At 45.9% G+C, this 72089-nt stretch overlaps 1 protein-coding gene across 1 annotated transcript; it reads right to left on the reverse strand.

Moving 5' to 3' along the window:
* Positions 1 to 23840: 23840 nt before the first annotated feature.
* Rab12 (RAB12, member RAS oncogene family) lies at positions 23841 to 49265 on the reverse strand. The gene is made up of 6 exons (XM_059278332.1): positions 48893 to 49265; positions 35944 to 36004; positions 30124 to 30262; positions 27343 to 27432; positions 26494 to 26598; positions 23841 to 25144 (listed from the first exon to the last, which is right to left on the reverse strand). The coding sequence occupies exons 1-6, from the start codon at positions 49263 to 49265 to the stop codon at positions 25031 to 25033; spliced, it is 882 nt and encodes a 293-aa protein (XP_059134315.1). The 3' UTR covers positions 23841 to 25030.
* Positions 49266 to 72089: the final 22824 nt, after the last annotated feature.

The raw sequence follows: 72089 nt of genomic DNA on the forward strand, positions 1-72089 counted from the left end.
AGAAGTCAAACTTTCACTATTTGCAGATGATATGATAGTATACATAAGTGACCCCAAAAATTCTACCAGGGAACTCCTACAGCTGATAAACTCCTTCAGTAAAGTGGCAGGATACAAGATCAACTCAAAAAAAAAATCAGTAGCCTTCCTATACACAAATGATAAAAGGGCTGAGAAAGAAGTCAGAGAAACATCACCCTTTACAATAGCCACAAATAATATAAAATACCTTGGGATAACACTAACTAAAGAAGTGAAGGACCTTTTTGATAAGAACTGTAATTCTCTAAAGAAAGAAATTGAAGAAGATATCAGAAAATGGAAGGATCTCCCATGCTCATGGATAGGTAGGATTAACATAGTAAAAATGACAATCTTACCAAAAGCAGTCTACAGATTCAATGCAATCCCCATCAAAATCTCAACACAATTCTTCACAGACTTGGAAAGAAAAATACTCAACTTCATATGGAAAAACAAAAGACCCAGGATAGCTAAAAGAATCCTGTATGATAAAACAACCTCTGGAGGCATCACCATCCCTGACCTCAAGCTCTACTATAGAGCTATAGTAACAAAAACAGCTTGGTACTGGTATAAAAACCGACATACAGACCAATGGAATCGAATTGAAGACCCTGACATTAATCCATGCACATATGAACACATGATTTTTGACAAAGAAGCCAAAACTATACAATGGAAAAAAGAAAGTATCTTCAACAAATGGTGCTGGCATAACTGGATGTCAATATGTAAAAGATTACAAATAGATCCATATCTATCACCATGCACAAAACTCAAGTCCAAGTGGATCAAAGACCTCAACATTAATCCAGTTACACTAAATTTAATAGAAGAAAAAGTAGGAAGTACTCTTGAATGCATTGGCACCAGAGAACACTTCCTAAATATAACACCAACAGCACAGACCCTGAGCACAACAATTAATAAATGGGACCTCTTGAAACTGAGAAGCTTTTGCAGGGTAAAAGACACAGTCAATAAGACAAAAAGACAGACTACAGAATGGGAAAAGATCTTTACCAACCCCACATCTGACAGAGGATTGATCTCCACAGTATATAAAGAACTCAAGAAACTAGACATCAAAATACTAAACAATCCAATTAAAAAATGGGCTAAAGAGCTAAACAGAGAATTCACAAAACAAGAATCACAAATGGCTGAAAGACATTTAAGGAAATGCTCAACATCCTTAATCATCAGAGAAATGCAAATCAAAACGACTCTGAGATACCATCTTACACCTGTCAGAATGGCTATGATCAAAAACACTAATGACAGTCAATGTTGGAAAGGATGTGGAGCAAAGGGAACACTTCTCCACTGTTGGTGGGAATGCAAACTGGTACAACCACTGTGGAAATCAGTATGGTGGTTTCTTAGAAAATTAGGAATCTGAACTACCTCAAGACCCAGCCATACCAATCTTGGGCATATATCCAAGGAACACTGATTCATACGACAAAGATACATGCTCAACTATGTTCATAGCAGCACTATTTGTAATAGCCAGAACCTGGAAACAACATAGATGCCCGTCAACTGAAGAATGGATTAAGAAAATGTGGTACATATATACAATGGAGTACTACTCAGCAGAGAAAAACAATGAAAGCATGAAACTTGCAGGCAAATGGATGGAACTAGAAAAAAATCATCCTGAGTGAGGTAACCCAAACCCAGAAGGACAAACATGGTATGTACTCACTCATAGGTGGATTCTAGATATAAAATAAAGAACAATCAGACTACAACCCACAGAACCGTGGAGACTAATTATATAACATGGGGGACCCTAGGACAACTGTGGCTTATAATAAGTTTTGGTTTTACTCAATTACTGAGCAAGCCTCAATGAAACATTTTACAATTAAGATGGGAATACATACTGTATCAAGCTGGTAATAGAAAGGTAGATAAATTGATTAATTTGAAAAAGTAAAAAATGAAAAAAATAAGAAATAAAAGAAAAATTTGAACTGTTTAAAAAGGAGCCAAACAAACATATTTTGCTGGAGTAAAAAAAGGGGGAACTGGGGACTCATCATTCCTCTCCACATTCTATTCTTTCCCTTGTTTTATATATTTTAAATTTTTTATTGGTGGATTCTGCTGGAGTATCCACTACAGATAAGCACTGGAGGTCTCCTGTTGCCAATCACCCTCTGGATTAATGGAAGGATCTTTCTACTAGCACTTGGAGGAGACCCGATCTGGTGTTGGTGTGGGCCCGGGGTTCTGTTTATGTCTTTCCTCAGGACAATGAGGTTACTCTTTGGATTCCTGAGCTCTGTGTGCGCCCTGTGGCTGCTGCTGAAACCCAACATGACAGAGACCTATTGGGCTTTAATGAAAAACTCTCCCCTTCTGATGCCAATGGGAATTGAGAGCCCAATATGGCCAGCTTTGGCAAGCATTAACATAAGCCTAGGAACTGTAGCCATGCTTTTGGATTCTCCAGAAGAGCTGCCAGCCTAAGTCGTGCTGGGATCAAGAAATATGGGCCTTGGCGGTTCATGTTCCTGGAGTTGTATCCATGCCAGTGGAAGTCCACACGCTCCAGAAGAGAATTTGACATTGCTGCTGCCATTGTTGCTGTTATAGCAGTGGTGGATACTGCTGCTACTGTTTCTGGGATTACCATTTCATAATTGCTTACTACAGCTAGCACAGTGGAGACCCTGGCAGCAAAAGTAGCTACCACAGTTAGTTAATCTTTCATTCTATTGGGCATGATAAATTTAATTCAATAGTTATATACATTTTGATTGTCTTTGAAAATTATAAATTTATAAACTCAAGTTCCATTTGCTTTTGGGATACCGTCTTACAAGGACTCCAATTTGCAGTAAGGCTCATTAAGGAAGGGAATGGCTCAGTTGCCTTTAGCCTACTGGCTATGGGTGGGATAGGACCTCTGTTGGTCTTTTCTGTGTCAAACACACAGATTGCAAGCCCAGTGCCACTTTGAGATATTTGGCAGCAATTAACTCTGCAGCTCAGACACGATTAAGCCTGTATGATAGATAATGAGTATTCAGAGACGGGTAATGCCTGGGGAGCGATCACCAACCTAAGACAGAGCGCCTGTGTGGCCTGGGCAGGCGTCTCCATGACGGGTAAGGTGACCTGCTGACGTCCCACGCAACCTAAGTCAGAAACTCATTTTTTAGTAAAAGGGGGACCTGTAGGGTCCTGGCCCCCGTTTTGGGTAACTGTTGCCTTGCTTGCTGGCCTTGATCTTGATATCCTCCCTATGCTAATTCCCTGCTGGGTTCCACCCTCCTGAATGCTTAAGGGAAGTTCTTAGTCTGTGTATCCTGCATAATGGGCGTTAACAGCTTAGATGCAAGACTGTAAAACATCTGTAGCAAACTTCTGCCCTCCGGGGTTCTCCCATTGTGCTGTAAGCCTGTATTTAAGACCTCTTCCCTCCTTCAATAATCAGCATTCGGCATAAAAAAAAAAAAAAAGAAATGAAATGTAACCTCTTTATGACTCTTGTATTGCCTGAAAGATTTTGTTGGGGTATATAAGTGGTGGGGAAGAGAGAATAAAGAAAGGGACCATCAAGGAAAAAAAAAAAAAAAAGAAAGAAATTTGTCTACAAGACCACAGCCAGCAAAATGTCCTTAAAGAGGCATCTGGAAGGGAGGCAGTGACAGCCACATGCCACTCTGCCTTTGTCATACACAGGACCACATGTGTAAGACACTAAGGACATTACAAATCACATAGTAGATTCCTGATACAGCATGTAAGAGCCAAATTTACATGTTAAGTAAACAAAAATTAATGAAACAAAAATGACTCTGATCTGCAAGCCCTTTGCCCAAGAACAGATAGTTCCTGAAATGCTGGAGGCTGTTGTTTATAGGGGATAACAAGCCACATCTTTTCACTCCCCTAAAAAAGATTGTTTGACCCATCTGCACCGATGTACTTGGTCACATGTGGGTGGGAGGTTCACAGGCAGGAAACATATCAGGATATATACTAGCCCCTAATTGGACCTGAAGGGAAATGCAATGAATTATATATGGGTTTTCCTTCTCAAGCTCTTGCCATACTTTATTCTGTGCCATTCCCTGGGAACCTGGGTATGGACCTGGCCAGAGCCCATCCACCTGGCCAGTATTTAAAGCTTCCTTCAAATCTGGCTTTAAAATGTGGTAGTGGTCTTGTTCTTGACCAGTGGAATTAACAAGAGGAACCGTTAAAGACAAAAAGTATTCACTGACACATGTCAAATCACAAGAAGGAAGACCTCATTTGGGACCACTGTGATTGGTGTGCAGTGTGGAAGAGAGGTTTGGTTCAACTCCAAATACAGCCTGGGCAAGTGGGGAAAGGCGAAAGTCATGGGGGGGCATGGTCAGCAGAAAAAAGCATGGGGTTTGATGGGGCTACGGTTTAGACATGTGTGGTGGTTTGGATGAGAATGGCCTCTATAGGCTCATATGTTTGAACACTTGGTTCTCAGTTGATGGAACTAATTGGGAAGGATTAGGGGACGTGGCCTTATTGGAGGAGGCATGTCATAGGGTGAGAGGGGAAAGCTTTAAAGCTTCAAAAGCCTCCTGCTTAAGGTTCAAGAGGTGAGCTCTCATCTGCTGCTCCAGCCTCCCGCCGCCGCCGCCACCTACTTCTGCTCCACCATTATCACTCTGAAACCGTAAGCCCCAAATAAACCCCTTGGTCATGGTGTTGATCACAGCAACGGAAAAGGGACTGATGCAGCTATAGTCATGAGGCTCAAGTGTTGGAGGTTAGGTCCCTACTGAGGTCATGACGAGAGGTCTTTAGTTCACTGGGGCTGAGCCCATAGAGGGGATGATTAAGGGAGCATCTGTGGTATCCTTGGCTCCTGTAAGAGCAAGGTGCTATAGGAGCAAGTTTGGTTCTTGGTTACTCTGCCCCACTTCAATACACGGTCTATCCCTCCCACATGTGCTCTGTCACAGTGCATCTGCCACTAGACCCTTGTCTGAGGGTCTCTGTTGCTGCAACCAAACGCCATGACCAAAAGGCAAGTTGGGGAGGAAAGGGTTTATTCAGCTTACACTTCAGCGTTGCTGTTCATCACTGAAGGAAGTCAGGACAGGAACTCAAACAGGGCAGGATCCTGGAGGCAGGAGCTGATACAGAGGCCGTGGAGGGGTGCTGCTTACTGGCTTGCTTCCCATGGCTTACTCATCCTGCTTTCTTACAGAACCCAGGACCAGCAGCCCAGGGATGGCACCACCCATAATGGGCTGGGCCCTCCCCAACATTGATCACTAAATGAGAAAATGCCTTACAGCTGGATCTCATGGAGCCATTTCTTTAGCTGAGGCTCCTTCCTCTGATGACTCTAGCTTGTGTCAAGTTGACACACAAAACCACCCAGTACAACCCTCAATAAACTGAGCCAATGCCCGTATTCTTCCAGACACATGAGCTACATAAACCTCTTCTCTTTGTAAACCCACCTACTACGGGTCTTTCAATACAATAAGAACAGTGGACTGTTAGAGCCAGGATGGCAGGGACTCTGGCTATACCAACCTAAGAGGATTCTTCATGAGAACAGGTTAGAGTCAGACAAGACTGGAAGGACAGTGGACAATGAGACCCGACCTATCTCTGGGGACAGGGCTAGTTAACTAACTTAGGATTCTTTGCTAAAACTAGATATTACAAGGAAGCCCATGGAAGGGCCCAGAAAACATTCAGGAACCTAACTAAAGTTAGAATCTTTGTCTCTCTTCACCTCATTCGCCTTTCCAAAAATTCAATAGTTTAGGGACTTAGGCAGAGGTCTCTGGCTGATGTGTTCAGGACTTTGCTCTCAGCAGCAGGGCCCTTCTGAGCATTCCCAGGCTGCAGAGCAACTGTTTCACCCCTCTGCCCCACAGAGCAGGTGGCATCGCAGGACACTCGGGAACAGCACACATTCTCCTTCACACTCTGCACAAGGGTGACTATTCATTAAAGATTCTTTTTTACAAAAAAAAAAAAAAAAGGTGACAGAAAAATCATGGATGTGTGAGATTGTCTCTTGATCCCAAGGGCCTAACCCACATCACTGGCTGGAATCTAAATGCCTAAGTACATGTGCTTTGTGTCCAGTTGTGAACAATGAAAGGTTTGTAATCCCAGCAGAGACAAGGACTTGAGGCATCTAGGAAAGAGTCACATTCAATTTGGCCTTTGTTCAACCATGTTCTCTCCTCTCTTCCCTCAAAACTGTCTTCTCCCTCTCCTTCATGTTTTTTTGAGTTTAAATCTTGTCAATGTTTCTAGGATTGTCAGATATGAGAGGCCACTTCTTTAAAAACTGTATGTGAGCGTTTTGCCTGCCTGTATGCCTCTTTACCATATGTGTGCTAGAGACAACTGCTGGGATGACTAGGACTGGAGATCCAGACCGTTGTGAGCCACCATGTGGGTGCTGGAAATCAAACCCAGGGCCTCTGGAAGAGCAGTCAGTGTACTTAACCTCTAAGCCATCGCTCCAGCCCAGAAGCCACTTTTGTTGTTTGTTTGAGACAGGGTCTCAAGTACACCAGATTGACTTTGAAGTTTGAACTTTATGTATAGGTGGGGAGGGGGGGTGACCTTGAACTTCTGATTCTTCTGTTTCAATCTGGCTTGGCACTGTCCCCACATCCAGCTTACCACCTGTTTTAGTGACTTTTCTACTGCTGTGACAAAACATCATGACCAAAAAAAGAATAAAAGAAGCCAGGCAGTGGTGACCCACGTCTTTAGTCCCAGCACTCGTGAGGCAGAGATCTCTGATCTCAGAGTTTGAGGCCAGCCTGGTCTACAGAGTGAGTTCCAGGACAGCCAGGGCTACAGAGATAAACACTGTCCCCAAAAACCAATAGTCAGTCAAACAAACAAACATACGTAATGTGGTAGTTTGAATGTAATTGGTCCCCCATAATCTCATAGGGAATGGCACTATCAGGTGTGGTTTTGTTGGAGGAAGTGTGTCACTATGGGGGTGGGCTTTGAGTTTTCATATGCTCAGGATACTGCCCAGTGTTTTAGTCAACTTCCTGTTGCCTGCAAGATGTAGCACTCTCAGCTCCAGCACCACATCTGCCTGCACACCACCACATTCCCTGCCATTGATGATAATGGTCTGAACCTCTGAAACTGTAAGCCACCACCCCAACTAAATGTTTTCTTTATAAAAGTTGCTGTGGTCATGGTGTCTCTTCACAGCAATAAAAAACCCTGACTAAGACAGACAAATAAACTAAAATAAAAAAGAATTTAATCTGAGGTTTCACAGTTCCAGGGAGTTGGAGTCCATGCCCAGGATGGCTGGTGGGAAGCCAGGGAGCATGGCAACAGGCAGGCAGGCATGGCACTGGAGTCTTAGCTAAGAACTTACACCTGATCCACAAGCATGAGGCAGAGAGAAAGCCAACTGTGCCTTTTAAAACCCCAAATTCCACCCCCATCTTCCAACAAAACCACACCTCCTAATTCTCCCCAAACAGTTCCACCAACTGAGGACCAAGCATTTAAACATATGAGCCTCTGTGTGTGTGTGTGTGTGTGTGTGTGTGTGTGTGTGTGTGTGTGTGTGTGTGTGTGATTATTTTTTTGTTGGTGGTATTTGTTTGTTTCGAGATAGGGTTTCTCTGTGTAACAGCCCTGGGTGTCCTAGAACTCACTTCTCGAAAGAAAACTATTCTCTGTCCTCTGAGACCAAAACAGGAAAAATACACCTTGCAGGTTAAGAGTTCTGTTTGCAATTAAGACAGTTAAGAATATGTTCCCCGTTTGTCCTGTGTGTGTTTAATCCGTCTGCACCGGATGTGCATGTGGGTGGGAGGTACTCGGACAGGAAATAAATCAGGATGTACACTCGCCTCTGATTGGACCTGATGGGAAATATGGTGGCCTTATGGATTTGCCTTTCATAGGCCTCTGCAAGGTGTTCTGGGAACCCAGACATGGACCTGGCCAGAAGCCATCAACCGGGCCAGTATTTAATGAAAGCTTGCTTCAAATTTGTCTTTAAGTTGTAGCAGTGGTCTGTAGGATGCCCCTCTGGGGTCATTTCCTTCCCCTCTACATTACTTCACCTTCTTCTCCTCTCTGAAGGAGGGTATGGAGACTCCAGGCCTGGGGGCTCCGGAGTACTCACTGTCTTCCTTGGGTGCGCCTTTTCTCCTGCTAATCTACTGCTACTTCAGAGGGCAGACAAGATCAAAGGGGTGAGGATGCGTGGATCATGGATGCGTGGATCTTGGATCGGCTTGCCAACCCATACTCCTAGAGGGCGGATGACAGAGGGAGAGCTTATGACAGAGGGAGAGCTTGCTTGCTCTTGACGGCCACTGAGGAGCTGAGGAAAGCAACTCTGCGTCCACCCGTGCTCTGAGCGGCGCTCTCTCCAGCCCTGCTCAGTGGAGCCCACCAGGCTGAAGGGCAGGTTGGGGGCCGACCCTGTATGGGAGTCTCTGAAGTGTGGTGCCCCAACTCCGCTTGTTAGTAAGACACTTCACCTCTACCCAGGAGTCCCTCCTTCATGGGAGCAGATCTGCCACTCTTCGAAGTTCCTTCCAAAGTCATCCAAAATGGGGAGTGGTGACGCAAGCCTTCTTCAATCTCAGCGCTTGGGAGGTGGAGGCTGGGAGGATAGGAAGTTCAAGGTCATCCTCGGCTAGTGGGTTGGAGGCCAACTTAAGTAGGGAAGAAGAAGAAAGAAAGAATGGGTGCCTATTGATATGGAAATCCACTGCTGCGCACAGCACCCTTCCCCTTCGCGGCCTCCACCGGGGACTCTGCACTTTGCATACAGCTGGAGCCCTCGGGCTCTGAAGCCAGGAGCCAACTGGAGCTCGGGGGTGGGGGGTGGGGGTGGGGGTGGGGGGAAAACAAAGAAAGGCGCGGCCGCTGCCAGAGCGGTGGAATAAAGACTTAGCCCATCCCAAATGGTCCGGACCCCTAATTGTCCTGCCACACTCTTCGGATTTTTAAATTTTAATGAACAAAGCTGAACTGGGAGGCCAAGTCTCCGTCTTCGACTTAACCTGTCTCACATTCCATGCTAACCTGCAGGAACATGATAAAAATAAAGTGATCGAAATAAAAGCGATCAGCATCAGGGGTCGTCACTTCACAAACCAAAGCCCACCCCCCACCCCACCCCCACCCCCGAAAAGTCACAATCCGGACGGAGGGTTTCTTAGTGTGACTTTCAAAACAAAAGTACTTTCAGCCTCTTTCTTGGGGTGGGGGTGGGGGTGCCTCACAGCTTAAACAGGCTCCTCACCGAGGCAGAAGTTTCTGGGGCCCGGGGAGCTCAGTCACTGCATATCTGATGGGTCCCAGGGCCCCAGCACCCTCATTCATCATATGATCCGATTAGCCTGCAGTCCTGGGAGATCAGGAGCCCAGCTGCAAGTGCAAAGAGAGGGTGTGGTTTCCAGTCTCCGCGGGTCTCCGGGCTGACAGTGGGGGCTGTTCTCCTTGGTAAAATCCACGGGAACCAGAGGAGGAGACGTTTTTAGCGGAGTCCCCCCAGCCTCGAGGTAACCCTGTGAACTGTTACGGGCTGACCTTCCATCCTCATCCGCAGCCACTGTGACCAGCCTCCGGGTTTCTAGTCTTTCCAGTCAGTGCCACAGATTCACCTCAAGTTTGATTGTCACTGTATATTATTTAATTCGTACTAACAGGTAAAAGGGCAATAGTGCAGTTGTCTTTTCATATGTGAGTTATGTGCTTCGGTAAAGCAATGAACAGTAAATGCTCATTACAGTACGATCATGAAGCTTGTATGTGTGAATAGTTATCTTTCTCTGTCTTGGAATTATGGCAAAGCAGCATTTCCCAAATAGACGGAGTAAGCTGCTGATTTAAATGTGTCTGTGTATTCATCCATGTACCTATTCAGTAACATCACTGATAAACAAAATCACTGTTGTTATCAGGCAAGTCACTCCCCACCTCCCGCCCTGCCTCCTTCCTTGGCAGACATGATCAATCATCTGACAGCACCCACTTAGACACTCATTGACACCCTCAGGACACACCTGCCTTCAATCACATCCCGATCTACAGGGAGGCTGTCCAAGAAGTAATTACAACACACCCCTGTTAGTTTTTTAGCTGCGTTGTGTTCTTACCCAGCAAGGAAATGCCACGAAACACGACAGAATCCGCTAACAAAGAGTTTTATTAAAGGTAAAGGGACAGAGAGTGAACAGGCCTGCGGGAAACACGTGTGTGGAGAAGGGGAAGCCAGGAGCATGGCGCCTGATTTTAAATGCTGGGCGTGGACAGATCAGCGTCACTACTACACGCAAGCGCGTAGGTCACATGGCCACGTTGCGCGCTTACGTGGCCAGTGAAACGTCACGCATCTCAGTTGCGCGAGATGCCCTGACCCGGAAATGGCTATCCTGACCTGGGCCTGGCTAGACGGAAGTGTCCGCCAGGCATATGCGAACACGCCTGACCGTGGGGGCGTGTTGTAAATCTTTCAACCCCAACCACCAGGCTTTAATGGGAACAGTCTACACTTCCTGGCCCTGCCCCACTTTGCCCACAGAGCCTCGCTCACAAAGATCTTTCTTCTCTTGTGCTGAATCAGGATAGTTAAAATAAAAGAACAAGTACAATACTCAGGAGGCAGAGGCAGGAGGATGTCTGTGAGTTCCAGGCCAGCCAGAGCTACATAGTGAGACCTTGTCTCAAAAACAAACAGAACAAAGAAATAAGTAAACAGATGAATGAAAACATAAAAATGGTCCAAATAAGTATACTTTGATATGGGTATGAATATTTCTCTGAAATTGGTTCAATTCAATTACACCACACATTATAAAATATCGATGTTCACTGTTGTTATTTTCATAAATCGATAATGAATTATTTAGAAAAGCAAGGAGATTATATTTTGTAATAACCAGGATTAGTCAATTGTATTGGTGTGAATTTTCAATATTCAAGAGAACCATCTAGCTGGGCGGCGGTGGTGCCTGCCTTTAATCCCAGCACTGGGAGGCAGAGTCAGGCAGATCTGTGCATTCGAGGCCAGCCTGGTCTACAGAGCGAGATCTAGGACAGGCACCAAAACCACACAGAGAAACCCTGATGGTTATGATAAATGGCACCGGTGGTGGCGCTGGTTACCGATGGAAACACGCGGCACTGCCCCTCATGGCTGGCCACTGCCCGCGGTGGCCATGCCAGCGGAGGAGCGTGCTGATTAAAAGAATCATAGCCATGGTTACCTTTTTAGAGCTTTATTGGGAGAGGGAGAGAGAGAGAGAGAGAGAGAGAGAGAGAGGAAGAGAGAGAGAGAGAGAGAGAGAGAGAGAGAGAGAGAGAGAGAGAGGAGGGCCGATGGGAGAAGGAGCAGAAAAGGAGAGGGGACAGAGAGCCCCACACGCTTTTTAGGCTGGGAAGCCGTCGAAGGCTGATGATGTAATTAAGGACGAAATCCTTACAACGACTACCAGAGTTATAAAGAGCTTTATTAGAAAGAAAGAGGATAGGAAGGAGGAGAGCCAGACCTGGAGAGAAAGGAAGATGGCGGGAGCAGAGAGAGAACACAGAGTGTGGGGGTCAGCGTCCGGCTTTTTAAGGCAGGGATTGTGTGACCACTCGCCAGCGCCCACTGATGATGTAAGACGTAAGACACAGGACCCCAAGCTGTGCATGTACAGAATCCTAACAAACCCTGTCTCGAAGCCCCCCTCCCCCCCCCCAAAAAAAAAGAAAAGAAAAAAAGAGAGAACCATCTATGTAGACTGTAGAACCAGAAGCCAGGGCCACAGTCCCCACTAAAGAACAGGGCACTCCTGGGTTGACAGTGTTTTGCTGCAGAAGTACCCTTTTATTTTATTATTTTTAAAATTTTTTAATGATTTATTTTTATTTTATGTGCATTGGTGCTTTGCTTGCATGAATTCTGTGTGTGTAAGGGTGTTGGATTCCCTGGAACTGGAGTTAAAGTTGTGAGCCACCATGTGGGTGCTGGGAATTGAACCCAGGTCCTCTGGAAAAGAAGCCTGTGTTCTTATCCACTGAGCCATCTTTCCAGCCCGTTTGGCTTTTTTTTTTTAAGTCTTCTTTTTCCAGATATCGGTCTTGAATAATGTCTATGGGGAGATAATGCTCTGAGCAGGCAGCTTCACCAGAACTGATAGGAAGTTCTGAAGTCCCCACAGGATGCCTGGTGAGTCATTTGCATGCTATTTAAAAAGCAAAACAAAAACCTGCAAAACTAGTCTGTGGTAGGGGAGGTCGGTGGCCTCTCAGGAGGATAGTTAAGAACTATTTAAAGCAGAATTAGAAAGGACTGAGGTGTACCTGAAGTTTGTGTGTTTTGAATAAAAGTATATAGTGTTGTGTTAAACCAAAGGGCAGGAAATGCTAAACAAGGTTTGGCCTTTATTTGTTTATTTATTTGCGTGTGTGTGTGTGTGTGTGTGTGTGTGTGTGTGTGTGTGTGTGTGTGTGTGTGTGGTCCCACCCCAACACAGCTTCCACACGGAAGCCAGAGGCCAAACTGTGGGAGTTAAGTCTCTTCCTTCACCAAGTGAGTTCCAGGATTGAACTCAGGTAGCTGGGGTCTGTAGCAAGCACCCTTTCCCATCAAGCTAGCCCAAGATTTAAAACAAGGAAAGCTCCAGAGTGAGTAAGACTCTGCTCCCAGTTCCCAGTGCTGCAAACAAACCAATGAAGAAAATGAATGAATGAATGAGTGAATGAATGAATGATGAAGAAAGCATTGCAGATTACCTGAACTAGCACTTAAAGGCATACACCAACTTTCAGCAACTAGAGCTGAAAGGCATACCCCGTCCTCTGTCTGGTGGTGGTGGCACACACCTTTAATCCCAGTACTTGGGAGGTAGAGGTAGGCAGATCTCCCAGTTCAAGGCCAGCATGGTCTACAGAGCAAGTTCCAGGACAGCCAGGGCTACACAGAGAAACCCTGTCTCAAAAAAACCAAACCAAATAAAAACAAACAACAACAACCAAACCCCTGTCCCCTGGACACTCAGGATTATGCTTAGGACCCAAACGAATACCCAAGTGTAGTCCCAGTTAGTTGGAATAAGACTTTCAGTTGGCTTAAACTATGTCTGAGCGGTCATCTCGGGTGCGCTCCTGTAACAGATGACACACATTACACAGTGCTGCACATGAGGAAAAGCAAATACAAAACACCTGAAGGGAACCAGCTCCCGGACCTTAAAACTGAGGCTGTGGGATGGTGACGAGATGACATCGTGATGACTTTAAAATCCGAAGACAGGCTCAGGCCACTTGGATTCTTGGAGCCAAGGAGAGGAAGGAAGGGATGAAGACTCAGGCCGGCTCCCTCTGCCTGAAGCCTGGGGCAACGCAAAGAGTGACCTCCAAACAACAAAGCCAGGCTTGTGTTTGCACAGAGAAGTCACAGCCTGGGGCTCCGGGCAGGCAGGACACCTGATAGTCTCATATCTAGGACTGCGGGGTGCTTGGGGACTCTGTGCTGCTTCCATTGAGTGTTCTCCCTATGAAATCAGACCTTTCTTGGAATGTGAGCATGCGTTTAATGCCAGTGGCAAGGAGCCATCACGAATGATGCCAGACACAGAACGCCTAGTCTTTTGGCTCTCTGGGGCAGGCAGACATGGCTAGGTTGGGGTGCTGCAAAGGTGCTGTGCGACTTGGGACATTGCTTTCCAGCTGTCCTCCCCTCCACCTGGAAGAGGCCTTCGGGGTGCCCTGTCCTTGGTTCACCCTGTAAGAAGGGAGTCCTGGGATGGCTGCCCAGGGGCTGCATACACAGGCATGAGTCAGGGAAATGTTCCTTACAATGCGTCTTCACCCAGGCTACACTCAAAGCCCTACTTCTGAGGGAGAATGTCCCTTCTCTGTAAATCCATGTGAGTCTGAAGACCAAACAGAACTAAGGCACAGCCACGCACAGTACAGCCATGCACAGTACAGCCATGCATGGCACAGCCACACAATGCTAAACTGCTGCTGGAGCTCATTTTCAGCAAGTCCTCAACCATATGGTGTGGTGATATTTTATTTGTGCTTTAATAAATGAAGCTTGCCTGGAGATCAGGGGGAAAAAACAGCCATTTTAAGTAAACAAAGAAGTCAGGCAATGTTAGCGCACGTCCTTAATCCTATCACTTGGCAGGCAGAGATCTGTCTGGATGTCTGTGAGTTCGGGAGAGTACCTAGTATATGTAAAGAGCTGCTATAAATCAACAAGACAAAGCAAATCACTCAATAGAGAAATAGGAGAAATGCGTTAAAGATCACAGTGGGGGCTGGAAGTATAGCTCAGTAGTAAAGTGTTCGCTTAACCTACAGGAAGTCCCAGAATCAAAAAACAAACAAACAAACGAACAAACAAAAAACAAAACCAAACCCAATAATGAACAACAAAAAGCACAGTGAGATACTACTATCTGCCTATCAAAATAGGGAAAACTGAAAAGGAGAAGCAGCTTCAAGTTAGTAAATTATATTTGTATGATTAATAATTATATTTATTTCATTATTGTTTAAATTTACATGATAATCAAATTATAAGATCCAATTAAAATATTTAAATAACCTAATTATTCAGCTGGTGGCTTGATCATTATTTTTGCTACATAATAATTATTGCAATAACATTACATACCATCAACTCAATTACAGAATGGACAGTATACTCATACAATATGTACTGGTGCCGATATTGTAGGAAATGCGCGTCAGTTCTGGCGATGCATACCCATCGTCATCACAGAAAGAACCAGAATGATATCAACTCTAAACGCCTCTAATACAGGATGGGGGAGGTTCTGGTTTATTAGCACGGTGGACATTATGGCATCTGCAGTCTGACAGACTTTAAGTATCATCCCTCTGATCTCACCTCTGGGTGGAGCCATTGGGGGAGGCTGTAGGGGCGACCATTGAGTCTGGATGCTTATAGGGGCTCAGGGAGAGTCACTGAGAAAAACAAAAGCATTACAACCCATAGTTTATGTCCTTTTTAAAAACAATGGGTCAGGTTCTACAATCGGTTCCCCAATCAGAACAGAATACCAGAAAACTTCAGGGCGGTCTGGTCCTGAGCCTCCGGTGACAGCGGCTGTTCTGAGGCAGGGGAACTTCCTCCTAGAGAACCCAGCTCCTCACCCACTTATTGCGCCTGCTTCCTGTTTGCCCCCGCCACTCCAACGTGGGGCCTCTCCTAGTGCTCCAAGTCCTCAGAAGAGAAATTGGGACAAACTTAGACTCCCTTCCCTCCCCGCTGAGAACATTCTGTGGTTAGCTGGCATCAGCAGGACCCTAATTCTACCGTGTGCACTGGCCCGGTTTTCAGGCTTCCAGAAGTCACAGGACGCACTCGATCTCTCAGTTTCCCACTCCCAGCCCCTTCCCTCCTCATACAGAACCAGCGCAGTTTCCTATGCGAACTCCTGCCGCAGCCTCTTAGAAGAAAATGCTGTGTAGAAATGACCTCTGGGTCAGCCCGCTGGCTCCTTACCCATCACACTCATTGCTGGCTCCTTTCCTTCACTGCCCCTGAGGTGACTCTTATGGTTGCCAGTCACCGCTAAGCGCGGTCCTTAACGTTTCAGACGTGGGATGCGAGATGGCCCCCAGAGGTTGAAACACTTGCTGCGCAAATGTGAGGAGTGGAGTTGGGATCCCTAGCACCCATGCATATGTTTGAGGGGCACGGTGGTGGCTGGCCTGCAATTCCAGCCTCAGAAGGCAGAGACAGGGGGATTCCCTAGGGAGGCCAGCACGCTAGGTGAGCTCTGAGTTTGGCTGAGAGACCCGGCCTCATTGAATAAGGTGGAAGAGCGGAGGATGGCTTCGCCCATCAGCCTTGAACCTTCGCGAGCATTTGTTCACCTCCCCCCACGACTTCACGTATGCACAGACACCACACACACATGAAAACAGAAAAGGAAGGAAAGGGAAAGCAAATAAATGCCAGGTTCATTTAGTAATAGCATACGGTTTGTCCGACACAAACTTGTCTACCTGCTCTTGGGAGGCTGAGGCAAGAGCAGATAAGTTTGAGGTCCTTCTGGGCTGCAGATAGGCAGACCCTGCATGGAAACAGACAAGCAAACACACACACACACACACACACACACACACACACTCACACTCACCCTAAACCCAAACAAAATACAGTTGTCTTCCTTAAATAGTATTTAGGGAAAAATACACTTTGCTCAAAGAATTACCTTTAAGATTATTGTACACTGTTTACTTCTAGAATTTCTTTCTTTCTTCCTTTTTCCTTTCTCTCTCTCTCTCTCTCTCTCTCTCTCTCTCTCTCTCTCTCTGTTTTTTTCGAGACAGGGTTTCTCTGTATAGTCCTGTGTCCTGGAACGTGATCTGCAGACCAGGCTGGCCTCAAATAGAATTTCTTCATATCTAAATAAAAATCTTCGGGGCTGGAGAGATGGCTCAGATGTTAAGAGTACCGACTGCTCTTCCAGAGGTCCTGAGTTCAATTCCCAGCACCCACATGGTGGCTCACAACCATCTGTAATGAGACCTGGTGCCCTCTTCTGTATACATAATAAATAAATAAATCTTTAAAAAAAAAAGGAAAAAAATCTGTCCTATATTAGGACATCTTCCCTACATTCAAATGGAACTTATTACATAAAATTATGCTAAAATCTAGGTTACGATTAAAAAAAAGCCCACACGATCCTTTTATTGATTATACGTAATTCTTAACGATGAGTTTCAATTATGCATTCGCTTTACATACAGTGTAAAACGTTCAAGATTCTGATTTAGGAGTTTACAGAAGCAACCTTGCAACACAATCATTGGTGTTCTGCCTCCACCCAGAGGAATCGTCGCATTACTGCAGCGGCAAAACCAAGCCGGCTGGAGACTGAGGAAGCTTTTGACTGAAAAGCACAGGAAAGGAGCACAAAGTCCAGATTCCGACACCATCCCTTCTCCTGAGGGATGAGAGAAGAGCTTGGTTGCGTCGTTGCGTCGTGTCAGGTGACGTCTCGGAGCCAGGGCGCAGCAAAGAACGCCAGGGGCTTCCCTGCTCTCTGTGGGGATGAAGCCGGGAAAGGCTTTTGCACTGTGTGCATTTTTGAAAATAAAGTTGAGCATCACATTTTGAAGCTTGTGTTCACATTGTAACAGCCCGGAGTGTGGGCAAGCTGTGCAGATGATTAAGAACGTATGTTTAAGAAGCAGCGGGCAGATGGTAGGGCTGGTTCAGGTCTGGTGGAAGATTATAAAGCCAATGGAGATGCTTGGATGCGTTTGTTTTTTTGTTTTTCTTCTCATCACTAAGTACTCGTATTGGCTTTTATAAAACAGGTTAACACAAGAAAAAGGACACCGAAGACACCAATACTCAAAAAATGGGAACTGGCCGGTGGCTAACCTGGAGGCCGCTTAGCTATTGCATTACTCTATAAATTAATTCTGTAATCTACCTTAGGAGGTTCCAAGGGATTAGGGTCTCCCCAAAAGATTTCTGTTTTTTTAGCCGGGATTTTAGTTTCAGACTGTCATATTAATATTTATGGTTTAGAATCTATTTTGAATTAGGTTCAGAGTTATTTTTTTTATTATTTTTACTTTTTAAAATAATTTATTTCTATTTTATGTACATTGGTGTTTTGCCTGCATGGATGTTTGTATGAGGGTGTCGGATCCCCTCGAACAGGAGTTATAGATAGTTGTGAGCTGCCATGTGGGTGCTGGGAATTGAACCCAGGTCCTCTGGAAGAGCAGCCAATGCTCTTAACCACTAAGCCACCTCTCCAGCCCTTATTTTTATTTTATGAACATTGGTGTTTTGCTTGCATGTATGTCTGCATGAGGGCGTTGGATCCCTTGGAACAGGATTTATAGATAGTTGTGAGCTGCTATGTGGGTGCTGGGAATTGAACTCCGGTTCTCTGGAAGAGCAGCAGTGCTCTTAACCGCTGAGCCATCTCTCTAGCCCCCCCCCCCAAGTTAATTTTTTTTTTTTATTTTTTTTATTTTTTTTTAATTTTTATTTTGCAATACAATTCAGTTCTACATATCAGCCACAGATTCCCTTGTTCTCCCCCCTCCCGCCCCCCTCACCTTCCCCCCAGCCCGCCCCCCATTCCAATCTCCTCCAGGGCAAAGCCTTCCCCACAGACTGAGATCAACCTGGTGGACTCAGTCCAGGTAGGTCCAGTCCCCTCCTCCCATGCTGAGCCAAGGGACCCTGCATAGGCCCCAGGTTTCAAACAGCCAACTCATGCAATGAGCACAGGACCAGGTCCCACTGCCTGGATGCCTCCCAAACAGATCAGGCCAATCAACTGTCTCACCCACTCAGAGGGCCTAATCCAGTTGGTGACCCCTCAGCCATTGGTTCATATTTCATGTGTTTCCGTTTGTTTGGCTATTTGTCTCTGTGCTTTATCCGACCTTGGTCTCAACAATTCTCTCTCATATAAACCCTCCTCATTCTCGCTAATTGGACTCCCAGAGATCCACCTGGGGCCTAGTCATGGATCTCTGCCTCCAGATCCATCAGTAGTTGGATGAGGTTTCTAGCACGACAATTAGGGTGTTTGGCCATCCCATCACCAGAGTAGGTCAGTTCGGATTGTCTCTCGACCATTGCCAGCAGTCTGTTGTGGGGGTATCTTTGTGGATTTCTGTGGGCCTCTCTAGCACTTTGTTTCTTCCTATTCTCATGTGGTCTTCATTTACCATGGTCTCCTATTCCTTGTTCTCCCTCTCTGTTTTTGATCCAGCTGGGATCTCCCACTCACCCAAGCTCTCTTTCCCTCGACCCTCGCCCTTCACTACCCCCACTCCTGTCCAGGCTGTTCATGTAGATCTCATTCCATTTCTCTGTCGTTGGGCGATCCCTGTGTCTTTCTTGGGGTCCTGTTTTCCAGGTAGCCTGCCTGGTGGTGTGAGTAGCAGTCCAGTCATCCTTGTTCCACATCTAGTATCCTGTTATGAGTGAGTACATACCATGTTTGTCTTTCTGAGTCTGGGATACCTCACTCAGGATGATTTTTTCTAGATCCATCCATTTGTCTGCAAACCTCATGATGTCATTGTTTTTCTCTGCTGAGTAGTATTCCATTGTGTATATGTACCACATTTTGTTTATCCATTCTTCAGTTGAAGGGCATCTAGGTTGTTTCCATGTTCTGGCTATTACAAACAACGCTGATATGAACATAGCTGAACAAGTGCTCTTGTGGTGTGGTTGAGCATTCCTTGGGTATATGCCCAAGAGTGGTATAGCTGGATCTCCCCCCCCCAAGTTAATTTTTAACTGATAAATAAAACATAAAAATTGTAAATACAGAGTACCATGTGCTATTGACTTAGTATTGTCTTGAAAAATCCCTTTAGCATATTTATTACTTTAAGTTATGGGTATGTGCCCATGAACAAAGGTGCCCATAGAGGCTAGAGGAATTGGATCACCAGGAACTAGAATTATATGCAGTTTTGAGTAGCATGACAAGGTGGGTTCTGGGAACTGAACCCTGGTCCTTTGGAAGAGCAGGACACACGATTAAGCCATGGAGTCCCCTCTCCTGCCCTCAGTATTGTGTCTGTTTGGCTTTGTGGTGCTGGAGACTGAACCCAGGAAGTTTTTCTTTTTTTTTTTTTTTGGTTTTTCAAGACAGGGTTTCTCTGTGTAGCTTTGGAGCCTGTCCTGGAACTCACTCTGTAGCCCAGGCTGGCCTCGAACTCACAGAGATCTGCCTGCCTCTGCCTCCCGAGTGCTGGGATTAAAGGCGTGTGCCACCACCACCCAGGTACAAAGTTTTTCATACAGAAAGGTATAGACTCAAGGTACTTTAAAAATGTATCTCATGATTCTTTCTCTAATGAATTGCCTTGTCCATGTGTCAAGTTAATTCTCCATACCATGTTGGTTCATTTCTTTCTCCATCCCATTCCACTCTTCTCCTCTGTCTGCCCTAGTGGGGTCTTAGAAGAATTATTGAAACCAGGTAGAGTAACGGGGGCTCTCTGATTTTTTACAAGGCTGTTTGGCTGGTCTGGCTTACTTGCCTCCGTGTATAAAATCCAGAATGAGCTTGATTTCTGCAAAGAATCCTACAGAGTTTGATTGGACTGGACTGAATCCACTCAGCATCATGAGGAAATAGAGCAAGCAAGAGCCTGCAACCCCTAAAAGCAGTATTTGTCTTCAGAGTCCTGGAGTGTCTGCCCTAGAGACAGGAGGTCACCTTCAACTATGCAAATGCTGAACCACAGGTGTGGGTGAGTGCATGCACTGACCACCAAGCTGAAGACGGAATCCTGGGAGTTGAAGATGCCTTCAGCTTGAGGAGGATGCTAACCAAAAGCTGCCTGAGTGAGCCACCAGTTAGAAGAGCAGTTTAGCTTAGTGGCTGGAAAATGGAAGGACTTGGATTCTCTCCATTTTTCTCATTTGACTCTCTAATATTTTGACAATGTTTTTAAAAGCAAAATTCCTTGACAGTTCCAGGACAGTTGGCGAATTTCTAAGCAATCTGTGATGATGACTGACTGCCTGAGAACCAGGGAGGTACCTGAGTACATAGTCCTTAATAAGGCTTTCTCACAACCCCTCAACGGGCGTGAGCTCAGGTTTGCTGGCAAGGTGCCATCACATAATGGCAGATACCTGTCAAGAGTTACGCCATGGCTCCGGGAAGGCATGTCCTCTCTAGAAGCACGTGGCCATGTATCTGAATAAAATGAAAGAGGCCAGGAATGACTGTTGGAAATGGGCCAATAAGTCTCCCACTCCTTAGGAGCAGAAAAAGACATGCCTAGAACATTCTGAGGATACTGGCATTAGGGGCTACAGAAGCCAGACAAGAAACACCAAGAGGATGATTTTATTGCCACTTTGGGGGTGATGCTGACATAAATGGTCACCTGGTGTGTACATCAGTGGTGGAGTAACTGCCTAGTATCTGTTTGATCCATACTGCTGGGTCCAGTGGATGAGAATTCACAGGCTTGCAGTCTGTTCATGTACCGATTGCCAGAGAGCCTTTGCGGGGACTCAGCCTAGGACCCCTCAAATCATCCTCGGTTCCTAGCTCACCCTTCATGAGCACACTAACAGTAATCAAGATCTGGTCTCTAAAATTAGTTTATGTAGGTTCAAATATTGACTACTTAGACATCTAATAACCTTTTGACAGATCATTAAACTTGTGTGTTTCAATTTCCCCAACTGAGAAGTGGGGATAATAGATGAAAACCATTCCCACCTCCCCAACCCAGCTCAGGGCCTTGTGAGGATAAGTATCTGTAAGTCTCATGTAACGAGGCCCAGCATCCAGCAAACAGTAATTAGCTGCTGCCATCAGCCCTTATAATGTTAAAAACATCTAAAGATAACTTTAGACCAATTGGGATTGTAGGCAGGTCTGGACTGCTTGATGTAGGTGTTAAGAACCAAAATCTGGGTGGTGTGCAAAAGCAACAGGAAACTGGAAAAAAGGAACGTAGCAGAGACCTACATTGTCATTCCTAACTCCGCCTATGGTAACATCTGACATGATCAGAATGCAATGATCGGTTGCTCAAGAAACGGACGTGTGCACAGGGCTGTGGCCTGCTCCTGGACCTTACTGAGTTTTACTGTGTTCTGGGCTAACAGGTATTTCCAGGTTGAGGTCCTTAAGGGACTGAGAAGCCACGGCCGAAGTGTCAGCTTAACTAACCAGCACTAATAAAAGCTCAACTCTGGTTGCCTTATAAGGTTTGAGACAGACATGGAGACCAGACACTGCTCAGGCCTGCCTGGGTAACATCACTTACTTCTCTCTTGGTAAAATATACCCTAGAGTGCAATGAAATATGCATTTTAATGCTTATTTGTTGAACTGTCTTGGCACTTGCACTAACTTTTAAAGAAATGAACCTTGCAAGGTTTAGGGAATTTTGTGTCTTGCCCATTGTTTTTATTTTATTTACTCTTGTGTATGACTTGGACCTGTGGGTGCATGTGGTGGCCGGAGGACAGCGTTCTGCAGTGAGTTCCGAGACACCTTTATGTGTGTTCCAGGGATCAAGTACTTTTACCAGCTGAACTATCTTACCAGACCTTGTCTTTTAACTTTTATTTATCAGGGCTGGAGAGATGGCTTAGTGGTTTAAGAGCACTGGATGCTCTTCCAGAGGACCTGGGTTCAATTCCCAGCTCCCACACAGCAGCTCACAACTGTCTATAACCCCAGTTCTATGGGATCCCCGTTCTCTGGCCTCTGTGGGCATAGATACACATGGTAGCCAAGTACACAAAACAGATAATCCATATTTATGTGAGTGACACGTACCATATGAATACAGACGCCTTCAGAGACCAGAAGGCCTAAGATCCCTTGGAATTGGGATTGCAGGCAGGTGTGGACTGCTTGATGTAGGTGCTAAGAACCCAAATCTGGGTCGTTTGCAAAAGCAACAAGCACTCTTAATTACTGTTTGTCTAGCTGTGGGTTTTGTTTTTCAAGACAGGGCCTCACTACGTAGCTCAGGCTCGTTCTGAACGTCCATCTTCCTTGTGTAGGAGTTTACAGGTGTGTGCCACCACACCTGGCACCCTCTGAGACTTAAACATTTTGCACCAGCTAGCACTCAATACAGGTTGGTGCCCCTAGGAAGGAGCTCCAAGGACCCTTGCAAGGGAGCTCTCAGGAGCTCAGGGTACTCAGACCGAGAGGGGGATGGGCAGGGTGTAGAGACCGCTGAGAAGGGAACAGCAGCAAGTGTGGGATGTCCTGAGGAGGCCCGATGCTCACATACTGAAGCTGGGGTCCCAGAGAGCCCCACCATCAGAGCTACCACGGCGACCTTCCTTCTCAAGTTCCTTGCATTTCTCATCAGGTTTTATCAGGATGAGGCAGAGCTCAGCAAACACAGCTCTGTCCAAGGGCAGAGTGGGCTTGGAGGCATGACCAAAGGCACAGGGGAATGAGTGACTAATTGTAGACTAAGGCATGAGAGCCTTTAGGGCTCTCTACTATACTGACCCATCCACACCCTTCGTGTACAGGTGCTCGGTGTCTTTAAGCACATTCTTGGAGTGTCAGCATACCCGACATCCATCTCCACAGCCTTCCATCCTCCTCGCCAACCCCCCCCCCCCCCCCCCCCCCAGTAACCATGGTCTCGTCTACGAATTTCATGATTCTACTTCACAGAGTAGAGTTATAGAGAAACCATTCTGGAATAGTCTCACTTCATTCAGGGTAATGACATCAAGGTTCTTCCATATGCACAATAGCGTATGGTGGGCTGACTTTTCATTAAAAACACTGTTGGTTTTTTGGGGGTTATGAGCCAAGGTCTTGCTGTGTGGCTCTGGCTTGTGTGGAACTCACTAGGTAGACCAGGCTGGCTGTGATCTTGTGGTGATCCTCCCTCCTGCACGGACACTGAGTAGTATCCTCTGTTTCTCTAAGTCCCGTGTGCTTACTCCTTGTTCTGTTGACAGACATCAGGGTTTTCCTGACTTTTGACGACTATGAACACCACTGCGGTGCGCCCCGCCCCTGAGCCCCCTCCCCCCCCCCCCCCCCCCACACCACTGCCTTGGACACTGCTGGGAAACTCTGATACCTGAGCTGTCTCCTGAGCACACAGACTTAGAAACTGAGTTGCTGGACTGTCCAGCAGATCCATGCTGAACCCTTCCAGAAGCAGCCAGGGTGTTTTCCATAGCAGAACACATTATGTTTTTCCCACCTACACTCAAAAGATTAAGATTTGGAGCTGGTGAACAATGCGGGCATGCATAATTTATAATTGCATAAATATATGGGCGATTCAACTGTCATTCATAAATACAAAATTTTATTTGCACTTCATTAGTGTAGAAAGACCACGATGCTTCTCATACCACAACACTCAGGACACACCAAGTTATTCAAATACATACTTATTTACCTTGACTAAACAAAACAGTGCAGTTTAATAAAAGATATACCAAAGATAGAGTTCACAAATTCCTTATCAGACCCTCAAAAAAACCCCAAAAAACAAGAAAACTTGAACACAGTCTAGGCTTAATAGGAATAAGCTTCGCCATCAGTGGGAGAAGTCCATCATTACAAAGATACAGGATGCTTGGGCAGATGCATGTGTGTTTGCTGATGGAGTAAAATGTAACTCTTTAAACTCCTTTAAACAGGATTTGTGTAGGACAGCAGTGTGGCTTTAAAATCTTTTCTATAGTTTCAAAAATTTGTCTTCTTTATTTTTATTTCCTTTATTCCCCACCCCCACCCCCCCTGTGATGCTGGGGATTGAAGCCAGGGCCTCGTGTGTTGGGCAAATGCTCAAACCCTGAGCTACAATCCCTGCCCAACAGTCTTTTCTCTGTTGGATCTTAGTCATTCTTAAAAGCGTGTCCCGGCCATTGGGAAACCCCCAGATTCTGCAGCCACAGGACCTAGTCCGATCCAGCCCGCTACCTGGGAAAACCTCTCACGACACAACGCGATAGATAATCCCGTGGCAGCTGGGGAGGGAGCTTTGCTTTGGGGCAGACACACCCCACACCTCAAGATGCCATAGCCGGAAAGGCTTGTAAATAAAGAAAAAGCAGTTGTCCTATCTCCTTTTTCCGGGAATCTTCAGTTTTGTAGATTTCTCTTTGAAACAGAAAGCGAAGCACCAGGTCCTCTCTTCTCACCGGAGTATCTGCCTCGTAGTGTAATTAACAAGGACATTTACAGTACTCAAGAGATATTACACCTTCTCTCCCATTCTTCAGATTGGAAGTACTACGCCCCCCAGTGTACGCACACTACACACTGGGGTAATGAGGAAATATAATTTGAAGGGAAGTATGTAACTTATAACCCGACCTTACCCAGGATTGCATATTTGCATATTTACAAGTTAGTGTGTAGCTGACTTGGGTTACAAAGTGCGAAAGGAAATTGTCACATGATTGTAGTGCAGAACAGAATGTTTCCCCTTCTAGGACTTGTCTGCACTCTGTCTCCAAAGCAGCAATTCAACAGCATCGGACATGTGGTCTAGGTGGAGGCAGCTCTGGTGGGATCTCAGGCTCTGGTTGTAGAGACAGGATGCTATTGGATAACTCGTTTCTCAAAATGTCAAGAGGCATCTAAAGGACAAGGAGAGAACACAAAGACCTCAGTCTTGCAAGCCAGAGGCAATGGTCTCAATTGTACAGCCTTTGCTTTATGTGTATGGGCATATGTCTGTGCACCACATGCCTGTTACCTGATGAAGCCAGGGGTGTGTGTGTGTGTGTGTGTGTGTGTGTGTGTGTGTGTGTGTGTGTGTGTATGTGTTAGGTCCTGGAACTGGAGTTACAGATGGTTGTGAAATGCTGGGTGGGTGTTGGGAATTGAATCGGGGTCCTTTGGAAGAGCAGCCAATGTTCTTAACCACTGACCCATCTCTGAAGTACTGTTTTATGCCATTGGGAGAGGCTGGGAAGCAGCTTGGTGAGAATTATTTGCCCAGCATGTGTGAGAAGACCCTAGGCTTGACCCCTAGGAGTGTGATAAAAACCACACATTATTTGGACAGAATCTACTATGATGGAAATTTAACAGATTAATCAACAGAAAGCCAGTCCATCGTCTAAAGAAAACAGAAGCAACCTCACCAGGTACATAAACAGCCATTTTATCAGTTGCTTCTGAATCATGTCACGTCTGTGACAATCTATGAGTTGGTCCCCCTGGGGCCCAAGTGACATAATCAGTTAGTGCTTAACAGTTAGCCCTCTCTACCTGGAAGGGTCTACACTGCCAGATTCAATGAAACTCTGAGGAAAAATATCTGGGAAAAAAGAACTGTGCCTGTAACATGTACAGCTGTCCTTAACAACACACGCTGCGGCTGTCTACAGAGCACTGTGAGTCACCTAGTGATGGCATTTTCAGGGTTCCTAGAGTCACCCCTCTGGGGGACACCAGCTAGTGGCTGTGAGACGTCCAAGGAGACCACTGCTGCTCAGTGAGGCATCCTCTGTGACAGTCCCTGTCTAGGGAGGGGCCTGAGGAAGACCACTAGCTGTGGCCCTTCTCTAAGGAAGGCTGCACACTGCAAAGGGGCTCCACATTCAACTTAATTCTTTGGGAAAAGAGGAAAAAAGAAAAGGAAGTGTCATATAGACACGGCACTTTATTTACCTGCAGTGCGGGAGACTGAGCCTAGGGCTCGTGGCTGCTAAGCAAATGTTGTAATCACAGTGCTACACTCAGCCCACTCTATTTATATGGTGCTAGGCAGGGATCCAGGGCCTCGAGTTTGCTAGGCAAATGCTCTACCAATGAGCCATGCCCCAGCTTCTCATGGTCATGAGAGCTTGTGTAAGTCACCCTAGAACATTCTATCTCAAGGAAAGGAAACAGACTATCAACCCTAAGGACTCCGAAACCCTAGGCACGAGCAACAGCTGCCAGTGCAGCTAGCTGAGCGGGCACGTGTATTTATTTTTACCTTTTTCAGAATGTCATCAACGAGTTTCAGAAATATCTCATCCACATTGAAATTGTCCTTGGCGCTGGCTTCACAGAACCGCATCCCAGTTATCTGCTGTGCAAACTGAGAAGACATGTGCTCGTTTTAACCACGCGGTGCAACCCAGACCTATGTGGGTGTCAGGCCGGGCCTCTGACAGGACCACAGACTCTGTGCTTTACACTAAGGGAGGGGGAGCTCAGGGTCTGTAAAGTCCCATTTATGTTCAAATATCAGGTTCGTGTGTACAGCAAAGTCCTGTAAGTAAATAGCAATATATATAACAAAATCTCTAGAGACCTTTAAATCCAATTATGTGTGTACGAGTCTAAATGTATAGTGATCTGACATTTAAAATGTGAGTATCGCCGGGCGGTGGTGGCGCACGCCTTTAATCCCAGCACTCGGGAGGCAGAGGCAGGTGGATCTCTGTGAGTTTGAGGCCAGCCTGGGCTACCAAGTGAGTTCCAGGAAAGGCGCAAAGCTACACAGAGAAACCCTGTCTCGAAAAACCAAAAAAAAAAAAAAAAAAAAAAAAAAAAAAATAATAATAATATGAGTATCAATGCTTCTCCATGATTGGATCCTTAGCGAAAGTCAAGGCAGGAGAAAAAAAAAAAAATCATGAAAGCAAATTTTACAACCTAAGAACAATTTTTCTGTATAAATTGTCAAGTCACATAAAATACAGTATATACTGATGTGAAGAGTTCGAAGAGTGGGCCTGGGCAGTTACCATGGCACTCTGTACTCGGACAGCACATGAGCGAGCCGTGAGCGACACCCTGCAGGGCACGGCGTGCTTGGGAGCACCCCACATCCACGCACCTTTTCTCCTTGCTGCTTGGAGATTTCTCTGTCTGCTTCACAGTCCAACTTATTTCCAACCAAGAGAAGCTCAGCATCTTCTGAAGCGTACTGTGGGATTTCAAAGACGTCACACACTGACAGACAAATGCAAACCCACACAACCTGTCACCAGTTTCTTACTGTTCATTCTCCTCCACTGTCTCTGAGCCTCTCCTGAGGTGGACAGGGCTCTCGGTGTTTTGGAAAGTACCTTCCGAGAGGCACCAACAACTACCATGGTCTTGGCCTTGGCCTCAGCCACTCTTTAGACTCTGTGAAGGAAATGACTAAAAACAACAGGCAATGCTATGTACTCAGAAATGGTCCTCAACTGGAAAAGGCCAAAGGTCAACAAAATGGGGCAAGAATGAAGCAAGGTGTGTAAAACAAAGCAAGTCTTTCTGCTCTAAGAACCCTGAACGGCACAGGAAGACCCTCACAAGAAAACAGCTGGCGACAAAATGGAGTCAGTCCAAGACTTTCCACTTACTTTTATGCTATAAAGAAGTTAGCATTAACTTTACCGTCCAAAACAATTTTAAGCTCTATCTGCAAGGTTTTAAAAATATAGGTCCGTTAGTATCTCTTGAATAATTCATTGCACTTTGTGTACGTCTAAAAAGTCATTTGAAGCAGACTGCATTGAAGGAACCTGGGGATCATGGCCAAAGTACTCTTGAGGCTAGGAGAAGGGGTGGGAGGCAGCTCCCTATGTGGGTGTCTTGCTGACATGGAGGTGTCAGCAAGAACACCAACCTTACTGGCTGGGATGATGGAACAGCCTCACCCAAGCTGAGCATTCCAGAAATGATAGCTCTTAATGGCTTTGGTTGTGTACACTTTTGATCCCAGCACTTGGGAGGCAGAGGCAGGTGGATCCCTATGAGTTCAAGGCCAGCCAGGGAGGGCTACATAGAGAGACCCTATCTCAAACAAACAAACAAACAAACAAACAAACAAAAAAGTAGCTCTTACACAAAGAACTATAGATAGAATACAGGACAGGCAGAGAAGAGAACACTCCTGGCTCACTAGTCTTCTGAATAGGTGAGCTCAAGATTAGAAAAAACATGTGAAGGAAGGAAGGAAGGAAGGAAGGAAGGAAGGAAGGAAGGAAGGAAGGAAGGAAGGAAAGGAATATAGAGATACCCGCCACTAGCAGGCCTGGCCCAGACTCCGACTCTGATGGTAACCTCCAGTGAACAGCTGGCTTAGCCTCATTTAACACCGTGCAGCTTTGTACTTTTGATTTTTCTGATTCTGAGTCCCTCCCCAACGCCTGATTTGAGTTGGCTTTACAAATCACATCTATCAGCCTCTCACTGACTCTGCTGTAGACGACACTCCAACCCCTACAATGTTAGGAGACTAAGAGTTCTGAGTTTCTTCGTTTTGTGCATGTGCATGCATGCTCTATGACATTGTGTGGAGGTCAGAAGACAACCTGCAGGAAGGACACAGTTCTCTTCTTCTGCCACGTCAGGTCACCTGATGAATTCAGGTCATCAGGCTCGGAGGCATCTTTACCCGCTGAGCTCTCCCACCAGCTCTGGGGTGATGGGTTACTCTTTTAGGGACTTGAAGCTGGCTTTTTTTTTTTAACCCGACTCTTGACTTGAACCTCTGATGAATGATGTTTTGATGTCATGAAGACTCAAATTCTTCTCCTCAGATGAGGAGGTCTCAACAGCTAACACCATCACCACTGCATATGACGAGCCACACAGCAGATCACTGATCCCTCCAATTATCCTCCCCCACATCCTCAACCATCTGCTTTTTTACCTCATGATATCCCTAAACCTATCCATGGGAGGGGGGTATTGGAGACTAGGGCCTTCTCTGTGCACAGCCACTCTCTCTCTTGTGGCATGAGGGTAACCGTGTACTCAGTGACCAATGCCAAGGGCAGAGCAAGTGGAGGGCAGAGCCCTGCTTCACTCTTGTTTGTTGCTGGTGAGTTTCTCTGTGTAGCCCTGGCTGGTTTAGAAGGTGTCACGTAGACCAGGCTTGGCTCAAATTCAGAGATCTGCTCACCTCTGCTTCCTGAGTGCTGGAATTAAAGGTGGGCACCATCATGCCTAGTCCTATTTCTTACACTGGTCCCTAACATACCATGAAGAGGCACACAGGGAAAACCTGCTTAGTAAAACCAGAAGTGTACCTTTTCTGGCGGCTATATGACGTGCACAGTATAGTCAGGTTTAGTACAACTGTACACAAATAAAGGAATTAAACATCTAATTATTGCCTAAGGGGACAGAACCTCTCCAATTGTGGTCAATGTACATACACAGTCACATTTCAAGCCAGCTGCTCTGTCTTCTAAAGGTGCACTGCCAAACACATTTCCTAGCACAAAATACAGTCCACATTAACCATGAAGACACAGAATTTCCTGTAATGACTCAATTTTAAGCTGAGAGAAATCTTCTATTGTTCAAAATGAGGAACCGAAGAACATCTACAGTGCTGAGGATGATTAGGCTCCTGGATCACCCATGGGCACCATAAAGTACATAAAGAGTGTCCACATGACCTTTCCTGCTTAGTCTATAGAGCAGACAGAGTAAGGAAGGGGTCTAACCAGAATGAAAGCTTGTTTTCTTTGTTACAAGCCGATTCTAGGCAATCTATTCCATCCCTGGCTCATCTCTAATGAGGTTGTGTATGGATAAGATGATGTTAGTCCACTAAGGATGCTCGGTCATCCTGTTCCCCCTTTCCTGAGAGTTCACAACAGGAGGATGTGACACGTACCTTATCAATCATCTTCATCCATTTTGGCAAATCATCAAAGGTCTCTTTCTTGGTGATGTCATACACTAATATGATCCCCTTGGCACTTCTGTAATAGGCTGAGGTAATGCTGTTAAATCTCTCCTGTCCTGCTGTGTCCCTAGGAAACAGCAGTAAAGATCAGTTCCCGCACCAATGGATAGGCAGCCCACAGGCTGGTGCAAACACCCACTTTGCTCCTCCTCCACCCCAGGGGTACGGGGTACTCTCCCCAGCCTGACATGTGGACAAGGAAACGTTTAGGCCGTCTTATACTGTTAGGAGACATGTGCTTTATCTGTATACAGATTAACAACTAAATCGCATAAACGGAGACAGATTCCCCACTGAGATCCACAGTTTATCCAGACTAAAGCCACAACCGGAATGTCAGGACATCAAAACATGGGGTCACTTACTTCTTTAGAAAGGGAGACAGAGCACTTATAAAACTGCTATAGTCCCACTGAAGACTTCTCTCTAACCTGCCTTTGGTGCCTGACTGAATGCTTGCAGCAGGAAAAAACATTTTTTTAGGATGACTATTCTGCATCCCCCAAATGCAAGCTGAGTTACTTTCTACTCTTCAAAGCTACTACACACCAAATGTGTTCAACCACATATGACTGAGCAGCAGGGAAAGCGAAGCGTTGATTCCATTCAATGGGTTATTAGCCAACTGTCTACTGTACAGCAGTATGGAGCCACTTTATTTATCTAAAAATTTGAAAGATGTGTTTATTCGTATGAGTGCTTTGCTGCATGTCCATGTGCGTACCACATGTGTGCCGGATCAGAAGGTGGCATCGGATCCCCTGGAACTGGAGTCAGGCATAGTTGTCAGCCACCACGTAGGAACTGTAACCCAAGCTGGGTCCTTCGCAAGAGTAACAAGTGATTTTAACCGCAGAGCCGTCTCTGCAGCCTCCACAAAGATGATCAAGTACTGCAGAGGTGTCACGTTGGAAAGATACAGAAAATCCCAACACTCTCCCCACCGTCATCTCCAGAAAGTTGAACTAACTTCTTTCTTTCTTTCTTTCTTTCTTTCTTTCTTTCTTTCTTTCTTTCTTCCTTCCTTCCTTCCTTCCTTCCTTCCTTCCTTCCTTCCTTCCTTCCTTCCTTCCTTTCTTTTTTGTTTTTCGAGACAGGGTTTCTCTGTGTAGCTTTGGAGTGTGTCCTGGATCTTGCTCTGTAGCCCAGGCTGGCCTCGAACTCACAGAGCTCCGCCTGCCTCTGCCTCCCGAGTGCTGGGTTTAAAGGCGTGCGCCACCACTGCCCTGGGGAAGTTGAACTTTCATCACAATGGTAAAGAGCTCATTTCAAGCTGGTGGCACTGGCCCACACCTTTAGTCTCAGCACTTGGGAAGCCGAGGCAGGTGGATCTCTGTGTTTGACACCAGCCTGGTCTACACAATGAGTTCCAGGACACCCAGAGTGGTTGGTTACACAGAAAAACTCTGTCTTGAAAAATCCATTATTAAAAAAAAAAAAAAAAAAGAGAGAGCTATTTAGAGAACTTTGGGTTTTTTGCTCTCAGCTAAATCATCACTTACTAGAGTACCGTGGGGTCTTATTCTTACATGTCTCTTTGCTTTTGGTTCAAGCTGAAAAATTACTCTAACTCTGTTTTTTTAGTTTGGTAATTTAACATTTTAAAAGATTTATTTTTAATTGTGTGCATGCACGTGTACAATGTCTGCATGTGTACCTGAGGGCCAGTGCCTCAGAGGCCAGAGGCTTCAGACTCCATGGAGGTGGTGTTACAGGTGGCTGTGAGCCTTGACCTTGGTGAAAGGAATCAAACTCTGTCCTCTGAAGGAGAACAGCCAGGCATAGGGGTGCACCTTTAACCCCAGCACTCAGGAGGCAGAGGCAGGTGGATCTCTGTGAGTTCAAGGCCAGCCTGGTCTACAATTCGAGTTCCAGGAGAGCCAGGGCTACACAGAGAAACTCTGTCTCTAAAAACCAAACCAAATCAAACCAAACCAAACCAAACTAAACCAAACCAAACCACCACCACAACAAAAAATTCTCAAACAGGGCTGTAGAGATGGCTCAGAGGTTAAGAGCACTGGCTGTCCGTCCAGAGGTCCTGAGTTCAATTCCCAGCACCACATGGTGGCTCACAACCACCTGTAATGAGATCTGGTACCCTCTTCTGGCTTGTAGGCATATATGCAGACAGAACACTGTATACATAATAAATAAGTAAATCTTAAAAACAAACAAACAAAAAAACCCCAACCCAACCAACCCACCCACCCACACATTAGTTGAGACAAGATTCCCCTACAATAAAGACTGGGCTGATGGGTAAAGAGAAACAGCCAGCCAACCATTTCTTTCTTTCTTTTTTAAATAAATATTTATTTATTTATTTATCATGTATACAGTGTTCTGCCTACACGCCAGAAGAGGGCACCAGATCTCATTCTAGATGGCTGTGAGCATGTGGTTGCTGGGAATTGAACTCAGGACCTCTGAAGAGCACTCAGTGCTTTTAACCCTCTGAGCCATCTCTCCAGCCCTGCAACCATTTCCATCCTATGTTCATATCATGGTAGGAGACACATTTCAAGGCTGCAGGTCCATTCCCACACAGTAACTTAGGGAGACAGTTCAGCATTAAGAACGCATATTGCTTGTACAGAGGACCCAAGTTTGGTTCCCAATGCTCCTATCAGATGGCTCCCAACTGCCTGGAACCACGGCTCTGGGGCATCAGACTAGACGGGCACCTGCACTCATGTGTACATGTTGACTCAAACACATATATACACATAAATTCAAGAAACTACATGCTACCGGACACATTTTATTTTAGTGGCACATTAAGTTTTTGTGTACATTCATGAAGAAATATTTAAGTATAGAGAAAAAAGTGGTCCTTGAAACATAATTGAGGGATTAAAAATGTAACAATTTGCAGGGTCGCTTGGCTCGGCCTGGGAGGAGGGGACTGGACCTGCCTGGACTGAGTCTACCAGGTTGATCTCAGTCCTCGGGGGAGGCTTTGCCCTGGAGGGAATGGGGGGTTGGCTGGGGGAAAGGTGAGGGGGGTGGGAGGGGGGAGAACAAGGGAATCCATGGCTGATATGTAGAACTGAATTGTATTGCAAAAAAAAAAAAAAAAAAATGTAACAAATATGTAACATGAAAATGTGACAGACAGCTGAAGCCTTTGGGATTTTAAACATGCAGGACTCCAGTATAGTATTTCCATTAGGATGACCACAAACAGAAATGATCAAGAAGAAAGGCGTTTGTCTTAACAGCTCCTCTGTGACAACCAACTGGCTCCAGGGAGGAAAGCCAGGTTCTGTCTTACAGCCCAACACATCCACCTGGGTCCTGAAATGCTGCTCCCAGCTACACTGCGGTCTTGAAGCCCCAGCTGATGGCAGGAGGACACACCAGACAACACACAAAACACAGCACAACAGCAATGGCGTGGAGACTGCCCTGGACCCTGAAGCATGAGAAACAGTAGAGGCTGAGCATCTTCAATCTAAAAAGCCAAACGTTCCAAGATCTTTTTGAGCGCCAGCATGATGCTGATGCCACACATGAAAAATTTTATATCTGACCTCAAGAAATGCAGGTACACTAGAGATGTACAAGATTATCTTCAGGTACACGTAAAATGAGTTTCACCTTTAGACTTGGGACCCATACTCAAGTTATTTCATTGTATCTATGCAAACATTCCAAAATCCAAAACACTTCTGGTCCTAAGCGTTTTGGGTAAGAGTATCCAATCTGCACTTTTATTGAAGAAATAATCAAAGAGAACCATGACCCCAGAATTTTTTTTTAACTAGCAAAATGAGTACAAAAATTATTTCTATCATTGAGCTATTCCTCTGGCTCATTTTTCATCTTTTAAATAAAATATTTCAGAAGAAAAAGTCTTTTGAGTATGGTGTGATTAATCAAGTAGCTGGCGTATTGTAGAAATAAGAGTCACTCTGAAAATCCCTTCAGGGAAAAGGTTGTGTGGAGTGTTGATCAGATTAAGCAACTCCGGGCACTGGTGAGTCACAGGGCCTGTCTGGCTGCAAGAGGAACAGCTAAGGGTAAATAAGGCCTGCACTGGATGAAGCGACACCATTGCTCAGGCTGGGGTCTCAGACTAAGCATCCCATTCCCATCTGTCTCCTGGGCTGCTGAGATGTCACAAGCCCCTTCCACGATGAAGGACTGCACCCCTAAACCATGATGGACTACACCCCTAAACCATGAGGGACTGCACCCCTAAACCATGAACTGGACAAGGCACCCTGCCCTTAAGTTGCTCTGTTAAGTACTTTTCACACACAAGTCCCACTTCCTAACCTGCCACGAATATTCCATGCAGAGTGTGCAATCAACTTTTCTGTAAATCCAGTGCACACCACCACTCTTCCCAGTGCACACCACCACTCTTCCCCGGTGACATCCCAGTGCACACCACCACTCTTCCCAGTGCACACCACCACTCTTCCCCAGTGACATTCCCAGTGACACACCACCACTCTTCCCAGTGCACACCATCACTCTTCCCTGTTGCCGGTGGGAGATAATCGGATGGACAGCAATGAACTAAACAAAGACTGTTACCTTTTTCTGGACTAGTGTAAGAAAAACCTATTTTTTGTTATCAAATACTTAGGCAAAACTGTTAAAAACACACAAAACCACAGAACCCCCAAAGCCCTTCTGTGGGGTAGACAGTTGCAGATGACCCAATGAAAGTGATTACCTCAGGACACCAGGAGAGCAAGGCTGGCTCGGCTGCAGCTGGGCCCCAGACAAGGACATGGATGGAGGATGGAGACATGCCACTAACAGTCAAGCGTTAGATGACCGGTCAGACCACAGACGCGGCGGCAGCGGTTAACGTGGATGAAAGCAAACACACACAGACGGTGGACAGACAGTCAGAGGGAGGGCCACCTGCCAAGATGAGTTAGTAAGCTGAGTGGTGCACCTGACTTAGGAAAACCACCACGCAGTCTCCACACAGCTCAGTGGGGCTGCCACTCAAGCACCACGCGCCAGACCCCGCCCTTTCTTCTACAGAAGCAGCTAGCAACCTGGGGGATTCTAGCTGCCACTGTGGGTTGTTAATAGGGAAGGGAAAGATTTAAGCATCGAGTACAGTTAGAACACAGCTGGTCTGGCCTCTTGTTCCAATGTTGAGCTGAGAAAGAATCTCGCCTCCTCAGATGGGGTTTCTGGGTCCCCTCTGGTATGCAGAAGATGCCCCAGTCACACAGAACCCACAGGCCAGCAGGAAAGGGGATACTTGCCACACTAAGTCCACACTTATCAGCACAGGGCCCGAGCTGTTGTGTAGGTGATGTGTTTTTCCCTCCTGACAATATGGTTACAAACATATTGGGCTCCTTTGAATACCATGCAGTAATTTTAAAGACATGAAGACATGCCTTTCCCCCTACCAGTGCTGGGGATGGAAGCCAGGGCCTTGTACAGGCCAAGCAAAGAGTTCTACCACTGAGCCACACAGCAGTCCAAGACATGCAACCAAGTAATTATTTTAATGATAGCAGTTTGGAGACATGTCAGTGATCGGAAAACAGAGGCAGAGAGGCTCAAACAGGCTCTCAGGACAATGCCCCACGTGCAGATGGAGTGGGACGTAAGGAGCTGTTTCCAGGAAGAGCTGGTTATCTGATTTTCAAAGGAGCGAAGGAAAGCAGATGAGGTGAGACGGCTCAGGGTCCCTTTTAGCAGCCAAGCGTGTGGACTGTTAGACACACACACAGGGCGTAACCGTGCACTGCAGACTGGACTTACCAGATCTGTAATCTAATTTTCTTCCCTCTCAGTTCGACAGTCTTGATTTTAAAGTCAACACCTGTAGATAAAACAAGTGAACATGAGGCAAAAATAATACAGACACAGTGCATCACAAGAACCCTACTTGTAAGTATGACTCAGAAAACTAAAAGGATCGGTACTGCCAACATTCCAAGGGGTGAGGGACGGATGTGCAGAGACCCGCAGCTCTGGGCACTCTCCTCCTCCACACTTGACCAGGAGCCCAGGCCTGGCTTATCCTAACACCTGCTATTACATGTCATCTATGACTACTGGTGCCAATTAAAAACCACGGCAACATGAACGGAGGATGCCAATTCAGAGATAAGGATTCTTAGATGGAAAAACTTGAAATTTAATCCTGATTTCAAGCAGCCTTTGTTTGAATTTGGTAAGTTATTAGCATATTAACATTTTTAGCCCTCACAAGTGCTGGTAAATATGCACATGACTCAGTATATTACTTAGGAACAAACTGTTAGAGACAGGCTGGGCAACCAAGTAAGGCCTCAGCGCGCGCGCACACACACACACACACACACACACACACACACACACACACAAAAAAAAAAAAAAAAAAGGAAAAAAAACCTACCCAACTCTAGATTAGCATATTCAATTTTAATTTTTATTCATTTTAATACGGCAAGCAAACCACCATGTGTAATATTTTTCCTTAAAATCAGACCAGTAAGCTTCAAATACATTTTAAAAAACCAAATTTCATTTGTGTATCTCATCTGGTATCTTTTATAGTTACAGATTTTCCAACACAGTATTGACAAGCGGAGGAGCGAGGAGATGCTGGCTAACCACAGCACCAGAGACGGCTCTCTTCTGGATCTATTTCCCAGCAGCCTGCCGGGACCCCAGAAGGGCGATCCCAGGCAGCAGGCACATGCAGGTGACCAGAGCCAGCACAGTGACTCTGCCTGGCCTCTGCTCATCCATTTTGGGGCCTGAGGCAGCAGTGGTCAGATGAGGATCTGAGGTGAACAGAATGACATGTGACTGGGTTTAAAATTAGCAACCCACTAGACATGTTCGTAAGACTGGGCTGGTGGGCAGCCCCTAGATGGACAGCAGAGAAGTTCTGTGAATATAAAACGTCACAATGGAGATGGGTCCACTATGTATCAATTCTTGTTTTTATTCTTGTAATGTTTGTTCATTTGTTTTTTGTTTGAATTAGGGTCTCTCTACATAGCCCTGGCTGGCCTGGAACTCACTCTGCAGACCAGGCTGGCCGAGAACTCACAGAGACCACCTGCCTTTGCCTCCAAGTGCTGGGATTAGAGGCGTGCGCTCACCACACCTGGCAATTTCAGTTCTCCACCCTTCACACCAGACTGGCAAGGCTGACCGACACAGTGTCACCTTCCACTCTCCAGCTGACTGCTTCCCAAAGGCAGGGCTCTTAGGCACAGCCGTGAACCTGAGAGCAGGTCTGTGCAGGCCCATGGCCTTGAGCAAGGCTCCCAAACGACTCACCCCAAGGTAATAGCACCTTAAAGTGACACCTCCGAGGCACAACCACACTGTCAGCTCTGACTGTGACATGCCACAGCTTGGTGACAAACCACTGTCTTCACAATATTAACCTAAATGTAGGACTTCTTCGCCACATGAATCTGCGATGTGAATTACAGATCAGACTCAAGTTGCCATGACTACAATTTTATTTCACATTTTAAGAAATAAACGTTTACTTATTTGTTTATTTATTGCGGTGTGCGAGAGTGGAGTCGGAGGACGATTTGCAGGAGTTGGTTTTCTGTACTGTGTGGCTACCAGGGGGCAGGTCGTCCAGCTCCAAGGGTGATGGGGGGCTTTGCACACAGCCATCCTGTCAGCTCCCTTGATTTCCCCCTTTTTTTTTTCTACTTCAAATGAATTTGTTTTCAGAATCTGAGTTAAAGAAGATATAACTTTGGTAAATCTGTTATTTTACTGAAAAGAAGTGGCTAGCGGCATCTCTCCTGAGTTCTGCTTCCGGTCACCTAACAGACCTCAAACAGCCAGGCAGGCCACCTGTGCTAAGTCAGGTTGTGCCTGCACATGTCATGTGCTTGCCACACTTTCACAGCAAGTTTGAAAACCTACCTGTGTTGGCAGTCCTCTGTGAGAACTATTTTTCTAACCACAAAGCTTAATGAACGAAAATAAAAGGACCAGGCATTCACACTCAAAACCAGGAAACAAGATCAGTTATTTGAAATGAAGCTGGACAGAGGATCTGTTCAGCCAGTGAGGAGTGCCGGTACTAATGAGCACCGTAACCACAACGGCATCAGCAACTGGAGTAGAAACTAGAGCGGGGAACTGGGCGAAGTCGGAGTCTATAAACCGGGCTGGAGAGGTGGTTAAGGGTACTCCCTGCTCTGGAAGGGGAGGACTTGGGTTCAGTTCCAGCACACACATGGCAGCCTGTAACTCCAGTTCCAGGAGATCCAATACCCTCTTCTGACCTCAGCAGGTACTGTGTGCACACGGTGCAAATATATGCCTACAGGCAAAAACATTCATATGCCCAAAATAAATAACTCTAAAAAAAAAAAGAAAAAACCGGGCTGGAGAGATGGCTCAGAGGTTAAGTGCACTGACTGCTCTTCCAAAGGTCCTGAGTTCAATTCCCAGCAACCACATGGTGGCTCACAACCATCTATAATGAGATCTGGTGCCTTCTTCTGGCCTGCAGGCCTAACACTGTGTACATAATAAATAAATAAAATCTTTAAAAAAAAATCAAGTCTACAAATGATAACAGCTTGTTGAAACTGTCCCCTCTCTTAAATAAAAGAGCCTCCACTGTACCTAACAGCTCCAAGTAGCTTGTAATGATTGGAAACTTAATTAAATTTATGGACACATCTTTGTATTACTACAAGTATACCACTGGACATGTCTAAAAACGTTGCCTCACAAATATAAAATGACTCTAGGCTGTGTATCTGCACCACCTGCATGCCACAGAAATGGTACTGGTAATTAATAAATGACAGCAAGCCAGCAACTGTCTCAACTGTTTGGGCCACAGCGTTAGGGGCAGACGGCATAGACAGGAATGGAGAACTACACATCCACACTCAGGGACGGAGCGGCATCACCTTCACATCTATCTACACATCCACACTCAGGGACGGAGCGGCATCACCTTCACATCTATCTACATATCCACACTCAGGGACGGAGCGGCATCACCTTCACATCTATCTACACATCCACACTCAGGGACGGAGCGGCATCACCTTCATCTATCTACACATCCACACTCAGGGACGGAGCGGCATCACCTTCATCTATCTACACATCCACACTCAGGGATGGAGCGGCATCACCTTCACTATCTACACATCCACACTCAGGGATGGAGCGGCATCACCTTCATCTATCTACAGCGCTGCCGAAAACCCAGCTTCTCAGAGGCTTCTTGACTAACAGGCAAGCAAGCAGCCTTCACTACCCTCTGGGTTAATGGGGACAGTCCCTGCCCCCAAAGCTGGGTCACACTGACCTACATTAACACACCATGTACTTGGCAACGGAGTACCTTCCCCTGCCATCCACTCTTAGAGAACCTTCTTGTCTGCCCAGAAACCTTTTAAATCCTAGATTTCCCACGGAGCCTTCCCTGACCACACCTACCCTGCTCCCACCCCGATTCTGGCTCTGCACTCTTTCTTTGCTGGCCTCCGCCACAGGCTCCATCCTCCAAAGACCTAGCTAGCATCCTTGGCTTACTGCCCAGCACTCACCAGCAACTCAATGACTCTGATGGTGACTGAAAGTTGGCCTCTCTTCTCCATTAAATGCTGTAGAGTAATTTAGGAAAAATCAGGGATATTCAGGACTGATCAGCAGTTTTGTGTTTTTTGTTTTTTTAAAGCCAAGAGGCAGAGGAGGTAGCTGTGGAATGGGAGTGATGGATATAAACACGTGTATGTGCATGTATAGACACATTTTACTTGGTCTACAATTCTGCGAAGGACAGTCTTACTAGGCTGTAAACGTCCCAGAGATTACTATGGTAACAGATTACTTATCCCCTCACTTCCATGGAGCAGTAATCTCTAAATAGATTATTCTGTTGACTTACGTTTAAGCTTCCAATTGTATAGAAGTCTTCTGAAAACATGTTAGTGATGTTTCCAGAAAGGACTTGGCTTACAGGGTTAGGCTCCCTACTCCAATGGGTGCTGTCTCTCAGCTACTGTGGCTCATGCTCTGCCTTCAATTTGTTTTAGTAGCAATGACAGTCGTATCTGTCAGATATTTGTGCTTATGGCAGTCCAGTCAGGTGGGCACTGCCATGTCATCTTGTAGGGACACCTGATCAGAGACAGCAGGGGTAACTGCTAGACCACATGCTAACACAACAGCAGACTCATGACTGGAGTTCACACGTGTGTGAACAACTAAAGGCTCTTATAATAAAGATCAGGTGGGTGAGGGAAAAAGGTGTGTGCAACGTTCTGCAAACGGTCCATTACTGTCATAATCATGGCGCTAGAGGTGAGCCTGGCTTCGTTTCCTTCTTGGTCTGTCTTTCAGAGCTGAAGCAATTGCTGCCTAGGAAGGCCAGAAGGAAAAGCATTTCCAAAACATTGTTTCTTTCCGCTGAGCCCTAAGAAGTCACAAAACTGAGACCAGCAGAAATACACAGACTCCCCTTCCTTCACGTTCCTTTCCAGTCTAAAGAAAACACGACGCCGTGGTCCAAGTCTTGGATACAGGCAGCCCCCTGCCTCCTCTCCCGTAGGATAACCTTGCTTCTCTGCCAACTCAAGCCCTGCAGCTTGCCCTGGACGACACTGGACTTTCCTGAACAGTAACACAGCTGTGGAGTTCCAGGCTCTCACATAGGTCTCCATGGAAAACGGCTGTAACACTACAGTTCTGTCACAGTTACTGCCTTCGGTGTGGAGCACGACTTTTCTTCCCAGCATATACTTTAGATAATGTCAGCCACTTTGGGACATTATATTCCTGCCTTGACAGTGACAGACTAAATTAAGAGATGTGTCCAAGTCACAGAGGCAAGTCCAACATTGGGTGGGAGGCACTAAGTGTGTGACCGACAGCCTCTTTTATTATTATTATTATTATTATTATTATTATTATTATTATTATTATTGGAAATGAGTCTCCTGCCCAAGCTGCATCATTCGTGAGAAGAGGACAGGGTGAACTGTGTACCATGAGGGACAGGAAGATACGACCAGCTGCCTCCAGACCTGCTCTTTTTCTGTTATTGTATCAAGCCCAGCTTTTAATTTTATGTGTATTAGTGTTTGGCCTGCATGCATGTCTGTGTGAGGGTGTCGGATCCCCTGGAACTGGAATTACAGACAGTTGTGAGCTGCCATGTGGGTGCTGGGAATTGAACCTAGGTCCTCTGGAAGAGCAGCCAGTGCTCTTAACCACTGAGCCATCTCTCCGGCCCCCGAAAGTATCTTATGGGTAAAAACTCATGGATTTGACTGGCTTTTCCTCCCTAAGCTGCGTTGTGAGGATTCAGTAAACTAAAAACAATATTCTAATTATATAATCTCGTGATCATAGAGAGACACTATTATAGAGCAGAACTGGAGGGGAGAGAGGACTGGACGGTGGTTGGAGACCACTGGCTGTTCTCAAAGATGATCCAGGTTTGGTTCCCAGAATCTACACGGCAGCTTGGAGCCACATGCAACTCCACTTCAAGGGGACCTGACACCTTTTTCTAGCCTCTGAGGGCATTGCACACACGTGGTGCAGAGACATACATGCAGGTAGAACACCCATACACATAAAATAAAACCAAATCTCTAAAAAGGGTGTGTGTGCAAACCCACCATGCATCATTACAGAGGCTCGCCAGGCTGTGGGCAGGGCAGGGCCCACGTAGCTCTGCCTTCTCTTTCATTCTGGCCTTAACAAATGCAGACTACCCTGTGACTCCGCCCGACACAGGGACGCATAAGCCACAGAGAAGACCTGATGCGAATACACAGGTATGGCAACATAGCACAAGGCAGGGAGAGGCTGGGAGCGCGGAGTGCCCACACGGGGAGACAGTTCTGTTTTCACGGAAGTATACAGGAAGAACCTCAGAAAACGGTGCTTATCCCTTCTTAAGTAAAAGGACCAAGAACTAAGTGTGCTGGTGTTTGCTGTATTCCAGGCACTACTCTAAGGCACGTGTGTTATCTCACTGAAGTGTATCCCTTTAACAAACAGAAAACTGAAGCCAGTGGGCCTCTTCTACTCCCTGGCCACTACACATCATTGCCAGTTCTTAGTCCGAACAGCTGTGGAACTGTGGAACAGATGCTCAACTAGCATACTGCTACTCCGTGCAGGGCCTGTGAGGTGGTCGTCCTTCACCAGGTTGTGGCTGACACTGCTATGTCTTACTCTACAGTATACACTGTGCACATCTTTAAAGGATGGATTTCCCGGCAGTTTCTGCATTTACAGTACCAATATGGAAAGCAGAAGGATGGATTACCTTTCTGGGCCAGGTACCTAGGACATGGTATCCCCATTTACTCTTACACTGTGAACTAGGGAGAAGGTGCCTCCAACCCTCTTTTATTGACCGAGGAACCCGATGGAAGTGGTCTGCCTAAAGACACACTGGTAACTTACAGAAGAGCTTGAACTGAGGTCCAGCTTGCTACCTGCCAAACTCCCCATCTGGGCAGCACAGGGAAAGGCCACGGTGGCTGAAGAACAGGGCTTTCCTTTTCGAGTAAAAATTAAAAGAACAAAAAAAAGATTGTTGACTTGAAATTTTTTGAGTTGATCAACAGGAAAGTACTAACATCTTATCATACAAAATAAATAAATAAATAAAAGTATGAGAAAGGGAAGGAAAATGGGAGAAAAAAGCCAAGCTCTTTATTGACAGGGAACGGTGACATCACAGGGTTCTGGCCAGCCAAGTTCAGAGGCTTCTACATTAAGAAGGGCGGGGGACAGGAAGGCTCCTCATCCGCCTGCCAGAGGTTCACTGGAACTTGTTTTACTTGGTAAGCTAAGAAGGTAGGACCACAAGTGCTGGAGTCAGCAGCCCGTCAGACTGAAGAGGAGGAGGGGAGACCTTTCAGTGGTACACACATGGTGTCCTGTTAGGTCTGTATTGTTGCTTCCTGGCTTTACAGAATTAAATAACAACATAACCACACTCAATTAGGGCACTGGGTTTGGTCTGTAGTTTTGTTTTCCAAATACTTTTCCAACATCAAAGCTGTGCAACAGAAAGAAAAAAGGTAAATAATCAGTTTCTTCCCTCTGATGAGACACAATGGCTCTCACCTCTTTCCTTACACTGGACTGCCACTCTCTTTGTGACCCACATCCCCTCTAACGGGATAAGCCAGGTATTCAGGTGTCAACTTTGTGCCCTATTTAAATGGCTCCCAGAATGGTCTCATGTAGATATATAGAATCTCTACAAAATATTCGCCTCTGCCGAGTGACCACGTTTTCTTTCCCAGTTCAGACCAGTGCTTACTCAGTTGGAACAAAGTATCTGATGCCTAGGCTGTAGAACAACTCTCACCTATCCATCCCCTATCCAACTCTCACCACCTCTCTTCTCCAACCAGCTCAGGGCCTCCCAACGGAGCTCCTGGCAGAGTCCACAGGCTGGAAAGAAGGAGCACACCTCTACTCCGACCCCTATCATGCATAATAAGACTTTCCCTCTTCAGTGCGAGAAGCAAGGAATGAAGGGGGACATTCTGGGGCCAGGTCTAACGAGGTTTTTATTTTCCCTGTACAGTTGATTCCAAAGAAATCTACAGCCTTTCTCTGAAAGACAGCCACCAGGTGTCACAGCGGACACTGCACAAGTCTGTGGGCTTACCCTGGCTCCCCAAATAAGTCCAACCACAGAGTGCCGCTCCCTGGGCCTGAGACCCAAATCTCAGTTTCTCTCCCACTTGCTTCTCCCTGAGTTGCGGTCTCCCATCACTCTGGCAGTGGGTGGGGCAACGGGAAGTCTGCTGTTCCTCAACGTTTGGAAAAGGGAATTCTGGGCATTCTTCCCTAATTTCCTCTCTCTTTTTTATTTTACATGTGCGGGTGTTTTGCCTGCCCGTATATCTGTGGACCACATGAATGCCCGGTGCCCTCTGAGGTCAGAAGCGGGCATCAGATCCTCTAGAACTGGAGATACGGATGATTGTGAACTGCCATGTGGGTGCTGGGTACTGAACCCAGGTCCTCTGGAAGAGCAGCCAGAGCTCTTAACTCTTAGGGGTGCTAAGCCGTCTCTCCAGCACCCCTCCCCACAACTCTCTTAAGTGAAACACTCAGCAGACGTGCCATGGTTTGGAAGACTGCATTTAAGCACAGAAGGGCAATCAAAACAAAATCAGTTTTAACCCAGAAAAGCAAGTACACCTTGACTATTCTCACCCAAACTTCAGCCCTAAAAGTTCCAGACAAAAGAGCAATGTGTCCAATTTCCTCCATACCCTTCAGAAACTTCTAGGTAAAGACAACTACGACCACATTTATAGGCAAGCCAGACGGCCAGTAAGGACATCTGTAACTACATCTGGAGGCAAGCCGGATGGCCATTTCTGCATGGGTCTCACTCAGCCACCTGTTTTATGAGGCTTCAATTCTGTTGTCAGTTCAAGTACTCCCGCAGGTGTGGCCTAGGCTGAAGCCTGTCTGGGTCACTTAGGCATACTCCATCTCTGCATGAACGACAGAGGACATCCAGGAGGACAAGACAGGGACTGTGGCCAACAGGTTAGCATTGCCTCTCTAAGTCCTTAGCTGTCTCCTGAGATCTGGCCTTCTCAAAGGCGGGGCTGGGAAGTTGTAATTATTGCTGCACAGGACGAAGGCCCCCAGAGGGAAATTTAAAGAGTTTTAAATCTGCTACCTGGTCGCTCCTAATTTTTCCCATCTCCATTTTAAATCTCTCTCTCTTTTGGAACTGATGATGGTGGCTTTTTAAAACATCTTTACTTGGCAAAATAAAAGAACTGATGACCCTATGATGGTGCTACCATTTTTAGGGGATTTTACTGCTCAGGAATAACAGAATTCTGGGTTAGACAGCTTTACATCCATTTACTGCTGTGTTCTGAAAGTTTAAGGATACTTTTCATATACATAATGAGATGACAGACTGGCTGAAGTCTAAACACAACATTTGTGCTTCACATATCTTATAAATATAGCAGGAAGGTCATTTAATGTAGTATTTTAGAAGAGGGTGTCTGATCCCCTGAAACTGGAGTTCATAATTGCTTCATGTGGGTGCTGGGAACCAAACTCTGGCCCTCTATAAGGCAGTAACACTCTTAACCAATGAGCCATCTCTCCAGAGGACCCTCCCCGCCCCCGCCCCCGCCCTACAAACATATTTTAATGGATTTTCTTGAACTATACTTTAAAAGTTTATTTATGCTAAATTAAGAGGATCTAGCACAAACAAGGCGGATTGGAAACTCAGCACAGCTTCTCTGTCTCCCACCCAGAAAGTAATCACAGGATCCCACACGTACCTAGGGATTCCTAGCAGTGCACGTAAAGTATGTTTACAGTACAGGTGTCCATGGAAGGAAACAGTTCCCGAGTATGTCAGACACAGTCTAGGCAAAGAAGGAACTAGAAAACTGGCCCAGCCTCAGCTCAGCTCAGATGGGTGCCAACGTCTACAGCAAACTTCTTTCTTTTTCCCATCTCTCTAACGTCACAGACGCTGTTCCTTTCCTTCGAAAAGAACTGGTTTCATTATTCCTGCTGCATCAGAGTAATTCAATTCCACAAATATGATTCTACTTGGAAAAATCACATTCTACCAAGATAATTTCCATTAAATAATTTAAATATTTGTAGCTTTTCATACACTTGTGAATTCTATGTGTTTTAAACCCAGTCTGCTCTGATAATTAATCATAACAAAAAAAAAACCCCAACATTTCACTGATTCAAATTTTACATTGTTCTACCACCTCAGATCCCTAAGGATGATTTCCACTATTTCCTGTTACACCAAGTCCACAGGTGTCGGATACGCTGTCAGGGCGTATTTCAGAAGTCTCTCTTCCAGCCTCTGAACTACAGGTGCCATGCCCTTGCTTCTGAAACCCATCTCTGTGTCCACATGCTCAGGGACTGTGGTCTCTTCTGGAAGCAGCCAACGTCTACAAACCCTGACTCAGTAAGGAAAACAACACCAGGGAAGACACTCATCCTCCATGCGGGGCTCTTTGTACTGGGATGAGAAGAAACCAGAAACACAGGCCACAGAAGGGATCCCGTGAGTTTCTGCTCCAACAGTAGCTACAAGGCCACAGCACACCCAGAGTCATATGTAAACAGCATTATCTAAAGGAACTTAAGGAATGAACTTAGCCTGCCCACAGTTCAATGGGAAGAAACGCTCTAAGCAACTCTCGGCCCCAGCCAGGAGGGGCTTCTAAGCTAAGTACACTGTCATCTAGCTGCCTGTGAACTTGGCACCTCGTGCACACTGATCCCACCCCCTGCTTTCCACTTTACCCCACGGGCAGCGCGACAGCCAACACAGAGCAGGTGCTCAACAAATGACCTGCTCACTAGGAGGGCAGCTGGACTCCCAGGCAGGAGCTACAGAGGAATCTGTTAGCAGTTAGTGTCTTCAGGCTATGATTAAGCCATGGTTACCATCTTTCTCTGAACTCCCCACAACAAAAAATATTTACTGAAATTAACTACTATAGCCTGCATATGGAGTAGACAAAAACACTCAAGAAAAAAAAAAAAAAACCAGCCAGGCGGCGTCGGTACACACCTTTAGTCCCAGCACTAGGGAGGCAGAGCCAGGCGGATCTCTGTGAGTTCGAGGCTAGCCTGGTCTATAGAGCGAGATTTAGGACAGGCACCAAAACTACACAGAGAAACCCTGTCTCGAAAAACCAACCAACCAACCAACCAAACAAACAAACAAAAAAACAAAAAAAACAAAAATGAAGACAAAAGAAAAAAACCCAACCACCCTTAACCACCCTCAGTGTGGGGAGACACACTTACACATAATTATGTGTGTAAGGGGGCCAGTTTCCCTGCTCATTCCCAGATAGTCTACGTAATCCCATGTTGTCCCAGGATGGTTTCACTCTGCCAATGCTGGGAAAGCTCACGGGCCAGGTCCATCCTTCTCAGAACTATATGCCAGCCAAGTTCTCCATATGCTATGTCCCCCATGAAAACTTTCTAGAGTGTGGGAGTCCTGCTTTGGAGGAGATCTTTACCCATCCCCTTGCTCACCTCATGCCTTCCTAGTGTTAGTATCTGCACTGATTTTTCCTTCTGAATTAAACACAATCATACCCTTCATTTTTACATATGTAAGTATAGGGCCATAAAAGGCCGATAATCCTCAACTGCCTTCAAACCTACCGCACTTAAGTCAGATACTAACAAAATAACATAAGCACTTAAGTCAGACAATAACAAAATAACATAAGCCTCATTTCCTGGCTAATAACTCCCTATATACTCTCATGATCCAAGATCGGATATTTGCAACAGGTATAATTGTTACTGGATTTCAATATCACATCCCCAAGACAAACATTAAAAAAAAAAAAAAAAGGTGGAAGGAACATAAATATTAAAAAAAAAAAAAAAAGGAAGAAGGGGGAAAAAAGCATTAAGGGGCATACTCAAAGAGGAAATTAAAAAAGTCAATGTGAAAATTGGAGGTTTAATTTCCCAGCAAGTACTTAAAAACTGCCATACTTTTGTTTGTTACCTGACAACTTACCAATTATGATCTCATGATCTCTCTGAGGAGAGTCCCTAAAATTCTCTACAGAATCTCAAAAATGGGAGCCATCAATGGTTACAACTGTAAATATGTGTATATGTATTCAGCATTTCAGATCTCCAAGCTGAGATTTTGCTTGTTTGAGACAGGATCTCTCTACATAGCCCTGGCTGTCCTGGAACTCAAGGTGTAGACCAGGCTGGCCTCGAACTTACAGAGATCTACCTGTCTCTCCCGAATGCGCCAAACATTTCTTGACTCCCTGTTCAGTCCCTACTGCTCGTTTATTGTAGACTCACCTCAAATCCGGGCAGCCTATTCTATAGCGTCACCCCAAATCTGGGAACTTTCCATGGGCACTACTGGTTCCCATACCCCTGACAAATCTCAATGTCAGGTCCTGTCAGTCCAACGTCATCAAAAACATTCCCTGGCAGTTTCAAATCCAGATCCCGTGTAAGGTAAGTAGAGGCGTTACATTTCACCGACCTCGGGTGGGTGCTGGAGGAATGGTTCTCACTTTGCCTGTCACCTGGTTATTTGAGGTCAAGGATAAACACAGCCGAAATCCCTCTGCCCTACATTTCTACACACAACAAGAAACTGGAGTGCAGCTTTAGTGCGAACATTTTTCAACTTCTTTCCAGTAAACCATGAAAACGGATGAAAAATGAGAAAGCAAGCTGTGGTTCTTTCCTCTAGCCCGGAATGCTAAGAGGTTCGATCCCCCTTAGGATGGTGACCTCGGGGACCTGCACCGGTGGGTGGTCCCCCAGGCTTTACTTTTCAAAACACCTCACAAAGCCGTTTTCCTGGGTGAGCTGGTGTAACGGACCGGGAGTTTCCGCGGATGTATCACCCTGAACTCATGACCCGAGAAGGCTCCGGAGGGTGGAGGGTGGGGGGGAATGTCCCGGCTCCGGGATCGGACACCCGCGGAAAGGCCACGGAAAACTCGGGTGGGGGGGGGGGTCGGAGCTTCCACGGGGACCCGGCCTGTGCGCGGCTCGCATGTCAGACGATCCCACGACGGGAGTGCCGGGGACACCCGCAGAACGGCCACGGATAACAGCCTGTCCCCGGGAGGGGAGGTGGTGGTCAGAGCTTCCACGGGGACCGGGCCCCGACCTCCCCGCAGGCCCACCCGCCCCAAGCCCGGCGTACCCACGGTGGACTTGCAGGCCTCGCAGAACGTGTCGTCGGTGAAGCGCTCCATCAGGCTGGTCTTGCCCACGCCGCGGGAGCCGATGATGATGACCTGCAGCTTGAAGTCGGCCGGCCTCGGGGGCTGCTTCCTCCGGCGGGCCTGGCCGCCCGACAGCGCCGGGGAGACCGCGCCCAGGCCGCCGCCCGCGGGCCGCCGGTGCAGCGCGGCGCTCGGATCCATGCACGCATACGGCTCGCGCTCGGGACGCCGTCCGCGCGCCCCGGGCCCCCGCGCACCCTCCACCCGCTCCGCGCCGCCGCTGCCGCCGCCGCCGCCGCCGCTAGGAGAGGAGGAAGGGAAGCAGCTCCTCCGCAGCAGCGGCAGCAGCATCCCGGACCGGGAGGGGCAGGAAGCGCAGGCGCGGCGCGACGCGGGGCCGGAGCGCGACCCCTGCCGGCCGGAGGACCGAACTGCACGCTTCGCTCCGCTCCGCGGTGGGGCGACGTTCTAGGTCACCGCTGTCCCCTCGGCCCTCCCTCCCCCGCGCATTGCCACTCGTGCTTTACCGTCACCGTGATCAGGTCCTAAGAACCACGCACTTGTATTAGCCGCTCGCCACACACCCCATACACCCCCGCGAACATGTGGCAAAGTGCATGGCCTGTGATCATCGTCCTGAACTCAAGTTGTGCTGAGTGCCGGGGGTCCCAGGCCCGGCCCAAGCGGGATTCGGGTGTGAACGCCACTTTGGCTGAAGCCCCGATGCCTTGGAGGGGCCGTGGCTCTGCGTGCGGTTTTCATGTGCGGGACCCCAAGGGATCCGCTATCTTAACGGGGTTGTTGTCTCTCTCAGACACTTAGTTGCAGTCCGTCAACAGTAAATGGCATGCACCTTTGGAGGAAACAAGCAGGTAAAAACTCAGATGTCAAGCGACCGGAACTCCGAAGGTTTAGGAATTGACAGGGGTGGGTTATTTTGTTTTTGTTTTTGTTTTTGTTTTTTTTTTGCCATTTCTACTTGAAAGTATTTAGAGCTACAGAAGCTTGCCAGCGATTTATTTAGCAAATTCCTCTGCGTGAACTTGAGCACCTCAGAACACTGGGTTCTAAACATGATAGGAGCTGGCACGCTCGCGGAGAATGATCACGTTACTCACCAAATTTCAGCCGTATTTAGAACTAGGTTTGCTAATACATAGCGCACGTGTCTGTTTTGCTATGCATGCAGAGCTGAAGAAGTCACATTATTTGCAAAAGCAATCACAATTGGATTTTAGAAATTCTCTTATAGACCATCTTAGTTAGACCATCTTTCTTTTTTTTTTCCTTGGAGGTACCGGAGATAGAACCCAGAGGCTCACATTCAAAGGTGAGTGTCTCTTCTACAGGAATGAGAGGACTCTTTCCACCTGTCACTGTTACAAAAACTTCAGTACAAACGAACAACAAAACAATAAGCCATATGCCCTCTTGCAAATCCCAAAGCATGATAGAAATGCAAGGAATTAAACTAATTCCCAACAGGCAGGTGACTTGTGGGGCTGGAGACCCCGCTACCCAAAACATTAACTCTTTCCCACAAAGCACGTCTATAATTCACCAGCATAGTAAATGGCTTAAATGGGGGAGGTTTGGAAAGAACTCCACGGGGCTCAGGTTGGATGTATGTTTGTTGTTTTAAGCCAGTTATCAAGGTCACTCTAGGGTGCTCCAGCACTTACAGCTTTGGCACATACCAGAAACTGAGTCAGTATTACAGGGATGAAAGAATGAATGGGTGAATGAATGAAATCATCACAGATAACCATATAAATAAAGGTGTTTGGTTCTCTGTGCTCTCTCTTAAGCCCAGACTATGTAATAAAAGGGGTGCTCTCATATCTTGCCTTATGAGCAATTACTCCCCACCATTCCAAAAGACCACCATCAACATTACCTTAACACACACACACCAAAGACCTGAACAGAACCTGGCTTGGCCACGGCTGAAATGGTAGAAGCTGAAGAAGAAACAGGAAGGAAGCACTAGACATTTGGAGGTAGCATAGCTTCGGAAAACCAAGGGTTGTGTTTCACAAAGCCGGGAATGATCAAAAGACCTTCATGTTGCATTTTCTGTGCTTTGGTGGATTTTGTTAATTAAATTTGTTTTAGTGGACATATACCAATAGGGTTCCATGTGATGCTTTGATGCACAGACACACTGTATAATATTTAAATCAGATTAGACATATCTCCTCAGACATTTGTTATATTTTCATGGTGAAAACTCTGAAAGTCTTTGAGTTTTTTGAAATGTATAGTACATTATTGTCATCTATAACCAACCTATTGTGCAAAGACATGTCAGGGACTTCCTGGCCATACTATACTCATTGATCAATCTCTGTTGTCCTTCCCTCCGACTCCCGCAGCATTGGACTCAACCCTCTTTGAGGTGAAGTTTTCTTTTTTAGAATCCACATATGAGTGAGATTTTACGGTACTTATCCTTCTGCATCTGGTCCACTTCATTTCACATAATGATTCCCAGTTCCAGGTGATGCAAAGGACAGGGTTTCATTTTTTTAATGGCTGAACGACATCCCATTGCACGCACACACCCAACCATTGGTGGACACTTCTTGGCTGTTGCCAACAGCCGTGCAGTAAACACAATGGCATGGATGTGTCCTTAATGCGCCCATTTCCTTTCCTTTATCCAGTGGTGTTATAATTCAGGATTTAAATGTCTCACAAAGGCCCATGTTGATCAAAGGCTTGGTTCTAAGCTTAGTGTAGTAGGGAGGTCATGGGGACCCTTAGGAAATGAGACTTTGGCTGGGTGTAGTGGTGCACATCTTCAATTCCAGCACTTGGGAGGCAGAGGCTGGTGGATCTCTGTAAGTTCAGGGCTAGCCTGTGCTACATAGTAAGACACTCTCTCAAGAAAAGATGAAAGAAAGAAAGAAATGAGTCAGTGAGGTCATCAAGGGCATGCCTTCAGACAAAGATATTGGGGTTCCCACCCCTTTCATCATTTTCTCCATCATGTGCACCTCACTACAGACCCAAAACTTTGGGGCCAAATAGTCATGGGGGAATGATAGCTCCAGAAGTGTGAGCCAAAACAATTTTTTCCTCCCATGAATTGATAATCTCAGGTATTTTTTTCTTTTTTTCTTTTTCTTTTTTTCCAAGACAGGGTTTCTCTGTGTAGTTTTGGTGCCTGTCCTGGATCTCGCTCTGTAGTCCAGACTGGCCTCGAACTCACAGAGATCCGCCTGGCTCTGCCTCCCGAGTGCTGGGATTAAGGGCGTGCGCCACCGCCGCTGGCCCAGGTATTTTCTTACAGGGACAGAAAGCTGACTAACACAGTGATTGCTGGATCATATAGTAGCTCTATTTTTATCTGTTTGTAGATTGGTGAATTGTACTCTTTTATTACGCTGGGTCAACTTCCAACCTTTTAGTCTTTGTGCTTTCTATGTTTTGAAGTAGTTCCCCAAGCGTACTGGACGCTGAGTGTTTTGTTGGCACCATGTCCTCTGAACCATCTTTATTCCTTTTGTTCGGAGGCCTTTCTCTTTTCATGAAGAAAATAGGCTTGCCACCACAGGCTTTCTCTGGCTGAACACCAGGAGTTTCTGAACAGGGCTGGGGACGCCTTGTACACACACAGCTGTTTCTTCATGACTCTACGTCGTGGTGGATTGGTGTCTCACAGGCAGAATGATCAGGAGTTTGTCGCTTGGCTGCACTTGTATTTTTGTCGGTCATTCCTTTCACTTGACCATTGGTCAAATGGCGAATGTGTGTAGCAGCCTTGGGAGACAGCTTCAGCTGTCTGCGTGTGAACTGAGTAATATACACGGTGTGTTGGTTTGAATGAGCGGTGTCCCCTGCAGACTCACATGTCTGAACACTCGGTCCCCAGCGGCTGGTGCTCTTTGGTGAGGTTGTGGAACCCTTAGGATGTGGAGACTTGCCGGAGGAAGTGGGTCACTGGAGGCGGGCTTTGAGAGTTTATAGCCTTGCTCCACTTCCTGATTGATCTCCGGCTGTGACCTCTCAGCTTCCTGCAGCCATGCCTCCCCCACCATGTGGATTCTCTGTGGATACACTCTTCCATAAGTTGCTTTTGATGCTTTCTCACAACAGCAAAAGGTAGCTGATACACACAGACACACAACACTGGAACAACCGGTGTCATAACAGCGAATGTGAGTCCAGTTTTTAATCCTGACTGAAATCCTTTGAGTCTCCCTTCCAATCCTGCATCTAGGCAAGGCGACTAGAAGCCTGGGTGCTCCCTCCCGAGGCGCTGGTGAGAGTCAGAGCATACAAGCTTTGCAGAGCTCTCTCCCTACCCACTCTGTGAGCTTTCCAGCTTCCCTCCTTCCTGGGGACTTGGGCCATTTTTCATGGCAGTTTGAGAGGGCTGCTCTGTTCTCTCCAGAAAGGTTCAACTATGTAAACGACAAGCAGTGTGAATAACAGACACACCCTCCTGGGGCAAGTGCAACCTCATCAGTCTTGACATCCAAAACCCGTATCAGTGGACAGCCATGCTCTCTTTCCCCTGGAGCGCACCCAACAGACACGACTGGTCACTGGTTACAATGGATGTGTTGTTATTTATATGGCGGTCAGCGAACTAAAAAGCTGGCTGTGAGTTGATACTTTCTGTAATCACTCATGTAAGCATTCCATGGTAGCCGAAATCAGAACTGTTGATTAACTGGTATTATTTAACTTAAGTGTGACATGGGACATTCTCCTTATCAGAGCCATTCAAAGAGGACTAACTATTATAAAGCATTTAAATAAAACAAGAGTGGGAATTGGGTAGCGATGGATTGAGTAACACATGCAGAGTGAAGACTAGACACAGACTTGCAAAGAGGCGTCCACCTTCTTGCTAAGATGTATTTTAGCCTATCTCCTCACACGCCCCCAGGAGACACATGGCATTATATACCACTCTCATTGTTCTAATTGAAACATAACCCCTCTATTCTCCCCTAGGAAAGCACCCAGAATCTCAGTGAGTGGCTACAGTAATCATCGTTACTTAACCACTCAACCAATACACCCTTATTCACCCCTAACAGAGATTTGACTTTTGTTCAGTTACCCACACTGCCCTGTGAAGTCACATGATTCAGGCACAGCTTGCCGAGGCAACAAGAGCAAGGGGCTGAATCTTAATTTTCTAAGTCAATCATGTGGATTCTTGTCCATCAGTGGCTTAGGAAGCAGCCTATGATCAGACTGGCCACTGAAAAAAGCTAATGAGATCTTCACAAGGATAGAAGCTTCTGGGAAAGTGTCAACTGTGAGAAAAAAGAAGAGCCAAGGCAGAGCGCTGGACCTTCGTGTGGAATGCTTATGACTGGCTGCTGCTGCCATCTTACAATCTTGAGAAAGGCTGGCTGGTGTACCCGAGCCGGCAGAGTGGAGCGAGTGGGACTTTGGGGTGAGAAATGAGAAATCACATATATCAAATGACATAGTATTTATATACAACCCATACACTTTCCTTTATTCTTCACATGTTTACTTATTTATTATTAAGACAGGATCTCACTATGTAGCACTGGGTATCCTAGAATTCACTATGTAGCCCAAATTGGCCTCAAACTTAGAGATCCACCTGCCTCTGCCTCCTAAGTGCTGGGATTAAAGGCATGCACCAGCACACCGGGCTCCTGTGTACTTTAAATCATTTTTTAAAAAGATTTATTTATTTATTATATCTACAGAAGAGGGCACCAGATCTCTCTATGGATGGTTGTGAGCCACCATGTGGTTGCTGGGAATTGAACTCAGGACCTCTGGAAGAGCAGTCAGTGCTCTTAACCTCTGAGCCACCTCTCCATCTCTACTTTAAATCATTTTGATGGCTTAGGATACTGAACACAGGGGTTGAGGATTTAGCTCAGTGGTAGAGTGCTTGTCTTGCAAGCACAAGGCCCTGGGTTCAGTCCTCAGCTCCAGAAAAAAAAAAATACTGAACACAGTGTAAATACACTATATTGTATTGCCCATGGAATAATGCCAAGAAGAAAGTCTATAACTGTTCAGAACAGTGCAAGGGTTTTTTTTTTTTTTTGAACATTTTCTATCACTCTTGTTTGAATCTGGGGACTCAGAACTTGATACAGAAAGCTGCTGTACTGTACAGGCGAAGAGAGAGGTGGAGAAATTATTATTACCCCATCAATGACGAAGTGTCTGAGTGTTCCTCACCCCAAGGAAGACAGACACTTTCCAGACTCAGCTCAAGAAAAAAAAGCGGTGCCAGGCAGTGATGGCGCACACCTTTAATCCCAGCACTTGGGAGGCAGAGGCAGGTGGATCTCTGTGAGTCTGAGGCCAGCCTGGTCTACAGAGTGAGTTCTAGGACAGCCAAGGCTACACAGAGAAACCCCATCTCAGAAAACCAAGAAAAAAGAAAACAAGTGGCAGAATCATCTGAGTGTTTTAAAGTTTGTCCCTTCACCATGAGTGTTTCCTGTGTTAAACAACTATGATTTGTAATTTGAAAGACAAATGAACTTAATAACAGAGGTAATTCAGGAGATATCAACGTTTTCACAGGTTGTGAATGGAACAGACATGACTCAGGGGCTGTGTTCATGAAATCATTTTATTTCATGTTGCTATTTAAGAAAAAAGATTTGTGTGTCTATGTATGTATCTGAGTGTATGTATGTGTAACACACATGTGCAGGTGCCCAGAGAGGCCAGAAGAAGGCACCAGTTAACCAGGAAGTAGAGTTACAGGCGGTTGTCATAAACATGTGGGTGCTGGGAACTGAACCTGGGTCTCCTGTGAGAGCAGCAAATACTTTTAACTGCTAAGCCATTTCTCCAGCCCCTATGTCACTGTTCTTTTAAATTTACTCAGCGTGTGTGTGTGTGTGATTGTCCCCCTCCCCCCACACCATGGAAACCTAAGCATTTCTATAACTTGAGCTCATTTTCGGTACAAACGGTCTCAGCACAGAAATAGACCCTTCCAGTCCCCTGTAATACTCTAAGTGCAAATTTACACAGGGCATTTCCCCACGAGCAGCTACAGGGCAGGAGCAGCTACAGAAAGAAGGCTAGAAAACAGGTACCCTCTGTTTCTCCAACCCACATCTTCCCAGTCCCCAGCAGTTCACCTGCCGTGGTTTTGGACACCCATGGGCTATCAGGTGCAGAGTGGGTAATGGGAAAAAGAGAAGGGTGGTCAGAATCCAGCCAGTACCATAGTGAGTTGTCTCTTTGTTCCATAGTCCTGGAAGATAATCAAAGCCTTTTTTTTTTTTTTTTTTTTTTTTTTTTTAAGGAGGGTTTGTATGATTTTTCTTGGACATCTCCCTCCTGCCTCCCATGCCAGTAGCCATCTCGTGTTGTTGTAGGCTTTCTTTTTCTGAACCGCCGACCAAATCATGACACGGAGACTTCTTATTAGTTATAAATGGTCCGCCTTAGTTTGTGCTTGTCCCACTAGCTCTTAGGACTTAAATTATCCTTTTTCTCTTCATCTATGTTTTGCCTTGGGGCTTTTTACCTTTCCTTCTGTATGTTCTGTTCTGTGTCTGACTGGCTGGAAGCTGCTGGCTTCTCCCTCCAGGGGTGTCCCTTTCTTTCTCTCTCCTTCTCTCCTCCCACCAGCCCCGCCCATCCCTCTTCTGCTTAATTATTGGCCATTCACCTTTTTATTAGACCAATCAGGTGCTTTAAGCAGGCAAGGTAAAACAGCAACACATCTTTACATAATTAAACAAATGCAGCACAGACAAGTGTAACACATCTTTACATCGTTAACAAAGGCAGAAGAAGTAAATGTAACACACCTTCATATAGTTGAAGTAATATTCTGCAGCAGAACCAAATGTGACACATCTTTGCCCAGTTAAAATAATATTCCACAACGTCTTGCTGGCAATTCCCTAAGTAGGAATGATGGTTTCCTTCTGGCTCATTGCTCGTGTTTTGCTCATGACCAGTGTCCCTCCAGATGGCTCTCTTGGACAAGATGTAAACCGACACACAGTGGCATTTTCACAGATATAACTCCATTGGCTCCGAGGAAGCCCTCCTGTCCCTTTGCCCTGGAGTTCTAGGATGGAAGCACGAGGTTGAGGTCACATGTCATCCCCAGTCTCTCTCCATAGAATCTCTCACTGGACTTGGAGCTCACTGATTCAGTCTGGCTGGCCAGCCAATGAACTGCAGAGAACTACCTGCTGCACCTCCAATGTTTGGGGGTGCAGTATCTGGCTTCTATGTGGGTGCCGGTGACCTGACTCAAGTTCTCATGTTTGTGTGGCATACAATTTACTGCAGGGTGTCTCCCCAACTTTCTATTCTTATTTCCTCTTATGCATCACACAATGCCTCCCTCTTTTGTCTTTATTTTCATTTTAGAGAACGTCGCTTTACCTTTGGGGACTATTTTGTTGTTGTTGTTGTTTGTAAAATTTAAAAGTTCAGCAATACCTTGTTTTCAGTCCATCTACTTATAAAAAAAGCTAGTTTGGGAGGGTTGCCACCTTCTGCTTTGGAGTTAGGGCTGGGCATGACAATAACTCTCATTTATAGAGCACTTTGGAGTTTAAAAAGGAGAGCCTTCAAATTACTTGGACACAAAGGAAAGCAATGTTAGAGACACAATGGTGACGTGAGGTAAGGCAGCCCTTTGTGTCTACCTCAAGTGCCGAGGGAGTATGGAAGTACGGGACGGCTTTCAGATGTTGAGAGCAGCTTTGTACCCCGTGAAGATGGTATTTTATTATCATTTTCGAATATTCTTCTGGATGTCTTCATTGGTGGTCACGCTGGCAAGAAAACAATTCCAGTTTTTCTTCTCCTTCTGTGAAAGGAACCATTCAAACGTGAGGATTAAGGCCACGGGGATGTTTTAACACTGCCCATGTTAGCTGGTGTTAATGGTATGAAATGGCTGCTCCCCAGGTAACAAAGAGCTTCTCAGGCAGGCAGTTGTAAGGCAGGTGAGGCTGCCCCAGATGTGGTTTGTGGCTTGTATGGTAACCTAGCCCAAGCCACCCTATTACCCAGACAATACACATTTTTAAAAATTTCAATTTCATCTGCAAAGTATGTAGTTATGGCTCCCTACTGTGACTCATCCTTTTATTCAGAAAAAAAAAATGTTTGCTGCTGATGGGACTGTGGTTTGTGCTCTCTCTCTCTCTCTCTCTCTCTCTCTCTCTCTCTCTCTCACACACACACACACACACACACACACACTTTAAAACAATAACAAAACCCTTATCCCCTCTCCTTCCTTTTTTTCCTCCTTTCTCTCTCTTCCTTCACTTTATTCCCTACATAAACTGTGTGCTCTGCCTGTAGACTAACTGGTAGACATTCTGGCATTTGTCCAGAGGTCTCCATTTTTATCCCCACTGAGGGGAAGGAGGGGGTCAGGAAGGAGGGTCCTTCATCTAGCCAGCTGTCTCCTCGCTTATCTATGGGTGTGATGTTCCGAATCTCTCAGCTCTACCCACACCCAGCCACGGCAATTTCTGCCGACAAGGAGTTAGTCTCCATCTCCTCACGACTTCTCCAATTTTTTAGCTCTGACTACGGTTAGGAAGTTTAATGAGATAAAATGTGTTTCTCAATAATAATACACGCCTCTGTTCTCAGAGCCATGAAGCTTCCTTAAATCTGTGTGAGGGTGACCTCATCATCCATTGTCTCAACAATCCATGTCCAGGCTCAATGGCTCATGGAATTTAACAGGGCAATGTCCTTCCACTAGGCATGATAAATCCATGACTGCCACACCTGTGACCATGACCTGGATCCCTCACTATAGGGTCGGCCTGTCTTATTAATGTAAGTGCACCCAGCAAAGGTTTTCTGAGCACTTTTAATGACTTCTGTGCCTAGTGATCAAGGTGGTCACGAAGGGATTTGGCCTTTGCGATGGTCCCGTAGGAAGAACCTGTTCTTTCTGTATCTGGCTCCAGCAGGTCAGACTGTGTGCTGCCGCAGCAGCTTCAGATCCTCTTGGCTCTGCCTCAGTCTCCAGCACCAGCTCACACCACCCTCAGGGAGGGCTGTCTGTTGAGGGCGGGGAGCTTGCTTCTCAACAGTTCCAAATTAAGGATCTCTGGCTGGGGATCCCCAGCATTCTTATAAAAGCCAGGCCTCCTGCCAGCAAACACTCCAGTGCCCTGTGGGCAGAAGGGGGAAAACAGGCACATCTCAGGGCGCACTGGGCCAGCCAGTCTAGCCAAATGGCAAGTTGCAGGCCCAGTGAGAAACCCTGTCTCAAAAAAACAAGGTGGAGGGCAATAGAGAAAGACTTCTGCCCTCTACATGTGCACGCGCATACAGAGAAGGACTCATGCACACACATGTGCACACACACACACACACACACACACACCTACTCCAGGGCTTCTCAGGTACTGTGGCCTGTCCCCTCAAGGGCTCTTGCTTAGCACCTAGGCATTTACAACCTGGAGATGTAGGAGTTAATCTCTTTGGCGACTTTGTGCAGTGGATAATGACAGCCGCTTTTTATTGCTTGGTCCGGAGAGTCAATCAGAAGCAGGACCTCATCATGGGAGACATGGCGGTGATAACCACTGTGGTCAAAGACAAAGGCTGGAGCAAGTGTGAGCCCCGTCACACTCGTTCGGTTCTCTGTGGGGATTTTGCACGGCCCGGCTGTATCTGACTCAAGTAGGGTACCCCACTGTAACAAGTGGTGGAGAAGTTGACGTCGGGTGTCTTTCTCAGTTGGACTCCTCTTCCATTTTTGAACAGGGTCTCTCACTGAGCCTGGAGCTCCCTAATGTGGTTAGGCTGGCCGGCCAGTGAGCTCTAGGGAACTTCTTGTCTCTCTCCCTTCCCCTTACAGACCAGTGGTTACAGAAGTGAGACATGGTGCTCAGCTTTTACATGGGTGCTGGGGATTTGAACTCAGGTCCTCGTGTTTGCACAGAAAGCAATTTCTTGACAGTCACCACCCCAGTCTCTGCATGTGATGCCTTTCCTAGAGCAGATCAGCTCCCTGTCTGACACTTGCAGAGTAGCTATTCCTCTGGAAATTTTTTTTTCTTCAGTAATCATCCATAAAGGTAATCAAAGGCTGATTGCATTGCAGGGACACTCAACAGGCCTTCCTTGAGCAGGAAGCAAACTCTCCTATTTTCTGTACTAACAGAATCTATAAGAACACTGCCTGGCTGGACATCCCCAACCTGGCTGGATAATCTGCTGTGGAGAATTGTGAGGCAAATGGAAAGAACTCCAGACACCCCAGTGGAAGAGCGGCTGCAGCCAACGGGGGAATGGGATGAAGATCCAAGCATCTGCTGCTTTGGTAAGAGTTTGGGGGTCTAGTCAGGCAGGTGCACTGTGCATCCGTGCCAATAAATAAGACAGGGACACCTTAGTCTCTTTGGATTCAACAGACATTTCAAATGCTCCACTTGGGAAAATGACTCTGAACTCTTGTTTAGTGGCTTAATTTTTTTCTTCAGTTTCCAAGACTGTGAAGGGGCCTCCATGTAGTTTTTTTTTTCCCCCCCAGGGAGGATCTTGGATCCCTTGGGGTCTCTGATGCTAAAATCCCTGGTGAAGTCAGGTTTATTCTTCAGGCTTAGGGATTGCTTCCACAAGGCATCATTGTCTTTTCTTGCTGGTTGGTTCTGACCTTGGCTCTTACTGACTAGTAAAATCTGAGTGAATCCCCCATGGGCTTCCAGTTCTATATAGATAGTGCTGGTGTTCAACAAGATGGTCTTCAGGGTCTTCAGGCAGCTCCTCCAGTCTGAGATCCTTAACCCATAAAGTGCCCACAGGAAAATATGCCCCATCCTCATGTTACAAGATAGTAATTACATATTATAACAGTAAACAGAAAAGCAATTATTTAAAAGTTATTGTGGGAGTTCAGCCTCCCAGGGGCACAGCTGTCTTGAGGTGTAATCTTCATGATTGCCTGGAGTAACCTTGGCCTGTGCCCTATGCAGAGTTCCCCATCACACCACATAGAAAACAATTAGAAAGGTATGTGGAGCTTTGTGTCCTGACCCTGTTTATGTTGAATATCGAAGAGCTTTTCTGGTCCTTGGTACTAGCATAAGATAAAGCAGGCATATTTTGGCTTAGATGAAGTGACTTTTATTTTGACCATTTCTGGCTGAGATCATAGGGATCCATTTGGTCTCACTGCCACACAGGGTCACGTTTTTGTCAGGGAGTCCCCCAGAGCACTGTACAGTGTATAATCCTATATTTGTCGGCCTCCTTCCCTGTTGTGGAATATCTGTACAGTGTGTGAAGATGTGTTGCTGTGATTGGTATAATGAAAAGCTGAATGGTCAATAGCTAGGCAGGAGAGATAGGTGGGACTTCCGGGCAGAGAGAGGAAGAGGAGATAATCAAGGCTCCCAAGATATGCCATGGAGACAAGGAATAAGTTGGACACACAAAATGGGAGAGAGGTAAAAGCCATGTGGTAAAACATAGATTAATAATAATATGGGTTAATGTAAGTTATTAGAGCTAGTGGAACAAGCCTAAGCTACAGGCTGAGCTTTCATAATTAATAATAAGTCTCCATGTCATTATTTGGGCGCTGGTGATCTCAGTGAGAAAGTACTACCTACCACACTTCCCTGGTCTGATGGCACACTGGGGCTGGGTTGTTGTAGGACCATTAAAAAAAAAGACATTATGGAAAACAATATGGAAGTCACTCAATAAAATAAAAGAGAACAAAATAAAATTAAAAAAAATGGAATTCCAAATAGATCCAGCTGTCCACTACTGAATGTCTGTTGTAAGGAATGAAAGCAGCGTCACATTTTTAAAAAAATTGTTTTATGTGTAATAAGGTTTGCCTGCACCATGTGGGGACCTGGTACTGGCAGAGGCCAGAAGACGGTAATGTGAGAGAAGAGGAGAGGAGAGGAACCGAACCCAGGTCTTCTACAAGAATAATAAGTGCTCTTAACCACGAACCTATTTCCCCAGCCCTCAAAACAGTATCTTACAGAGATACCTGTCCTCCGTGTTCATTATAGTACCAATCACAAGAGTCAAGACCTGGAATCCATCTGCTAATAAATACATAGCCAGACAAACAAATAAAATCCCATGTGTGTTGATTTTCTAATAAAAGTAGAAAAATGAAAACAAAAAGTTATTCAGCGTTAATGGAGAAATATAAGCACAACTCAAGCTGTCACTATCATTTGTTAGATGAATCAAACACATTAAAGGTAGCCTCAGAGGCACCAGAATGTGTTGGTGTTGCCTTAAGGAAAGAACATTTAGTGTTTACCCTTGAATTTGTTTGCCCGAGAACGACCCCGGGTTTGAATTCTCCGCTTCTCTCCCTCTGTCTTCCGTTTGTCCTGTAGTTTGTGGTTAGTGGCTTGTCTCTAGTCTCTCTATTGTGTGTCTGATCTGTCCCTATTGCCTGTGTCTGTCCCTAACAGGACTTTATTCTGTGTTTATTGAACAGCACAGGAAGCATTGCAAGGGGGGAAGGAACGAGGGTGCTATACAGACATCTTCAACAGAGTTTACAAGGGAAAAAGTTAGACTCCCCAACTGACCCCAATGTATTCAGTACCACAAACACCATTATCAGGCAATAGCCATAAGCTGGCTCCAACATGTATGGCAGATACTTATTGTATCAGCTTGCTTTCTACTTGTTTGCTGTTTTCAGCAAACATTTACCATAACACACACACACACACACACACACACACACACACACACACACACACACATACACACACACACACATCTCTGGGTCAGGGGCATGGAAGAACACGTAATTTAAGATTAAAGATATACGTTAGCTTAGGTTGTAAAAGCGGGGCGTGGGAAGTCCGAGGCAAGTAGTTGGTTGTTACATTGTGACATTGTTACATTGTTACAGGTGAAATGAACAGGCCCGAGTACACAGAAGGATGTCAGGCTAAGTCTTAAGTGACCTCAAGCTATATTATTAACAGCTGTAAGATTTAACAAACGTTCCAGTCTCTTTGGATGTAAGGGATATTTTCATAAAACTGTAACACTACAATTAGAATGACCAAGTCATTGACATTGGTTGAAAGAGTTGGGGGCAGTGCATGGTCACTCCAGGACTCTGTTAGTGTCTAGGAACAATAGGTGCTCAGGTGACACTGTGGATCTGGAGTAACTTTAAAAAAATGGAATCTTGGGAGGCCGTATTCTCCACAGAGATGAGCCTGGCAGAGTTAAAGTATCTCAGAGGCTATGGAGATATTCCGAATTGCACCTCAAGGCTCAAAAATTGCTGTTGAATACATACCCCATTTCTTTAGCCAGGCTGATAGGATTTTTAAAAAAATCATCTATTAGTTTATTAGTTCACTGCCCTCCTCTGCCATTAATTTAACATGTCTCACCTGTTAATCAGCAAATTTCAACTGTAGATCTGCACTGGCTAAAAAAAAAAATAATGCTTAAAATATTCACCAAGTTACAGATTCTTACAAATAGTGAAATGGCTATGATTCTGTCAACATCATGAAATTTGCTTTTAGGGATATTCATAGGAAAAATGATAAGTGAATTTTGAAACTTCGTGTTTGGTTGGCTGATGTAAGTAAGACTCACGTGAACATTCTTTTTCTCCTGTTTGTTATTTCAGTGTATGAAAACACTGAAATTTGTTTCACCTGAATAGAACACATTAAAAACACATTTTCCCTCAATCTCTCAATCCTCTTGATGCTTTTAAGGGCATTAGTGTATCAGATGTCTGTTGTGGCACCATTCTCTTTATGACATGAATTTTACTTAAAAATGATTCTATATTAGTGCTGAGCAAGTTCCCTTGGAAGTAGGGATTTTAAAAACGATATTTTTAGCTTGATTTCTAGAATGTATCTCTTGTTGTATACTTTCAGAGATTTCCACAAGGGTTCATCTGAGCCCATGTGAGATTCAACTACATCGTGCTTTGGAAGGAAGTTGTTCCCCATCCTGCCCCCCAGACAGGGTTTCTCTGTGTAGCCTTGGCTGTCCTGGAACTTGCTCTGTAGACCAGACTGGCCTCGAACTCAGAGATCCACCTGCCTCTGCCTCCCAGTGCTGGGATTAAAGGCGTGTGCCACCATTGCCTGGAGGAAATTCTTAATACACACCAACTTTTACTGAAGTGGCCAAGCCAGTGCATGTTTTCTGGTTGCCGTCAAAGCGTTCCATCACATCGAAGGAGTTTTTGCTGCCAGTGTTGGATGACAAATTTGAAAATGTGTAAAATAAGGAATATTGATGTTCTAGAATGATCTCTAGCTCTGCCGGTGTAGCCCATTCTATTTCCTAGGCATAGTCATAGCCTGTTAAATATCATGACAGGCCCCCCCAGACCTCAGTATAACTGACGCCATGACAGAAGCCCATCCAGACCTTGGAACCAGCAGGCATGCAGCACGGCCCACCTCAATAGGAACAAAGGCTGACTCCATGGTCCCAGGATGCCGCTGAAAAGTCCCTAAGTGTTCTAGCCTTGATTTTTCTAGTTCTGCTTCTTGCTGTCTTGTTAAATGAAATGTGTTAATCCAGGATATGACTTTTTTGTGCTTAAAAAGCCAAGGACAGCTCAGGGCTGCATGATTTGGGTGAGTTCCCTGTGAAGAGATGCTGGCTATAAAGATTTCCTGTAGCTGGAGGTTTTCCTGTGTCCTGTCCGGTCCTGCAGCTGCTTGAATACATGTAAACACACAGAGGCTTATATCAGTTATGAACTGGATGGCCTATGGCTCAAGCTTCTTGCTAGCTAGCTCTTATATCTTAAATTAACTCATTTCTATTCATCTATAAGTTGCCACATGTCTGTGGCTTACCGGTATTTTAACATCTTGCTTTTCCTGGCAGTGGCTCGCAGCATCTCCCTCTTCTCCATTCTCCTCTCACTGTCTCTCTTGGATTTTCCTGTCTGGCTCCATCCTGCCCTGCCACAGGCCAATGCAGCTTTATTTATCAACCAATCAGAGTAACACATATTCACAGTGTACAAGAAAGACATCCCACAGCACTTCCTCATTTCTGTCTAATTAAAAAGGAAGGTGATCAGATGGCTGAATACTGTGGTGGTATTTTACTTGTACTGAAATGTAATTTTAATTGTATGTTAATAAATAAAGTTGCCTGGGGGTCAGAGCTATTAGAGCCATAGCAAGTGCGTGGCGGCGGTGGCACACGCCTTTAAGGACCTGGAGGGTGGTACATACAGGCAGTGACGAGGCCGTCACGTGTTTGGGTTTACAACCAATGAGAAGGCAGAACAGCTAGACTATATAAAGACATACACACAGGAAGTAGGCCCTTTTTTGGAGAACTCTCTTGGCTGAAGCAGGAAGGGTAAGGCTCTTAGTTCTGACCTCTTGGCTTTCTTCTTTGAATCGGCTCTGTGTTTCTTATTTAATAAGACGGTTGGTTACATCTACAGAATACCCTAACCATCATCATAGAACCCTCATCCAGTGACTGAAGGAAGCAGATGCAGAGATCCTTGGCTGGGTCCCAGGTGGAGCTCCGAGAGTCCAATTGGCGAGAGAGAGGAGGGATTGTATGAGCAAGAGATATCAAGACCATGATTGGAAAAAATACAGAGACAACTAGCCAAACTAGTAGAAACACATGAACTATGGACCAATAGCTGAGAAGCCCCCATGGTACTGGACTAGACCCTTTGGATAAGCGAGACAGTTGTTTAGCTTGAACTGTTTAGGGGGCCCCCAGGCAGTGGGACCAGGACCTGTCCCTAGTGCACGAGCCAGCTTTTTGGAGCCGAGTGCCTATGGTGAGACACTTTACATAGCCTTGGTGCAACTTCCAAAAATCTAGAATGACAGAGACAGCTGCCTGCCTGGACAGTCATCCAAAGTTCCTCTGTAACATTGGGGCATCCATCTTTAGCCAATTGGTCTAGAGTTTTTGGCAATTTCCTCTGTGAAGCAGGAATCTGAAGGACCATCTTGCCTTGTTTTGGTAAAATTTAGCAGTCATTTTTCCATGGGTCCTTCACGTCCCATCGATATGACATATTATCAGCAGTCCAGGTAAGAGCAGTTTCTTGCCCAAATGGCTATTTTTGCCAGGAAAAGATAAACTCCATATAGAGTGTCTTCGATGTCCATCTTTCTCTCTGAAGTAAATCAGTGCTGCTAGGAGCAGATGTGTCTCACTGTCCAGAAAGTCTATGTTTTTTTATTCCATCTGAATCTGTCTCATTGTGAATCTATAATCTTTCTCTGACAATGAGAGATTTTAAATTGCTAAACTGCTTGGCTAGGACCAGCAGCCTTGGCTGCTGATTCCTCCCACCTCAGCTTTCCAATATGGCAGAAGTATGCCTACCGTCAACTCCAAGAAGCAATGTGTCTATGTCTCCAAGAAGCAGTGTGTCTATGTCTCCAAGAAGCAGTGTGTCTATGTGTCCAAGAAGCAGTGTGTCTATGTGTCCAAGAAGCAGTGTGTCTATGTCTCCAAGAAGCAGTGTGCCTATGTGTCCAAGAAGCAGTGTGTCTATGTCTCCAAGAAGCAGTGTGTTGCCCAGAAACCTTTTTTTTTTGGTCTGTGCTAGCAAAAGCTAAATCCACCATGCAGCGCTCTGTGTAGCTTGGAGACACCACTGTGTACTGCTGCAGAAATCTACCATGCTGGTTAGCTCAAGCCCGTAGGCCGTGAACCCCATCATAGTGTAGCTCATGGCTGGCCGGAGTGACACATTTAGGAAGCTGCTTCTAGCTCCATTTTAGAATCTTTTTTTTTTTTTCCTTTTTAAAGCTTTCTCAGGTTTTTAGTGAATTCTTGCTACCATGTCTGGGTGCCAAATGGAGCAGATGTTTCTCCGGTCCCACCTGGCCCTGTGGTCCCACAGCTACTTATAAAATAATCACTCAGAGGCTTAATATTATTTACAAACTGTATGGCCTATGGCAGGCCTCTTGCTAGCTAGCTCTTATATCTTAAATTAACTCATTTCTATTAATCTATGTTTTGCCACGTGTTCTGTGGCTTTACTGGTCTACTGGCATGTTGCTCCTTGGGCAGTAGGCTAGTGTCTCCCCAGACTCTGCCTTTCTCTTTCCTGTCTCTCTCCTTAGATTTCTTGCCTGCCTCTAAACTGCCTTGCCACAAGCCAAAGCAGCTTATTTATTAACCAATGGGAACAACATATATTTACAATGTATAGAAAGACATCTTCCAGAAATTTCCTACTGGCTTCAAGAGTCTATGTGTCCTCTGGGGGAGTTACCTCCTGGCAATATGTCTGTCGAAATTCTGTTTTGGTACTAATCTTAAAAGTAGGCATGGGCAGCTCCTACCCCTAACCAAGAAGCTATTTGCAATTAGTACCTGCTGGCCAAGGAAAAAATCAGCTTTCTCCAATGGAGTGTCACCAAGTACATTAACCACACTCTAGGGTAGGTCTCATGCTCAGAACACAGACTCCATGGTTTTGTTGGTTTTTTTTTTGTGTTGTTGTTGTTTTCATTTTGGTAATTTTTGTCTTACTGGTTTCTATTTCTATTTGTGTGTGTGTGTGTGTGTGTGTGTGTGTGTGTGTGTGTGTGAGAGAGAGAGAGAGAGAGAGAGAGAGAGAGAGAGAGAGAGAGAGAGAGAGAGAGAGAAAGAGAGAGAGCGAATGAAGTTGGGTGGGTAAGGAGGTAGGAAGGACCTGAGAGAAGAAAACATGATCAAAATGTATGAAAAACAACAACAAAACAGGTCTGGATCCTCACTAGCCAAACGGGGCAAAAACCCAATAAGATGCTCAGATAAAGACTATCTGGCAGGGTGTGTGGCACATGCCATGAAAATCTAGCATTCAGGAGGATCTCTGAGTTGGAGATCAGACTGGCGTGCAGCGTGAGTTCCAGGACAGCGAAGACTACACAGGAAAACTCTTTGTTGCTGGGCGCACGCCTTTAATCCCAGCACTCAGGAAGCAGAGGCAGGTGGATCTCTGAGTTTGAGGCCAGCCTGGTCTACAAATCGAGTTCCAGGATGGCCAGGGCTACACAGAGAAATCCTGTCTTAAAAACAAAAACCAAGACAAGAGAACTGACCCTGCTCCTCACCAGCTGCAGCACTCGGGAGAGTGGCCCCTGCACCTCGCTTGGGCAGCACAGTAGAGCTGGCTCTGACGGTGCAGGTGTGGGTGAGCCAACCCTGAGGGCTGTCACAAAAGCAGGAGAACCAGTCACACCCTTTGCTCACTGCTGCATAGGGTGAACTAGCTGGGGCAATGCCGGAGAGCTCACCCTGGTGGTGAGGGTCGGGGAGAGCTGGCAGGCCCAGAACCAGGGTTATAAGTTGGCTCACCCCAGCTTCCACCCCATCTATGATCTGCTGGAGCACGTGAAGGGGCCAGTCCTGTAGACTCAAAGCTGCAGGATCTCCACTGACGATCTAGCAGAAACCACAGGCCTGGAACCAGATCAATGACTCTTTGCAATGAACACTTGCAAGTAAAGATATGTGGACCAAAGGGTTTACTGTGTGACTCACTGTGTCACACTGCAGCTTCCATGACTTTTTAAAATTTCTCCTAAATTTTGTCTTATTTTATTTGGGGTGGGGGAGGTTGCTAGGGCAGAGGGTGGATAAGAAGGGACAAATAGATGAATGGGATTGAAATGCATGATGTGAAAAACACAAAAAATAAATAAAAAGAAAGTTAGAAAAATAAAATTGCCATTATTAAAACAAACAAACAAATAAAATATCTGAGCCTTGGGAATCCAGAAGGCAAATGATAATTTCCTGCTTCGTGTTGTTTTGCAATGGGATTTTTATCTAAATCAATGGATGGTATTGGCAGAGGGGCACGATCTGAACACACCTTCCTTGTTGCTGAGACAGCCCAATTCACTGCAGTTTCAAGGCTTGCTTTCTTTAAAGATTTAGTTGGTGATCAAAACAATTTGAATCCCTTGGGTTTTTGCTTTTTGATCTTGGTAATTATAAGAAATTAGTCTTCCCGTGGCTGGGGAGAAGGCTCAACGGATAGGAAGGTGTGTTTGTTATGCAAGGGCAAGGACCTGAGTTCAAGTACCCAGCACCCACGTGAGAACAGGTAGAGCTGGGTGTGCTTTTAACTCCAGCATCGAGGCACAGAGATGAGTAGATCCTGGGCGCTCACCTGCCAACCAGTCTAGTTGAGAGAGTGAGCTTCTGGTTTACGGAGCAGACCTGGCTCAGGGGAATAATGTGATAGAGGAGACATCTGATTGTGTCCCTCTCCGGCCTCTTCACTGACTATTTCTGGAAAGATGTGAACACATGTCTCCTCACCTTGGTCAGGGAACTGATGACAGACCAAACTAACAGTACTCCCAAGGCCAGCTTGGTGAACCAATGAGTTTATTGGGGGTTCCTTGAAGGAGCATGGATAACTCAAAGACAGCAGTATCTGTAAAAGCCCATGGCAGCATGGGTGACCACGAAAGCTGGAATCCTGGAGCTCACTGCATGATTTGCAGGTATCTCAGCAGGCAGGAGAACCTCTCTCCTCAGCAGCCCTTACTCTTTTGTAACCTTGGGGTCGGACTTGTGAATTTGGTCAGTTTCAAGAACTTCCTAAGACTTGTAAGTCCATGAGACTTCCTGAGTCTTAACGAACTTCCCTCCAGGATGGACTATTTTAATCTGTAGGAAACTGCTACACAACACCTCTGTATAGCCATGCAAAAGTGCACATACTTGCACACTCACGTGCATGTGCCATACATATGCCACACACATGCAATTAAAAACAAGAAAAAAAAAGAATGTATCAGTGTGCTTGTTAACTCAAGAAACAGTACACAGATGGGTCCCAGCTAATGGTTTGACCTTATGAAAATGATTACAGGCAGTAGGCACCCCAATTTGACTTTTGACCTTTTATCCGGCAGCAATGCACACTCTGATCCTCTCTTGTGATACTGGACAGCACAGTGAGCCACAGTTCCATCACCCAATGACCACAGGAAAAGCATCGACACACTGTCTAGGATGCTGTGCCACTAAGCTGCAGTGTCTGAGAAGGTAGCACATTGCTCTCCCTTCAACTCATGATACTGAGACTTTGTGATGGGTTTAATGGGTATAAACTATAAATCAAGGGGTATTATAAGTTATAAATCAATATAGTATTTTAGGTAGAATTTTAAACTTTTTTTCTTTTTGAGACAGGATGTCACTGTGTAGCCTTGGCTGGCCTAGAACTCATAGAGATCTGCCTGCCTCTGCCTCCTGAGTGGCTAGGGTTAAAGGTGTGGACCATCATGTTAGAATTTGCAACTTTAAAAGTAATATGTGAGCTGGGCGTGGTGGCACATGCCTTTAATCCCAGCACTTGGGAGGCAGAGACAGGCAGATCTCTGTGAGTTCAAGGCTAGCCTGGTCTACAGAGTGAGTTCCAGGATAGGCTTCAAAGCTACGTAGAGAAACCCTGTCTCGTAAAAAAAAAAAAAAAAAGTAATATGTGTTTAACAAACTTCAAGCAAGCTGCATTATGTATTATCTTTTCACTATTCTTTTTTCTTTTCTTTTTTTAGTATAGGGGTTGGATCCACAGCCTCGTGGAAGTTAAGCCATACACTACCACTGAGCTACACCAGCCCAATGTATTACTTTTTATTTAGAATTTTTTCATAACAGTAAACAATTGCAATGTTATATAATAGATTGTCCATGGGTGGATTATTATTAGCAAGTAAAATTTTTTCCCTATAGATCTGATGTGCAGCTTTTCTTGAATTATTTTATTCTTAAATGTGCATGAGTGTTTTGCGTGCATGTATGTCTGTGCATCATGTGCATGCAGTGCCCGAGAAGGTCAGAAGGCATTAGATGCTCTGGGCTGGCATTACAGATCACTGTGAGCCACCATGTGGGTGCTAGGATTGAATCCCAGTCCTGTGAAAGAGCACCCCGTGCTCTCAACCACTGGCCATCTCTCCAGGCCCTTCCTGTGTATTTTGACGGAAATATTGCAGACTAAAACCAGACATTCAGTGTGTGTCAGGCTCACCTAAAGCTCTCTGTGTAGCCCAGGCTGCTTTAGACGCGCATTCTTCCTGCTTCAGTCCCTCAAGTGCTGAGATTATGGGATTTCCCTGTCATGCTTGGTCCAAGCCCATAAAAGATTATTTAAATTTTCTTATGTATTAGAAATAAATAAAAGTACACCGAGGAATTAAACCAGATGCCGAGTACCGATGGAAAAAGCTCACAGATTCTGTACCCGACTGACTTCTTTCTCACCATCAGTCCCTAAACATGCAACATAGCAACCACTTGCATGGCATTGATGCTGTGTTAGGCCCCATCAGGAGGCCCAGTGTGACCCTGGACCAGCCTTCCAGTTCCACTGGCTTTTATTCACTTGATTTTTGTTGCCTTTAAAAAACACCACTTCGGGGGGCTGGAGAGATGGCTCAGAGGTTAAGAGCACTGGCTCTTCTTCCAGAGGTCCTGAGTTCAATTCCCAGCAACCACATGGTGGCTCACAACCATCCATAATGAGATCTGGTGCCCTCTTCTGGCCTGCAAGCCTACATGTAGGCAGAATATTGTATACATAATAAATAAATAAATCTTTAAAAAAAAAAAACACCACTTCTAAAAGTCACACAGGCTGAACTACATACATGGTGTGAATCTCCCACCAGTGCCACCGTAGATAACATCTCTACTGGGTATGATGTTCCCCTGACAATGGTTGCCTAAGTTACTGTTCAACCACTCACGGGCCAGTGACTCTTCATTCAAGCCTTGCAGGTGTGTAATGGATGATCTTTTGATGTTGGGGGCCTAACACCCAGTCCTAGACCATGCTAAAACACACACTCTCTCTTTCTTTCATTTTAAATTATGTGTATGTATGTGTGTGTCTGTGCATGTGAGTGCAGGTGCCTTCAGAGGCCAGAGACGTCCAATCCTCCCCTACCCCAACTCTCCAGAGCTGGAGCTAAGAGAGGTTGAAAGTTGCTCAGTGTGGGTTCTGGGGACTGAACTCAGGTCCTCTGTAAGAGCAGTCCTCACTCTAACCACTGAGCCACCTCTCCAGTCTCAACAGTCAGTTTCTAAGAAGAGACACAGGCCAACTGCTGATCACATCCAGTCACTCCTGCCCAGGCCTCATACCACCCCATGCAGCTTCCTTACTCCATAAACATCCTCAATCTTGATCCTCACAGTTTGGAGGCT

This window comes from Peromyscus eremicus, chromosome 13 (genome assembly GCF_949786415.1).
Source record: "Peromyscus eremicus chromosome 13, PerEre_H2_v1, whole genome shotgun sequence".
NCBI classification, from domain to species: Eukaryota; Metazoa; Chordata; class Mammalia; order Rodentia; family Cricetidae; genus Peromyscus; species Peromyscus eremicus.

Excerpts from the sequence above, each read along its gene's own strand:
- Rab12 (XM_059278332.1), bottom strand. The coding sequence starts at position 49,265 with ATGCTGCTGCCGCTGCTGCGGAGGAGCTGCTTCCCTTCCTCCTCTCCT. Across the intron at positions 36,005-48,892 it reads GGCCTGCAAGTCCACCGTGG|GTGTTGACTTTAAAATCAAG; the intron begins GTACGCCGGGCT and ends TTTTATCTACAG. Across the intron at positions 30,263-35,943 it reads AAAATTAGATTACAGATCTG|GGACACAGCAGGACAGGAGA; the intron begins GTAAGTCCAGTC and ends GCTGTTTCCTAG.